The sequence below is a fragment of the Dermacentor andersoni genome, chromosome 3 (assembly GCF_023375885.2).
Source record: "Dermacentor andersoni chromosome 3, qqDerAnde1_hic_scaffold, whole genome shotgun sequence".
NCBI lineage: Eukaryota > Metazoa > Arthropoda > Arachnida > Ixodida > Ixodidae > Dermacentor > Dermacentor andersoni.
Genome location: NC_092816.1, coordinates 51,090,849 through 51,141,794, shown reverse-complemented (window position 1 = coordinate 51,141,794; position 50,946 = coordinate 51,090,849). Strand labels below are relative to the sequence as shown.

Genomic DNA, 50,946 nt, shown 5'->3' with positions numbered 1-50,946 from the left:
GTAGCGATAATCTGTTGAAAAAGGACATCGGCAAATCCAAAGCACATTTCTGAATTTTGGTGATGCGAAACTTTAGTAAATTAGTTAGTTGAATGTTTTACAGCTAAATTCAAGGAAAGCAGAATATATTATATTCCTAAGAAGAGTGGCAAGTGTTTGCACAACGCAGCCGAAGTCTTTCTGCCGTATTAGGAAATGTTTTGCGCAGTTTAAAATGAAGCATTTAACAGGGGATAAATTCCGACATACCTACAATGACGTTTCGTAGAATGCGTGATTTTCTGTCCACGAAGCAGCATTATGACCTTCTAAACACTTCATAAACATCTATACTTTCTTTGTTCCATTACAAAACGTTGGTTTCTTTAGCCTATAGTTTTGAGAGCCGCTTGCATTTCAACGAAGCTGGTGCTGTACAGGAAGATGTAGGTTCACCGGTTTCGACCTTATTGTTGTGATGACGACTCCTACATGTATACAAAAACACCTTTATCCAGTTATAGAATACTGTTGATGTAGATGGCGTCAAAATATTTCTTCATACAAATGTCCCTGCACTTCTAATGCCCAGATGGTTTTCGGCGACATGTCTTGTTCATTGCGCTGTGATGAAATGTCACTCTGCAGAAAATGACATCTGAAAAACTTGTCAAAGTTTACAGTAAAATGACACTGATAGATGGTGTTTGTACGCGCTCTCTTCTCTTTTTCTTCAAAACATTATGTTCGGTGTAGTGCAGGCGCAAAATGAAGCAGGAAAAATAAAGTAAAACAGATAACACCGGTAAAAAAATACGATCAATATTTTTATTCCTTATGAGTGAACTATTCCAGTAATAATGATGTTCGCCACGATATTGTGCCACAATTGCGACTCCTCTATCAAGTACTACTCACCGCATACTCTTTTCTCCTTAGCTTTGGTGAAGTACGAACAGTGCTCTTGCCGATGTTCATTGAATATTTTTGTAAAGGAAAACTCTTTTAAAAATTTACACCGTTTGGGCTTATCTTGTCCCACAACGACAATCGTCATCTCTTTTGCCTGTATTTCCTTTCTTTAACGCTGCTAGCTGGTACTTCCAAGTCGCGAACAGCATGCGGGCTATCAGCATTATATAGCATTCTAGAAAGTAGCGAGCGTTGAGTTTGCGAAAAAGGAAACGCAAGAAAGGCAGATGGCGATTATTGTTGTGAGACAAGGTACGCTCCAAAGGGTGCAACCTTTCTTTTATGAGTGAAGCAAGAGGGTAGCGTAAACTCTACAAACATCCCCACAAAGTAGGACGTGTGGTAATGTTTTTAAATAGCGTTAACGACACTATTATGTAGTGTCGACCGGGTATGTTGACAGAATCAAAGAAGTGGTTCCGCAGGAATGGTGCTTCTGAAGACGGAATAGCCCATTTACGCTTTTCCATGCCGATGTTACAACAGCTTGTTTGTTTCTCAGAAAATTCTTCCCACTAGAAGTGTCTGTTTCGGTACTGCTGATGCCATCTCTCGCTATCAGAGACAACTAGTAATGAATTGGATATTACTGGTCTCTCAGAGTTTTTTCCCCCTGGCAATCCTGTTTTGCTTTCTTCGTTTTCCGTTTTGTTTTTCTTTAAAGAGGATATGTAGATGCTCCAAGCAGTTTTTAAGACTTCTCAAATTCACTGATACGTTATTTTAGCTACGTTTTTAGATGCGACTTTCGCTCTCCATGGGCGCTAGTGGGAACCGCAGCTGCAGCAAAAACACCTGCTATTTAGGAGAAGCTCTGGCGGCGAGCAGAGGCAAGCTTCTGAGCCATGTAAAGTTCACGAACTTCTTACATTGGCGTGTTTAGAAGATCTACATTCTCGAGCAGGATTTTTATATTCGTACGAGGTGTTGGACATCAACGAAGCGGTTTGGACGTGGCAAGTTGTATGAAAAGCTAGACGAGCAGGACTGTCGAACGGTAATGTTCATCGGGAAAAGATGCCGTTTACAGTGACCCATGCTGCGGCTTTAACAAGAGTGAGTGTTTTCACAATAAAGCCTACAGCGGTGCTCAAAAAATTGACTATGCAACTGAATTTTCAGTAGAACTTTACTTCTTTCGTCGCGATAACGACAAGTTTGGTGAGTGCGCTGCATACTATAAATTAGTACAACCTAGCGACGTTGATCTCAGTCTTTGAGAAAGGTAAAGGGCAGTCGGCGCCAGCATTGCTATTAAACTCGCGGAAATAATTTCTTATGTGAGTGGCGTTGTCCAAATAACTGAAAATGCGACTCACCTTCGGCATCACTCGGCTTTTTTTGTTGTTGTTGCTGCGTTAGGTTTGTTACCGGTTAACCAAGAACACTTCTTTCAAAACAGATCTGTGAACTTTGTACACGTATAGATCTCTTTCGTTCACGGCAACGTTTGTGGTCTTGGAGCCGTCTACCCGAAGATGCATCTCGCAACACAATGAATGTCTCAATACGTGCGTGGTTTACTATAGCCTTTTTTTTTTTCTCGCATCGCTTCGCTCGCAAGTTTTCGAAAGTGTACGCTACGTAGATGGTAGAATAAAAAGAAAGCTTGTATGATGGCATGAGCAGGTTTTTAGCAAGCTTACGGTGATATCTCTTGACGCGGAATAGTGAAGGATGCGAGGGGCTCTAGTTGGCTCTTATTTGGCTTTTATGCTTCAGTGAACATTAAATATCTTAAATATAGGTACATTATGGTGGTCGCACGACTCTTGTACTTCCTGCTTGTGCTCGTATAACATGTTACTTGCGATCGATCTCAAATTGAAGTTCATCGGTTGCGGCTGCGCCGACCGTAAAACATGAAAGCTCGCAGTCCTTTACCTGCAGATGTGAGAAGGAGACAACGCCCGCTCAAGAGACGACGTAGGCACAGATGGCACGTGATGGATAGCAGGTAGCAAAAAAAAGAAAACAGTAAGTAAACAATGGTTCGCGCGGCGCCATAGACAAGCAACAACGTTCTCACTGACGTGTGAACCCACAAGAAGCGGGAATGGTGAAAAATCTTCAGAAGAAGGCACTGGCAAATACTGACGAGCACGCCATCAGAAGACCAATATTTGCTGTCTGTAGACGGTGTGTAGACACACATGTGCGTCTTCGCGCGAACGTGAATTGACAGAAAAGCTAATCTACATAAACCGTATGTAGGAGTACACGTGACAACTGCCTAAAGTGGCCGCGTGTGGTGTGGGACATTTGCCCTTGTGTTGTGTTTTTGCAATGGGGAACATTACTTCTGATGCCGCGATGCTCTATATACCACTTGGTTCTGCAGCGACTGTGAGGAGGAAGAGAAGAAGGAGCAGGAGGGCAAGGAAGAGTATTGCTTACTCTAGGTGGGCGCAGCATATCGAATGTCACCGGTAACTGTTCCACAAGCGTTACTTATAAAATGGGGTAGTGTACGAAGCCAGTCATATTAGGTCTGGTAATGTGAGGCATCTGGTAACGCAAAAGAATACTAGTGGAGAGGACGTATTTGAACAAGGAGTGCAACGGGCTGTGTGTGCACCCTTTCCACGTTAACCTGCAACCCCAGCCATGCACATGGCTTACTAGAAGCACTACAGCTCAGCTCGGAAGAATGGAAAAAATAGAGGTGCCGCAACATCTCTCGTTCTTTGCTACAATCGCTAAATGTAGACGACTTGAGATAAAATGATAAATTCTTGCTGAGCAGGCTTCTTATAGCGTTGGTAGATGTCACTATTGGCGCGATAACCTCCGTTAAAACAAATATTGAAAAAAAGTTTACGAATTCACTCTTTATTATTTACATTACGAATATCTTGTATTTGCAGAATGTAATTCAGACAGTATGCTAACCTTACCTTTCCGTTGGAAACTTTGTGGCTCGCTTCAGTTTCAAGAAATACGGATTCAGAACGTTCTGCGAAATGTATTTCTGTTCTATATTCAACATCACTCCGTTTTGCATTCTTCGACAGCGCGGAGACATATTAAATGGAGTAGCCTTGTATTTACCAGAATATTTTGAGTACATATTAAGAGTTGTACAAGGGGGCCCAGAGTTTCTACCAAAACGTTCTACTTCAAGTAGTGGCTAATTCAATTATATATTTTAACCTATCCCGTATGTCATGAAGTATTAAATGAAGATGGATTGTTCAAAATTGTTTCGACCGTAATCTAGCATATTCTGGTGTCACCCATTCCTATATATGAACCGAGTTCAATAAAAGTTGCCGTTCTGTCTCAAATTGCATTTTTTAATGATCTGAGACGGTCTGTTTCAGGCGACCGTCTTGCGCGTTTTTTGTGCCGCAGGCACCCACCGAATTACCTGGCTTTTCGTGTATGCATAAATAATTTATTTCGAGCTTGCGCAGCCTCGAACATACTTGTGCACTCTGGCTTTTATGACTCAAATTGCGCTTGAAAACCACTGCAATTTTGTTTCCACTTTCGGAAAAGTGTTTATGAAATGTCCACTGCAGAGTAGCTCATAAACATGGCTAAAAAACCGGCAGTCAGCGCTTGCGTCGCCCTGTGTAGTGGACATAGAAAGCGCACTACGGTGTTTCTTTCTCGCCTGCTCATAGGGAGCACCAAACTGGACCCACTTCCTGAGCTTTAACCCTCGACAACGCCCGCTGCTGGTCTGACCTACAGTTACACCTTAGGTGGTGGCGGTCACAAAGAAAATGGACTGAGAATCGTCCTTTTGTGACATTTCATGTTATACAGTGGCTCTCCTACCATCTTGACAAAAGTCTGATTTCGCCGTGAAGCTTAATGTTTCCATGCCGAATATGCGTTGCTAGAGAGCTATATTTCAGAGAACCAAATATTTTGTTCTGTATTGAATGTTTTTTGTGTTAAGAAATCTTTTCTTGATATCCACCTGTCAGGGCCCTTCAAGTACTGCAAGAATGCTGACAGTCCTCCTCTGCGTACTCATATCAAACCAGGCCGGTAGAGCAACAAATGGAGCCATACCGACCGGTAAGAGAAATTAGTTGGGAATACGTATAAACTAACAGAGAACAACTTGCTTTCATTTTTACGCCAATGCTCACTAACAGATTTTACGTGCATACTTCCTGAAGTGCAGTGAGCATGGCTTAGTGCGACTTTTTTATGTTATTACGTGCAGTTTGCAGTGTGACCTCCTCTTTTTGTAGAACGTGCTATAAACTGAATGCATTCATTAGTTAACTGAGCACCATCTTTAACATGAGATCTCTGTGGTATGAAAGTTTAAATATTGAGCACATATAACTGCCTATCTCCTTGTGTCCACCACCACATAAGAAAAGCGTAGAAGAAGTTGAAAGATTACGGTTGATTTTCTTAAACTAACGCTCACATAACATAATAGAACAGTAAAGCATCAAATTTTTAATGAAAGCACCTGCAAAGAGACTGCCGCCGAGACTCAAGCGACCGTATTCGGTATCCTTAACCTATCCAGAGCTGCAGATCGACTCACTCAACCAGAACACTTGCAGCCGTCAAGCAATATGCTTCGTATAGAAAGCTAAATAAATATCTTCTAAAAGACATAACAGCTGCATGGAGGCAGGTCTCGGGGAGATTACGTCAGCTCATACGTTTTGCCGCGGGTGGTTGAAACTGAGTAACACCAACGGGACCTTTGCTAGCAATTTTCTACGCAACAAGGGGACACATTGGCAGAAGTCAAACGATGATCGATTTCTGTCGACCGTGTTTGACCTAATATTTTCCTTTAGTGTTCTTATAACGAATCCGGTAATTCGACCAGCTACCTCGAACACAAAACAACAACTTGCAGGAGCCCATGCACTAACCTTGAGTGGCATCTAGATATTTCTCTTCTAAATCTGTCAGCCATCCCACAACACTACAACATTACGTGGTTGCGTTTTAAGCAAGTGTTCCGAGTCCACATAACTCCAATAGATTCAAAGCGGTAAGTTTTCATGCATTTACTTTTAACCAGCCGACGACATTGCAAGACTCCTGGATTCGACCGCAGATCCGTGCGCCAATTTCTATAGATACGTCTGCGGCAGCTCTCGGCGAAATACATCAAAATTAGACCTCTCCGATCTACCGGGATCACTTCAAGCACGATGGTTGAAGGTTAAGGACGATATATCAAGTAAGTGAACACATATTTAACGGGAAATATTGCTCTTTATGGCCGAAGGCTTTGAGTATAGTAAGCGTTGCAAACAGGCTTCACGTTTCAAAGTACAGATGCTGCTATTGAAACACAATTGTCCATGGTAGGTAACAATCGATGGTGCTAAATAGACACGTACACAACGCCTGTCCCCTTTCTGAATACATACATCTGCGGCTGCAATAAAATTTTTATTTTAAAAGCAACGCTGTTCGTTCAGTGTAGTTTGAGCTGATGCTTAAAGGGACACTAAAGCGAAACAATAAATAAGTTTAGACTAATGAAGCATTGCTTGAGAACCCTGCAGGCAGTCATTTCAAAAAAATAGTTTGAGAATTGGATGACAAAATGAAGGTCCAAGTATCAGTATTTGAATTTCGCGCCGAAACCCCAGCGCCGGTACGTCAGCATGACGTCAGGGATTCCAAAGTGTGTTTTCGCATTTGGGCCGCGTTGGCTGAATAAAGGTTCCCGAAACTTGCCATGTTTAATATTTGCTTCCTTTAGAACACAATGTGGTCAATCTGTACCGCTATATATAATTAGTAGGCCCTAGAAGATGCCATGAAAATCCAAGACGTCACAGCCCCCAGGTGCGGGAACTTAAGTAGACGTCGCCACCCGTATTTCGTTCTTGCGCTTTTTCTGGTTTACCAAACGTCTTATCGTTGTAAGAGTTGTGCTTTTGGTGTTGTAGAAGGGTAATTTACTGATGCAGAAGAAATAATTTTTCACTTCAGTGTCCCTTTAAAGGTGAGTTGCCCTTGCGCCATTAAACACTACATATCATCAGTTATGTAGCCTACCTAGCTAAACACGAACAAGGCGGCCACCAACAAGACTCCCATTGCTTATGTGTATGGCGCACAGTGGCTTTTGTAGTGAGCACATTTTAGAAAGTGAACACGCATAAGATGCAGGGTTTGTCAACTTGGGAAAGGCTCATAGTACTGAAATGTGGAATTACCGATGCTTGTTGAAATAAAAATTTAGATCAATACGCTGCAGTAGCGCTACGGCTGGAATGTCAGGAGTTGACTCACTTTTTGAACTATCGAAGTAATTCCAAACGAGACGGTCTTTGCCTAGACTTTTGAAACTGAGAAAAAACGTGGTCATTTTCTTCAACCTCAGGTATGCTGCAAATTCGTGAGAGAGCTGGCTCTAAAGTATCAGAGAAAGCCATTATAGCCTACCAGTCTTGTATGAAAGGAGGTAAGTGAGTCCTTTCACAGCTGATTATCTCTGGGGTCATCGCGACCCGTTTTTTTCGGTTACACATTTAAGCATATTCATGAGATCTTGAATCGAAGTATGCTCTTATAAGTGCAGTGCCGCTGTATAATCAAATGAAATATTCTCTAATCAGTGAAACGTAGGTAGGTAGCGTCAGTCAAAGAAAAAATTGATATCCGGCTTAAAGCAGCACGAAGCAGCAAGAGAAACTTCCACATATTCTTGAAGAGGAAGACGAAGTGCCTTTCAGGCAGAACACCGAGTCTTCCAGCTCTACTTATTTTGTGGATTTTTTTAAACTTTGCCAGTGAACTGCTATTTCCTCCTTAACTGCGATGGAGATGGAGTCTCACGCGCGTCCGCCGGACTCGGCAGTGCCCGCGACGGCTGCCTCCAGGAAGCGCAACGGCACCGAGAGCGACACTGACAGCGACGACACCATGCAGTACTATGTCAGCGGTGAAGATTCTTGTGACGACGCCTTCGAGCTGGTGCGGAGTCGTAAAGCAAAATGAAGGTTTCTCAGCGCATCCTCGAATTCGAGTGAGTCCACCGTGAGATCTTCGCGGAATACCGAGGAGCTCACCATCCTGTTCACGCCAGTTCTCGCTACTGACAACCTGAGACGCCTCAACAGGCAAGCCGTGTCTTCACATATAGAGGCACTGGTTCCGAATGAAATCAAAGACATCAGAGTGAACACCCGTAAGAACGTCCTAGCAATTGACGTAGAACACGCGGCTGCGTTGGATTCCTTGCGCAATGTCACGGAACTTGACGGGATGAAAGTCCGCCCTCATATTCCGCTGGGCAAACAAATCAGTAGTGGCGTAATTTACGATGTTGATGAGACCATTGCCGACTCCGATCTGTCGATCTTAATCAAGCCAGCTACAGAAAACACCATCATCACAAACGCGTTTCGTCTCGGCACGTCACGGTGTGTCAAAATCATATTTAAAGGCGAATCCCTACCATCGCATGTAAAAGTGGGCCACTTCCGACACGCAGTTCGCCCCTTCATACCAAAACCGCTGCAGTGCTGGAAGTGCATGAAGTTTGGGCATGTGAGTAGTGTGTGCAAGAACACTACCGTCTGTTCTCGCTGCACTGGGCCCCACACCACTAACACGTGCGAAGCCAGTGTGCTGAAGTGCACAAACTGCAGCGGCCCTCACGATGCCTCCTCGAAGGAATGCCCGTTAGTTCGCAAGGAAATGGCAATATTGAGGAAAATGGTTAGAGACCACTCGTCTCACCGAGAAGCAGCAACATCTATTAGGCGGCGACGATCGCGTCGCCGACGTCGATCACGAACCTCCAAAGCCTCTGCAGAGCGCCAACCACGTACACTGCCACCCACTCTTCCGCCCATGCCAAACGCAGTCAGCTCAAAGGACAAAGATGCAACGAACAGCCCTGCTGCTGACGCGTGGCCTGCACTCCCGAGGCTACATGCTCCTACTGAGCGAAATCAGACGTCTACAGCAAGGGACACTTCGACTGTTCCTGAAAAACTGACGGACCAAGATCAACAAATTGTTGTCATGATCAGCTCTCTGGTGAGTGCTATTCGTGTTCTTCTGGACAAGATACAGACACCAACAGCTCGAAGTGCGTTGCAAGTGCTGGATGCCATCAATCCGGTTCTAGCGAGCCTTCAGAAGTCCAGTGGTTCTAGCGAGCCTTCAGAAGTCCAGTGCTTGAGAACTTCTACAGCAGAACCATGGCTCATCGACAGCAACAGCGATCGTTCCGGGATGATGTGAGAAGTGCCTCCATATTCCAATGGAATGCGAGAGGCCTAAGGTCACGTATTTCGGATTTTCGACAGTTCGTGTTTGACTACCACTTTCCTATACTGGTGATCTGTGAACCGAACTTATTAGCCTCCATAAGACTATCAGGATATGAACCTTTTGTTTCAACAACGTGTGCCCGTAGTAGTAAGGTTCTGGTTTATATTCGCAAGGACCTAACGTATTTTTCGCAACCCGTAGCGCCACACGACGGTAACCAATACGTCTGTGTTAGTGTGAAAAAGAAGAGGCTGTCTTTTACTATTATTGGCGTCTACCTATCCCCAACAAGTCAGTTTGACAGCAAAAGACTAGAAGATATTATGGCTACTACTCCCGGTCCTTGGATAATAACAGGGGACTTCAAAGCTCACCACCATATATGGGGAAGCTCCAGGATAAATTCGAGGGGCAGGTCACTAATATCCTTTGCATCAGGCCACAACCTGTGTCTTCTAAATGACGGAAGTCCGACATTTCTGCGAGGAACAACGTACAGTAGCTGCCTTGACTTGACTTTGGTGTCACGTTGCCTGACTTCGAGCGTGCAGTGGTTCACTGATATTGAAACCCATGGAAGTGATCATATTCCGACCTATGTGAGAATTAATGGTCTAGACGCCGCAATACCGGATGTATCTCGTCAAATCGATTGGACAGTCTTTCAAGATCGAGTAGAAGACACCTGCAAGAAACATATCACGCAGATTAGAAGACATAATTGCAGACGCAATGCAAGATTGCACGCGTTGCTGCACACATTCGAAAAAGCGTACAGAGAATGACATTGAATTGGAAAGGCTTCGTACAATACGCCGCCGTGCTGAAAGGATGTACAGGCGCACAAAGTCAATTCTTGACCTCAGAGAAGCTCGGCGCATGCAAAAGAAGATAAGACGCCGAATGGATAAGCTAGCGGATCAAAGATGGAAATGCTTTTGCGAGTCACTGGACCCCCGCAAGCCATTGTCCCGTGTGTGGCGTACCCTACGGGGTCTTTGCTCAAGACCCCAGCAACGACACCCTTTTAACGCCCTCGCTCTCTGTCAAAACCGCCGCGAGATAGACGTTGCAGAGGAATTTTGCGCGCAAATCGCCGGCGGCACAGTTTTAGTCCCTGACATGGCTTCAAGCGACATCCCCGGTCCACGAGATACCAGCATGGAGGCTCCATTCTCTATGGAAGAATTAGAAGCTGCTATGGCGCTCTGTAGGTGTTCGTCTTCACCAGGGCCCGATGGCATAACATATACTGCTTTGCGCCACCTAGGCCGAGAAGCACGAAGAGAACTCCTCAGCCTTTTTAATAGTTCATGGCAAGATGGTGTCGTCCCACAGGAGTGGAAACGCAGCCGCCTGGTACCGCTACTAAAAGCAGGAAAGTCGCCGCTCGAACTGGCATCGTATCGGCCTATAGCGCTTGCAAGCTGCGTCGGGAAACTCATGGAACGCATGATCCTCATGCGTCTCGAATGGTACCTAGAACACCACAAGATTTACCCTGATTCTATGGCGGGATTTCGACGAGGCCGTTCATCGATTGACAGCGTCATCGATTTAGTGTCATCTGTAGAACAGCAAAAATCTTGGAAACGATTATCAGTAGCGCTCTTTCTGGACGTGAAAGGCGCTTACGACAACGTTTCCCATCAACCCATTCTAGACGCACTTTTGACAATTGAACTAGGAGGGCGAGTATATCGATGCGTCAGAAACTACTTGACACAAAGGTCCATGTTCGTACGTACGGAAGATGGTCCCACTACCGACCACTACACATGCCGAGGAGTTCCCCAAGGTGGGGTTCTAAGCCCTATTCTTTTCAACCTCGCGCTTCTTGGGCTGGCCGAATCCCTACCGGAAACAGTGAGTGTCTCAATCTACGCCGACGACATCTGCATCTGGTCATCAGCGGTCACTCGTCTGCAGGTTCGCGCAAGGCTACAGAAAGCAGCAACACAGGCATGTCACTATCTTCACACACAAGGCCTTACCATCTCTACAGAAAAATGTGCGTTAGTCGCTTTCACACGAAAACCAATGTCTCATTATCCAGTGTGCATTAATGGCCAGCCTATCTCCTACAAGAAAAATCATCGGTTTTTGGGTGTCATTGTGGACCGGGACCTCTCTTGGAGCCCTCATGTTGCCCACTTGAAGAAGAAGCTCACATCTATTGTTCATGTCTTCAAGTTTATCGCCGGGAAAACATGGGGATCCTCAGTGGGCTCCATGCTACAGTTATATCGAGCACTTTTCATCGGATTGCTACGTTACAGTTCTCCCGTGCTTGCTAAAACATGCAAGTCAAATCTTCGAGAACTACAGAGCGTGCAAGCACAGGCACTACGTGTTTGCCTAGGACTTCCGCGGAGCGCCTCAACAGCAGGAACCATTATAATGGCTCGAGACCATCCGATCGCGACTTACATTAGCATCGACACGCTTAGGGCCCATGTTCGTCATGTTTCACGCATGCAATCAAGCTCTCTTGCCTGCCTGCCAGAACGACGACCACAGGCGTCCTTCTCCAACGAGGTCAGCATCCATCGTGCCTGTCTACCATCGGGCTTCACACCCTCAGCACGTTCAACCTCAGCTTTGTGGTGTTTAGAACAACCTCAAGTGCGTCTCACGGTTCCAGGGATAAGGAAGAAGACCGACCTGCCTACCTTGGCCCTGAAGCAAGCAGCTCTGGATTGTTTGAACACTTTCTACTTTGACCGAGTCCACATATATACGGATGGCTCTTCCACTCCGACCAGCTCCACCGGCGCAGTGGTTATACCATCACGATCAATTAGCGTCCGATACAAGATTTCTCATATGACAACATCGACCGCATCGGAGCTTGTTGCCCTCCGAGGTGCCGTTGATTACATTAACAACCAACCCGCTAATCGGTGGGCAATATTCTGCGATTCGAAGGCGGCCTTACAATGTCTTCTGTCATCTCTTCGTCGCGGGTCGTGTGAACAACTAGTGTCGGAGATACGAGAAATGCACCATCGTATGATAGCGAAAGGACACGACGTCGTGTTTCAGTGGCTGCCTGGCCACTGCGGTATCTCCGGCAACGACCTCGCTGACGAAGCTGCTAGGAAAGCACACGAAGGAGCAACCCTTGTTTCTGTACCTTTATCGCGGACCGACGCAGCCCAACACCTAAGCAAGGTAGCACACCGTATGACATTAGAGAAGTGGCACACACCTGAATTCACCCAAGAACGATTGCATTCCCTAGACCCCTCTATGCAACTGCGGCTGTTACCAGGGCTTCTGCGAAATGAAGAAACAATGCTGTGCCGCTTACGCTTGGGCGTCGCATTCACCAATGCATATACGGTTTTGATTGGAATGACTGATAGCGCCAACTGTAATGCCTGCGGTGCCGAGGAAACTATAGAACATCTACTGTGCTACTGCCCATCTTTTCAAAACGAAAGACATGACCTCTGCACAGCTCTCAATCAGCTAGATAGAACACCGTTCACCTTGAAGAAGATCTTGGGACCATGGCCTCGCATATCGCAGCTACAAAAGGCCACAAAAGCTCTGCTGCGATATTTGAAGGCTACTGGTTTGAGTCAGCGTTTGTGATCCGAACTGAGTGACCGAACGATATACCCAGTAGACTTTCTCTTCTTCTTTTAATCTTTCCGTCCCCTTTTCCCTTTCCCCAGTGTAGGGTAGCCAACCGGGCTCAGTCCTGGTTAACCTCCCTACCTTTCCTTTATCATTTGCTCTCTCTCTCTCTCCACATATTCTTTTATTGATAGAGCGATTTCCTCGGAAAGGTGGTGGTGCAGTATTTTGTATCTGGGCTAGGAGGACTTTTTAATTAACTGTAAATGTTTTTGAGAGTTACCTTTGTAGATTCTCACGTACGTTCAGGTGAATTCCGACTACTCCTTTTGTAATGTGACCTTAGATTTCATACATTTGGAAACGAGGTTTCTAAAAGAGGACCATTACTACACTCCTGGATGCATCTCGAAATATGATACATTCACAAATGTCGTTGTTCCCGAGAAGTGTTTAATGGATGCAAGAAGTTATGCTCTCCCAGACACGACAAAGAGCGTTTTATTGATAAGCGGACGCGCATAAATAACATATTCTATTGATACCCTTTTCTTGTGTCATTCTTCAGATAGTGCCCACGATATCGATAGTCTGAAGGAATTGCTGACTGATCGTGGGATTTCTGACTGGCCAACCAAAAGCAGCAATGCCAAAGAGGTTTATGACACAGGAAACGACATAGATTTGACGGAACTGGAGGCCTTCTTCCATTACGACGTCGTTCAAGACAAGCACGACAAATCCAGGCACATTCTTTCGGTAACGTGATGCATAGTTCGATTGTGCTAATTCCCTGGCAAAATAATTTTAGTTTAGGTTGATGGTAAACGTAGTTAAAGCTGACGGGGAGGGGTTGCACAGGTTATACAGCGTTCACATATGGGTCCTCGCTTCGGGGAAAAGATGGAGGCGTATAAACCTTGCTAAGGGCAGCCGGTGTTGCCCTGATGAAGACGGGTCTTTTTGTCGAAACGTTAGGTCCATGTGGAAAACTGTCTTGATCGGCCACTGCTCATTCCTTGAAGTTTCCATCTCGCCGCGAAGCCTTTGTCTTGCGTTTTACATTTTCTTTTTCCTCTCCTAGGTTGGCAGGGCTTCTTTACCTGTTTTACACGGAGGGGTGCTTGCAAGTACTGATGACCTAACAGAAGTGCCTGAGTCACTTGTACGAGAGCGAGCACATTCATACACTGGAGGAAAGCAAACAGAAACTGGAAACGTGCACATTAGCAGTGGAAGCACGGGCACAAATGACAGCGAGGACGAAGCAACGGCTCAAGACTTAACAAGGGCTGAAACGCGCATAGTCCAAGAATATCAGTCGTACGTGAAAGCAGTGATCACCTCCACGAAAAGCTTGGCCAGCGTCGAATCGATGGAACTAGCAAAGGAAATCATTCATCTAGAAGCGAAATTGGCCAGGGTGAGATTTTAACTCGTACTCCTCGGTGCTGCATCTAGCGGCGCATTGCATGCATTGCATGCTTAAAATGGTGTAACAGGAATGTATTCCGATAGCGCAATGCGCGTAGTCATAGACGCCGATGCATATGCTACGAGCCTCAACAATACGTTATCTGTGGGTCGCACAGTACATTGATGTGGGCGCGTAGATACGTAAATCAATTTTACATTGCTTTGCGCATTAAAGAACGGGGTCAAATAGGCATTGCCAGTTGGTATGCAGCAAGGTGCCTGTAAAGTATTGTGCAAGCCAATGATTTCAATGCCAAATGAAGCGCTAACGTACTACCACATTTCCCTGGCAGGTAACAGAGAGAGGGAGGGAATGAAAGAGAGAGAGGTTAACTAGTCTTTGTCGAGTTTGCTACAACAAACCCGGGTAATTAAGCTCTTAAACTTCCACGCGCTCAGTTTTTACAAAAACAAAATTTCTGAGTAGTGGATCGTCTCGTGACGAGCAAGGATATAGTCATAACTCTCCTACGGTAGTAAGTACCGCTACAAATTTCGTAGGTATTGTTGGAACAATTAAGTGCTGACCCCTCTCGAAATTTTGGTCTCTAGGAATGTAGAAGTAGCTTGGAGACGCACAACAAACTACTGCATTCTTTGAGCTCCAAATAAGCTTGCAGTTTTGTCGTTAGATTGCAGAAGCTGAAACAGGGGCCCAACGGAAGACTGCCATCTACACAACATTAAGGAGACTTAACGAAAAGTACCCTGTGGTAAGTGCGAAGTTTGGCAACTCGTATTCGTTAGGTGCGTGTGAAGAAATTCAATATGAAGCCGAAAGGTACCGCACACTCACCGAAAGATCTGTTGCACTAAGTGGGCTCCCAATTTTAGGTAATGATTTAAATCTTCCGGCCAGGCACGTACCCAGGATTTTCTTTCGGGGGGGGCCCAACCCAAGATAACTTTTCTATGCAAATGAGGGGGGGGGGGGTGGTACCTCTACTAGTACAAATGTGAATAACGCCCACCATTCGCCATAAAAACGCGTGAACCCACAGAGGAGAAATGAAATAAGGTGTATTTTACTCGTACGCCTGTGCGATACACCTCTCCTTTACTTGGCAAACAAAGAACCACGTCAAATGGACTCGCGCAGGAAAGAAGCCAGAAAGGACACTGCCAAGATCCAGTAAAGAAGAAAAAGTGTAAAATAAAGATTACTTTAGTAGAATAGAACTTAAAAAGAACAGCAGTTGGCAACAAAGGCACATGGACCGCGCGGAGTTAGGTTACTCCGCCAGCCAATCACAGAAGCAAACAAAATCGTCGTCATGCGGCCATTTCAATATGGCGTTGTACTTGATACCTCCGGAGCGTCTGCTTTTCTTGAAGAGTCTTTTCATCGGCAGAAATAATGATGTCTGCAACAGACATGGACAAAATGTACGGAGTCCTCAAAAGTCCGTGGTGCGGTTCATTTCACTGCTCATGAAATTTCACTTCATTTACTCATGAAACTTCATTTTACCCATGAAACTTCACTGCCAACTTTAAGTGAAACTTCACAACAAATAGTTTTAGCGAAGCCAAGCGTGTTATTTCAGTTCAATAAAGAATTAGGTATTCGCCATTCCACCATATAGGCGAGGGAAAAGGTATAAAATTGCACGCTAATAATTTTATTTTTGTGGTTACCGCCTTATTTGGGTAACAGAAAAAGTTTGAAGTACGAATTATTTGCAGCCTCGCGGAGGAACAGTGGCTGGCGGTGATGAGGGCGTGGGCGGGGCTTCAATGCAGACTTCAGTTGTATCCGACTATATTAGCGCTTTTTGAATGAGCTCTGGAAGAATTATACAGAAACATATGTTTGCGGAACAATCACAGTTCTTTTGGATCCCTCGTTTACTGCTGTAACAAGTGCCACAACCAACTCGTATTGTTATTAGGGAAGTTACGTAACGATGCGTGGCCGCCAGTCGCGTACGACCGCGTATGGCGCAGGAAGCTGCGATTCTAGGCGTACTGCGCCCACCGCGGAAGGTTAGAAAAACACCTACATAAGCACAGCAGAGACGTGGTTACGTTAGGCGGCTCTAATGATAACTGTAGAAGCGTCATTCAGAGCACACGGAATTGTCCTCCACTTCCGGCGGCGTTTTCTCTGTTCATTTCTAAATAAAGATATGAGAGATGTTGATCCGTAAATAGTTTCATAAACAATGGCTAAATTTGTTAACTTTCGCTTTTCCTTCCTGTTCGGCTGTTGTCTCGGCCCTCTCCCTTAGTAGATCGCTTAGTAGATCGCTTAGTAAATCGCTTAACTCCTTGAGAGTCTTGTTTCCAGTTGCCAATTTTGCACGAAAAATGCTGTACACTTAGGCAAAAGCCAGACGAGTTAACGGGTGACAGTCATATTGCCTATGATTTTAAGGGTTATTGCAAGGTTTGATGATGGACGCTGTCTCGCATTATATTATTTTCCGCCTTATCTAACCCATATCACGGGTATATGGTTCCGAGGATCTGTCAGTGTCGCGGCGAGCCGTCACTCGAGGAAATAATGAAACAAAAAGAAAAGTTAAACGCAGTTGCCATTTTCTCTGGCCGCAACTCGTTCCACGTGCATACAGACCTCCTGACTACGAACTGAATCCCTTTCCCGGTCCCCGGATCAGTCTAGACGAAGAAGGTTGAACTAACGAAGCAACAACGATGCGCGTGACCGTTGAATAGACGGTGACAACTGAATGCATCTCGAGTTAATCGCGCGGGCACCGAATTGATGAGAAAACTGGCCTTCACATCCCAGGAGACGCCGACAACTACCGCCATCCAAAAGGAGTGAAAAAGGCCACAATATATTGACCGCCGAATAGCTGTCACGTCTCAACATTGATTTGGCAGTGCTTTAGGAATGTGTGTGAGAAGTGGTGGCGTGGGTCGGGGGGGGGGGGGGGGGTATGCGTCTTAATTTCGGGGGAGGCCCGGGCCCCCCCGGGCCCCCCCTTGGGTACGTGCCTGCTTCCGGCTTAAATAGAAGACGCGCATCCACGCGGCGCGTTCTGCCATCTCTCGAGAATATATAAAGTTTGCAGTGTTTCGACTTTGTGTTACAGGAGGGCGCCACCTGCAAATGAGTTGAGAGGAACCACGGAGGAAGGAAACTAAGGAGAGGCCCTACCCCCTCCGCGCGCTAGGAGAAAAGTGTGGCGGAAATTACGTAGTAGGTTCTCATTTTTTTGCTGCTTTTTTATTTTTTTTGTTCTATGGCCACGCCTTTTGGGCCACAATGGCGGCGTTGTTATGGTTTTGAGCGCTCACACGTGTTGCTCTGGTAGGTTTCGGGCCGTGGCAAAGGCGCTGAGTGGGCGGGTTTGCGTTAGTCACCGTGTCTTGTTGCGCTGTGTTACCTGCACCGAGCTCTGCCAGATGTTGCGCGAGCGCGCGCGACACCACGCGCAGCGCGGCGTGGTTTCGCGAAAGATGTAAACAAGAGAGGAGGGTGGCCCAAAAGGCGGAGCATCGCCATGAGCAACGCCAAATTCCGGCTTCACTTTTGCTTCACAAAGAGTGACGTCAGGGCCTCTCCTTAGTTTCCTTCCTCCGTGAGAGGAACGCTTTCAAGAACGTCCGAGCAAAGAGTGAAACATTGTAAATAGAGATTGCGCTTTTAACACGAAAGTAGAACAAAGGACAGGAACTAGCCACTGCGACAGCTAAGTGAGTGATGGCATAATCACGGGCACGTTGCAACATTATTTCCGCGAGCCGACGTGCCACCCACTGAGAAAGCTTTATCCTCACATCCAGTTATCCTCTTAAAATACGGTTACATGCGAAATTTGTGCTACCGATGTGTACATATTTCAATGCGGTTTCAAACCAAAACAGAATATAAAAATGGTGGTCTTTAATAAGACCGGTAGCCCAACCCTATTCGAGCCCTCACTTTTTTTTCTACGCGAGTTAACAATGGCAAATAAATAAAATAGAAAATAAAGCGTGAGGTTCACTAATCCGCAACAAAACGAAATATTCTAATAATGCCACGAGTGGCAAAAGTAAGCCATTTTCCTGCTAACCGTCTAGGTAGTGCTCAGGCGTCGCCATGTATATAGTGTACGTATTTGGAGAAGATATGATGTGAGAACACTCCTTTTTCAGATATCTTTATCCGTGAACTTACTAAAAAAGCATCTCCGAAAAAAAGGAACAAAAATTCCCGACGAAACCAAGATATATATCGCTGAACGGGCGTACATTGAAGATGTCTTCATTCTGCTTCGCAAAACAAGCAGGTAATTCTCTACAACTGAGGTTCAACAGCGCGAATAAAGCAAGGACACGAGGAATCAAATACCACAGACAAGCTGTGGCACAAATTGACATAAGATACAAATTCACATAAAAAATATGGGCGCTTAGGCTGGTTTAACGGGGGCAGTTTACACGACCACAATATCTATTTTCGTTGCAGAGTTACAGGTTTGTAATCTTGACGCTTTTAATTTCTTTTCTAAACTTCCAATTTTCGAGAACAATCTAACTCACTTTATGCCCTAAATCAACGTGTCGCTTCCGACAGTCATTATTATATGCCTTTCTCTCTCAAATTCAACAACTTTCACTCAAATTGGTCCACAGGTTGTGTCAAAAGAAATTTTACGTTTTACATGTGTTTGAATAGGTGGCATCAGGGTTGCCCGCAAGCTAAAACTTCTTATATTCAAGTTTTTGTTTGTACAGTGATATAATAAGTATACTTGAGCACGTTGCTCGGTAATTCTGTCAGTTTCTCGCGCATCTGTCCGGTTGGAGCGTAGCCGACCGGACAGTTAATTTGGTTAACCTCTCTGCCTTTCACTTCTTGTTTTCCCTCAGCCCTTGACGACACAAGGAAGGCATTTTTCTTACTTGCAAATGTTTACTTGCTTTCTTTCCTTGATATTCAAGTACAGGTACCTTACAAGAGTGCCTAATATTAATTAGTGCATAATCTACTTCGATTCTCCTGGCCTCAATCACCAAGTATATGATTCACTTGACAGCTATGTCTTAGAAACTGCTGTTTTACAACAATTGAAGAAGTCACACCTCTTCAAAGATAAGCAGCCTTTGTTTTTGTTTACACTTTTGCCAAAGCGCACCTTACAAAATTCTACTGAGCGCGTAGTAGTAGGCCAGAACAAGCTATATTACCTCAGGCTGACCTCTCCGCCTTTCTGTAACAGAAGGTTCATTTTCTTCTCACTTGAGTACCAAAATAAACAGGCAAAGTTCAACTAGATATTTCTGTTGTTTCGGTGTTCTTTCAGATATAAAGTGAAAAATTACGTTGGCTGGAAAATTATAGCAACCCTAGCGCCATTCGTGAGCCCGTTAAGACCTCATCATGAGAAATTTATGGCGCAGTACGGATTGCACGAAAAGAGGAAGCAGGATATCTGCACGGAAAGCATAGCTGCTACACGAAGCGCCATGCAACCTCTCATCAGCCAGCTGTACGTTGAGAGAAAATTTTCGCCGGAGGCCAAGGATGACGTGCGTATAAATTACGAATTTTTTGTAGGAATAAATGAGAGCTCGAATTTGTCGGATTTGTAATTCCACGTAGGCTGGCCTTCTCTTGAGCTTAGGTGGCTTCGCCATAAGGAGGTGCACAATACACAATACCCGGCTCGGCGTTCACAATGCTCATCGATGTCACGCGCTTTAAAGACAGTTGACCCTAATTAAATTTCTATGGCGATTCACGATTAATCAAGTACTGATACACTAAGATGTGAATCTGAGCTAGCTGGTAAAGCAGCATTTTTGAACGAAACAGAGAAAAATGACCGGACAAGGCGAGTGGTAAATACACACACACAGCGCATGTTGCCCCCTTAACAACTAGCACAAAGATGTTGCCTTACCAAGAAGCTCGGATTCAAACCGTAGTGCATATCGCTCAGTGCGATTATGGTTCACCCGCCTTGTAACATATGCGCTGTTTCGTTCAATGATGAAGTGCATTAAGTAACTACACTCCACTAGCCTAACAACTACGCGCGATGAAAGTTTAAAACATGCATCGCAAAAAATGGCGTAGCGAGGCCACGCTTCATGGTTAAGCAGGGTGAGATATGTGACTCTAACCCTCCACCATTCCAGAAGAAAGACTGGCCGACGATCTTATGCGACTAAATATGAACGTGGGGACTTCTTCCTAAATGCACGAGAACGGAGACATAGTTTTCCTAGTAACCGCTGAGTCTTGATGAGGTTTCTCGCATTTGAAAAACCAACTTGACTTTTATTGACTCAATGGAGCAATTGTTTTTTAATTCATGTCACGCATTTGTGTTACTAAAGTTGTTGCAGATGAAAAGAAATAACCGAATCATTAGGTTTTAAGCTATCTGACCCGGTAACAAAATGAAGTATGACAGTTCTGTCAGCTGCATATAGAGGCATCCAAAGCGGACAAAAATTGATCGAATACTGCTCTGAAACGGGCCATTAATATCCGAGCACGAATTTGGCGAAATTCCTGTGCACCGGGAGAACAGTGGTGGTCAAAACCCCTGGTGGTCAAAATTAATCCGAAATACGTCGCCCTCATAATCAAATCGCGGTTTTGGCACGTAAAAACCCAAGATAATCTGATTTCCGAAATCCTCGCAATCATCGTAAACCATTTCACGCAAGCTGCAAACTCTTATGATATATTTACTTCCCCTAGAGGATGTTCTACGATATACCGTTTACAGAACTGCGATATCAGATTTTTGTGCTGAGTTATAAATTTGTAAAACTGTAGATGAATCGAAATTTTGGCGAGTTGGTTGGACATCTTGAAGGGGCAGCGCAAGACGAAAAAGACAACAGGCAGGAAACACACAGGACAGCGCTGTAAAATGTGTGCCTCAGTTTTCGAATACGTATATTACCAATTTCCGCAAAGTGTCACTCAAGAAAAAAGAAAAGATATCAGAGACCGTAAATCAAAATTGTCCTTATTACAGTCTTTACACTTCGGCTTTTACTCGCATATGCTATACCTATTGTTCAAGTTAGTTCTGTAGTTGTCTAATGGGAAAACCGCGTTTTACGCGTATTAGAAGAGGGAAATAGAAGCTCGACCTGAGCTAAAGCTTCCTCTTAAGTATGCTTATATCCCAGGGATAAGTGGAGCTTGCTTCTTTTTCTTTCAGAAGAGGTAGGAGCCCTGAAACTTTGTGTGACTCGCAGCTCCTGGCCTCTTCGCGATCGATTTGTATCTTTCGTTTTTGAGGCGCTTTGCATTTCACGTGATATGTCCTGAGAATAACGCTGCTTCTCGAGATGATTCTGCTCATTACGCCATATATTTCAAACGCGAACCTTCGCTGTGCCAATTGCACGAGCTGTTTAAGTGGCGCTTTATTTTCTGTGCACAAAAGAAAGAAGAAGCTGCGACAATACTCTCTTCGCGTCCTTATGGGTCTAAGCAGGCGCAGCATTAGACTTCCTCTTCATCCACGGGCATCTTCAATGTCTATTTTGTTGTTACTGATGCGTGCGCTAACATGCGGCTCCATGCCACATACCTTGTTCTCGGAGGCCACCGCTACGGCTCTCGTGTGTGTCTGCCACGTGACCATTCTGTACGTGCGCGTCTACGTAATACACTACTAGCATTCTTGGTATACACGTGTACCATTTAAACGTAATGCATTGCGCGCATCTACCTCGTGTCTCGGCCTGAAACTGGCCGTAACCCGACTATACTCGAAGTAAATTGTAGATGTTATCGGTGCTAGCACTGTGCAGCGTGAAAGAGGAAGGCGTTGGTGAAATCTGGGCTCACTCGTGCTCGACCCGTCTCAGTTGACACTGGCCTATTTTAGTGGTCCTCTTTCAATGGCCGAGTAGATGCTATATACTTAAGCCAACACCCGGATTGATCTGGTTGCAAGATGAAGAAGTAATCTTCTAACGAAGAACAAAATCTTTTTTGTCGAAACGCGTGCTCCAGGTTACTGAGGGTTCCTCTGTACCACCCCTGTGTGTCCGTTTCGTCAAAATGTGCACGTGGACCCTTTGCCGTGTTTAGATTCCTGCAACGTTATATAGATCGGGCACGGCTAGTCTATTCAGTTTGCATTTAATAACTACGGCACTATGTGAAGGAAAGAGAAATTGATAGCACTTGTAGCAAACGCTGTCGTGTGATCGGTGAAACTTGCCGTGATCAGTAGGCTGTGTTCGGTTGACGTTGGAAAGGAGAGAGTATAGAAGCCTCTGCAAGGAGGCCTTTGTGCTGCAGTGAACGTAACTAGGCTTATGATACGATCGATATAAAAAAAAAGAAAGGGAAGGTAAGTTTGACCGGTTAGAAGGATGAGTTTACTTCAAATTGCTGCTACAGCCACTCATCGATCGCAACGGCTCGTTGCCACACTAAGTATACGTTTTCTGAATTAGTCTACTAGCCCGTCGCAACGAGCCTTGAAGGTAGTATATAAGCTATCGACGGCAGTAATACAATACTGCACTCACTGAACATTATTGATCGCTTTGCTTACGCATGCCTGTACCGCCTGACTTAGGTTCTACTGATGACAGAGCTGATTCAGCGAGAATTGGTAGCCTCGCTGCGGAATTCAATATGGACAAGCCACGAAGCCCGAAGAACAGCCTTAAAAGCAGTAGGGTATCAGTTTCTCTTCATTGGCGCTACAACTTCGCTGGCATTGAAGAATTTTACCACCTTCCTCAGCGCATTACTCTCGCTTTCCACAGGTCGCAGAGATGGACAAAATGATTGGCTACCCGGACTGCATGGACGACGAAGAGCATTTGGCAGAACTCTTCGGCAACGTGAGTACTGCGTTATTTAGAGAGAGAGATAGAGAGACTAAAGATAGCAGAAAGAAGGGAATTGCTTAAAAGAAAATTCTTGTTTGATCGGAGATACGAGAAATGCACCATCGTATGATAGCGAACGGACACGACGTCGTGTTTCAGTGGCTGCCTGGCCATTGCGGTATCTTCGGCAACGACCTCGCTGACGAAGCTGCTAGGAAAGCACATGAAGGAGCAACCCCTGTTTCTGTACCTTTATCGCGGACCGACGCAGCCCAACACCTAAGCAAGGTAGCACACCGTATGACATTAGAGAAATGGCACACACCTGAATTCACCCAAGAAGGATTGCATTCCCTCGACCCCTCTATGCAACTGCGGCTGTTACGAGGGCTTCTGCGAAATGAGGAAACAATGCTGTGCCGCTTACGCTTGGGCGTCGCATTCACCAATGCATATACGTTTTTGATTGGAATGACTGATAGCGCCGACTGTAATGCCTGCGGTGTCGAGGAAACTATAGAACATCTACTGTGCTACTGCCCATCTTTTCAAAACGAAAGACATGGCCTCTGCACAGCTCTCGATCAGCTAGATAGAACGCCATTCACCTTGAAGAAGATCTTGGGACCATGGCCTCGCATATCGCAGCTACAAAAGGCCACAAAGGCTCTGCTGCGATATTTGAAGGCTACTGGATTGAGTCAGCGTCTGTTATCCGGACTGAGTGACCAAACGATATACCCAGTAGACTTTCTCTTCTTTTAATCTTTCCGTCCTCTTTTCCCTTTCCCCAGTGTAGGGTAGCCAACCGGGCTCAGTCCTGGTTAACCTCCCTACATTTCCTTTATCATTTGCTCTCTCTCTCTTGTTTGATACCCCACTTTGGGGACGAGAGTGCAAGAGGTCACAGAGATGAAAAGGACGTATGCATATATACGAGAGAAGTAGGGAAACAGAAGGGCTCGATTTTCGTTTTTCGACACTGTATAAAGTCGACAGACCATGAAGCCAAGGAAAGCATCGGGAGAATCAGCTGTTGCTAAAATTAAACATATAAAATAAATAGATAGATAGATAGATAGATAGATAGATAGATAGATAGATAGATAGATAGATAGATAGATAGATAGATAGATAGATAGATAGATAGATAGATAGATAGATAGATAGATAGATAGATAGATAGATAGATAGATAGATAGATAGATAGATAGATAGATAGATAGATAGATAGATAGATAGATAGATAGATAGATAGATAGATAGATAGATAGATAGATAGATAGATAGATAGATAGATAGATAGCACAAGCTCATGCATAAGGAGGCTCTTGCTTTATTCACATATTCGATTTATTCTCTTTTGAAAGAAAGAAAATGGAAGGCGTGAGAGTCTGTCTAGATTCATGAATTATACCGGCAAGGAGATACTAAATCCTAAAGCATTCCTATTCTATTGGTCAAAATGAATAGAAGAACTAAAAACAGCATCAACCAGTATGAAATCTTTCTTTTTATTTATTTAGCAGGGAGCTTTAGCTCGGGGAATGCTCCGATTCGGCAATTCAAATATGTGCAAAATGCAGAAATGTCTGTCGAAATACGTTTCATTTGAGAGAGAAAGTTACGTTCTATTGGTTCAAGGAAGATATTTTGACTTAGGGTGCGTAGTTTTGCACAACAGCTGCCCAAAATTGGCAAGCTGCCAAAGATTGAAGCACGAAGTCTACAAATCCGTAACTGTACACCAGTAACAGATATCTATATCATGTAATCTTCAATTTTAGAACACCTAAAGCAGATAACTTTTATGTATTAACTGATGTCTGATATGCATTCGTTAAAATCTTCACGCTGGTTTTACAAATGTCCTAATTACAGATTGTTGACTTATTTAATGGAGGTGTATAATACTTGAATTTTGTCTGTTATTGTCTGTATAATACTTGAATTTTGTCTGATTGATGTAATTGTGATATCATTCTTTATTGCTTAGTTTAAGGGTTGCAAATAGGCTTTATTGAGGCTCCTGAAATATCGCGATTTTCAGAGATTTTGTTAAAGCATTGACGGGCCTGTATATATGTATCCTGAATGAAGTCATTAGGTGCTATTTTTTTAATGCAAGAAAATTCCGTTAGCATTTTATTTATATAAAAGCTCTCGAGCTAGATTTCTTGATTAGAAACGATTATGTACCTCATACAGCACGAGCGATGAACCGATGAAGCACGTACGCACTGTGTAAGATACGTAATAATGCGAGACCAACTAACCGGCCAGCATGTACCTAATGCACATTTTAAACTCAAATCGGAATTATTGGGGATATTACCCAGTAATTGATGCATTATGCATCATGCGCACCTTTGCACTTCAGCAAGAGAACATAAAATGCTCATTGCGCGTTAAAGCCAGTGAACAATAACGACGTCTATGTTCCGATCGCCAGAACTTGCTGCATAGATTTCAAGTGCTTAGCCAGCACCATCCCAACAATTCATTTCCTAGGAATCACAAGGTATCGTGTAATGTTCTGTCCTGTTGTCTACAGCGCTGATCTTGGCGTCAAGTTGTATACGGCGCTGTAAACACTCATACTTTATTCCAGGTGCGGAACTTCGCCACGCAATCGCCATTTGTACGGGTCTACGAGGAGCACAGGATGGCCGCGTTTGAGAACTTGATGAAAAAGCTCTCCTCACCCTACTCCGCGAGCGATGAGTAAGTTTGCATGTCCGTGTTTTTGCTGTGTTACCAAACCTAACCCCCTTTTAGTGAATTGAACCGAATCTTCAAGAAGAGAATAACGCCGAACAAAATGCATACCTGTGTTATAGCCATTTCTCTGTGTATGTTGCCCGCCGTAGTTGCTCAGTGTCTGTGGTGTTGGGCTGCTGAGCACGATGTCGCGGGATTGAATCCCGGCCATGGCGGCCGCATTTCGACGGGGGAGAAATGTGAAAACACCCGTGTGCTTAGATTTAGGTGCACGTTACATAAACCAAGGTGGTAGAAATTTCCAGAGTCTTCGACTACGTCGCGCCTCATAGTCAGAAAGTGGTTTTGGCACATAAAACACCATAATTTAATTTATTTCTATGTATGTTTAGAGAGAGGGTATAATTCTGGCAACAGGAAGCACTTACTCCACAGGAATTCGTTTTGGCTTTTCTTCCTGCAGAGAACTGTGTCTTCTGTGTGATAGCATTCTTTGAACCGGATGGTGTGGCCTACACGCACAAAGAGAGAGAGAGAGAGAGAAAGGCAAAGGAAAGACGGGGAGGTTAACCAGAGATTATCTCCCGTTGGCTCAAACTATTCATATAATCTGGCAGCTCGATGGTGGCGTGTGACGAGAAGGAGCGAAATAACTTTAAACCAGAATACATATTTTTATCAGAGGAGGAATATGCTAGCTTTGATTGCCAAAGTCACAGTTCCTGCACAGAACACTGCAGGGCAGAAGTATGGAAAGCTGCCGCAGTTCTAGCGAGGAACTGTGAGCTCCTACGCGCAGTTCTTTACGGCTACACCACATACAGTAGTGCACGCAACTCATTACATGAGCCGCTTTCCTTTCAACGTGTCCGTAAGAATGAAGGTTATATTAATGCGAAAGCATTATATGCTCCGTTACGCGAAAATCCGGCGTTGTAGTCGGCGGCGTGACCGAATCATGGTACCAAAAATGGCCTGCGGCAAACAGTACAACCACCTCAAAATATACTCGGATTGACGTCAAAATTCTCAGGGAAGTTCTTGTAAACGAAGTAGACTAATCCCTTTGAAAAGATCAGTAGATAAATTTCGGTCTGGGTGGGAATCGAACCCGGGCCTCCGGGTTGCGAGACGAGCATGCTCCCCGACGCTACGCTGGCTGCACGGTTCTGATTGGCTGGTGTGCCTAGTGCGTGCGTCATTGAGCACGTCACGTCACAGCCGCCTGGCTGTCTAAAGGTGTCGCCTAATGCATGTTTCATAGGGTACCTGATGGTGCAGCCGATGGGGAAGTAGGTGGCGCCACATAATGAGTGTGTAAAATGAGTGCATATAATAAAAAAGCATTAATGTCCAATTGAACGTCGCCGAGCGGTCCTTTGAATATGAACTCGTCGCGAGCAAGCGAGCGCGTTAAGACACTTGACGCGCTTTCATTCGGCCTTGCCGAGGCGCAGTTAAAACGCGGGTGAGAGCTTGCGAGGACGACACGCAGAAAACAAAACATTGAAAAAATAGATTATAGGGTTTTACGTGCCAAAACCACTTTCTGATCATGAGGCTCGCCGTAGTGGAGGACTTCGGAAATTTCGACTACCTGGGGTTCTTTAACGTGCACCTAAATATAAGTACACGGGTGTTTACGCATTTCGCCCCCATGGAAACGGAGCCGCCGTGGCCGGGAAACAAAGCATTTCACCAAAAGACTAACACCTTCGAATTCCCCACACATAAGCAGGCTTAAGTGTGTCTGCCGAATTTTTCTCGTCTTAGATGGAGTGGTGCGCCGATGGATGTCATATACGGATATGACTCATCATCTAATTTGTTATGTAAGTACTTTTGCGCTGCTTTACTGTACTTCTAAGGACTGTACGGGGGGGGGGGGACAAAAAAAGTTATACTGGCTCCAGTTCTCCGGCTATGTAGGTGTAGGTCGACACTCCACAAGTTAGTAGCCAAGCCAAGATGCGGTACGGAATTCTAGTGACAGTTGGCCCAACTGTCGTCTCGCTACTCTTGCAAAATCAGGACGTCTTCCCATAACGAACAGCGAATTCTTGAGATTTTTATTGCTTCCTAGAAAAATCAGCTACGGAACACTTGAAATGCTTCTAACAACATTTATAAAGGAGGCACTGAGCCGCACGCGAGGTTTTGAGTGGTTATAGTTGTTCCAAGAGAAGACATGACTTAAAGTTCGTGCTCATTCGGGCTCCCCTGCAACCAGTCATACGTGCGAAATTGTCGGAAAGGTTTGACAAAAAAAAGCCAATGAGAGTCGCCACCTCACAGTTGACTGCAGGCATAACTTCGAGCTCACCTAAGTGAATGTTGAGATTCGAATATGGCATGAGGGGCATTGCCACGACGTTTGTTCCCCGCCTGCAGGACAAACAGCACTTTGTCGATTTTGGGCCAGGATTTAGAAAATCACGCCGAAAGTGACCCCGAAATTCTTTCGAAGATCATCACAGGTGATTTAAGCTGGTGCTATGAGTGTGACCCCGTTAACAAACTAGTTTCGAGTATTTGAAGACGTCTTCAGCAAAAGCGAAAAGAAGGGGCAAGTGCGCTTGTGAGAAGACGATGATAATTGTTTCATTTCTTTCTTCTTTGGCATTTTTGGTACTGGGCAGCGTGGATTTGCTCGTGCTGGACAGACTGCCAATTACCAATCCTCCTTGAAATTATTAAGGCGATTAAGAAAGACTATGGCAAAAAGACTCGCAAAATTGTGGAATGCGGGGGACTAGTTTCTCCATCACGAAGACATCGCAGCTCCAATTGCTTGCGTTCCCCCACGCATCTATTCATCGGACCAATCTCCCTGTCATTTTTTTTAATGTTAAAGAAGAAAGTTTAATAAAGGTAGCAATTTATCGCAGTGCACTAGGTGAAGACAGCTTTGCAGGGGGCACTCAACAGTATTAAGCATGAGTAGCTCCAAAGATGTTGAAAAGTAGTAGAAAAGCTTGGACACGTGTATCGACTCCGTTAAAGATTATTTTGAAGGGAACGATGTGCTCTTTGCCCTACACGGAAGCCTCTTCCTTTTCTTTTTTTTTCGAGGCAGTTCTATTTTTTCTTGGGGGGGGGGTGAGGAGTGGTTCCCCTGGTATAGCTACAAAAGCTGCGTGAATGTACGTCCATTTGTACACTTCAAGAATAATCCTGGTGACAGAGTCCCTCACTGTTCCTCTTCATGGAAACAGAACTTACGTATAATAGGCAAATCAATCTTCCAGGGCCGTCTGTGCTTCTGGGATGAAAAATCATGCTGGTGAAGACATCTTTGATAAAAAGTCCAAGGTTACATTGGCAATTTCTTTCGCGGCAACGCCGTAAGATCGATAATGGAAATACGTGGTGTCACACATTTGCTATGCTGTAGGAATATCGTCTCGTTTTCCTAAGGAATTGCTAACAAAAATTTTCCGCTTAAGGTTTCTCTCACATTGAAATCTGCAATGAAAACTTTTTGAATAATGAACTAATCAGTCAAGGTCGGAACATTTCACTGTAACATAAGAGCGAAATACTTTAGCTGTTCGAGAAGACTGTGTATGAGAGGCTTCAGAATCTTTATTTTACATTTGAGAGAGAGATTACAGACTTTAGGTAGCTTTATCACCACCATTAACATCATCTTCTTCATCACTGAAAAGGTGGACGTACTAGCCTGGCTAATCCTTTCACATGCTCCTCCATGTCCTGGGTGGTAATCAGGACCGAAATATCAATTACATCAATACACAAACACCCTATACACTCAAATACACTCCCTTGCGCAGATATAAGCTTACATTTGCACGTTCATTCACTGAAAGCAGTGCATCTGCTTTCCGTAAGATTCGCATGGCTTCCGAGACCACCGATCTCCAAACATAAACTCAAGCTTCTTTCGCTTTAGAGTGGCTTCTAGTACTACACTGACAGCGTGTACGCATAAACATTTAATTTTGCCCGAACATTAGGGCCCCTTATGTAACTGCGCCGCTTCTCTACAGATGTGCCTGCAGCAGTCCTACAACCGCCGTTGTACTCGCCGCATTATCCGAGGTTTGTCTCTTTCACTGTGTTGTTTCTTAAAACAACTTCATGAAATCATTGTGACCAACGTCATTTTTCTTCAACAGGGTCGTCAACTATGGCACCGCTGGTGTTATGATTGCTCGTGAGATGGCACAAGCTTTCAGCGCCCAATGTACGTATGCAGCTATATTTCACGTATAGCTTGCTAAACAGAATGCAAACTTATTGCGATAGCGATTATAAGGATACTCCTAGCGCATTTATGCCGTGGACGTCGCCGTGATGTTCCGCATAAAGTCCAAAGACGATGATATCGTCGCCGCGCGCCGTACGCTGTATGTGCAAGTGAAAGCTTGCGAGGGTCAGCCCCCCGATCGCGGCTAAATTTCAGTCTCTCACTCGAGGAAGGCGGGGCAAGCATGCCGTATTTTGTCGTGGGCGAAGCATGGTGGGAAGGCAAGAGAGGGGGGCGTCCTACTGCGGCAGCTGCTCCTTACGGCGCGCCTTCCGGGTGCCACATGTTGAAAGCGATCTGCGACGTGGACAAAGTGCGCGCCCCCACGGGCGTCATCTTCGTAGCGATCTGCGATGTGTACAAAGTTCGCTGAGTGCTGGTAGCTTCGTGTGTGCTGTGCTTTCGACGTTTAGTCCTCGTTGAAGCGAGAGACAGAAGGAAGGTCAATTCGCTCGCTGCCGGTGCTGCGTTTCCTGACTAAAACGCTTTGACTGCGAGTTTCCGCGGTCATGGACCGAAATGTGTTCATGTTTACCCGTGCGCGGGTGACGTGCGTGTTCATTTAGTTAGTAAGCCAATGTTTGCAAGTTTGTAAATGCGATAAAACTACTATACTTACTTCGCATACTTGTCTATTAATTTGCTATCGGAAGACACTGGGACATTTTTTTTTCTAACACAAGTGAACTAGCTGACTGATAGAAGTAGTTACTGTCCAAAAGAACCAAAGCATTGCGTTATGGAATTTATACATGTAGAATTTTTGCGATGCATTGAAGTGTTGTTTGACTTAAGCTTGCCTTCATCATTCCCCGGCACATTGGACTTCCAAGACCTAGAGTCAGTCAGCGACAAGTCGATATGTCCGAAAAGAACGCTTGAGCAATATTACGAACGTAATCCCTCGTGTGCAAGAGTACGCCGGGATGTCGACGGCATTGACGAGGTGGTAAGCATGACATTCTTTCTCGCTTTTTCCAATTGCTCTTGGAACGCTCGCGATAACTTTCTAAAACAAGGTACTGTGAGCGAAGATTACCCGTTGATTAACATATATATGGAAGAAAGGGAACTGAGGAGCCAACAAACATTGGCACCAAGGATGAGATCGGGGAAGTTACTTGCACTTACTGATTGAATTGAAGAGATGATAAATTAATTGAAACGAAAGTGAATGAAAAAGCAAATTGGCATAGGCGGGGAATGATCCCATGTCGTCGCTTGACGCGTGCGATGCTCTTACCATTTGAACATCCGCGGCGCCGCTTTCCCATCCACTTTCTGGGCTATCTATGTTTTACTTCTAGAACTAACCCTGTTAGTGCTAGCCAACGCTACCACTCACAGACCGCGCAGGGAACGCTGGCGTGATGAGTGGCGTGGGAGCCAGCTGTGGAAGGAGATGACGACGACGACGACGACGACGAACGCGCGAGAAGTAGCAAACGCGTCTCTGTGACCACAAACACGTATGCAATCAGACATGCACTAGGCACACCCTTAGTAAGCCAGAACCGTGGAACCATGTCACGGAAATGTTTGGGCAAGGGCACCGCGAAGGTAGGCACCTAAGCCTGTCGCCTTAAAACTATTGCATACGCCTCTCAGCAGTTGTAGCGTGGGTGTTCAACAGCTTTGCTGGTCATCCGCTTTCATAGGGCCGGGATGGCGAGTGAACGTGAACGTCCGGAAAAATTGTTCGTTGATTTTGGTTTGCCATGAGGCTCCACCGGAAAGAATGAAGGAGCAGCGCATATAAGAAAAAGTTTATTTCCACAAAAGACGATACGAACACTGGGTCACAATAAAGAAACAATTCTACCATGACGATAACATACGCAAAATACGCAGCATTGTATAAAGGCCACGTTTTGAAAGATGTGTCCGAGTCCACACTCACTAACATATAGGCACATAGACCCACGGAAACGCACAGTTACACATAAACTAATAACCCCACCTATATATACTGTGGCGAGGAAAGCATACGTCGCCTTGAAGAAGCCAAGTCCACATGTCGAAGCGCTGCCTGCTGCATTCACCTTGTTCTCGTTTTTCTCATCGTCTTGAATTTCCATCTCCCGCATTCCCCGTGTTCTCCATATAAACTAATTGTGACATATCAGAAAATGATGTTCAATATATACAATTTACACAATGGTTATGTACAATAATGATGTGACTTTACATAGTTTTGTAGCGATGCTACAAGATGACCATGCATGCACACGATCATGCATACAAAGATGATCATGCATACGAAAGCACAAGGAAATTATGGGCATCTACATACATGTATATTCAGTGAACACATTTAATGGCCTGGCTACAAGAACCAGGCTGGTCGAAAACTAAGCCATGCGCGTCCATCAGCCACCGACAGGAAACGGCATGGCCACTGTCGAAGGAACTGTTCTTCCCCAAGGAGGAAAAGCTCGTCTGACAGAAACGACTGTAGCTCAGAGTAGAGCCACCACAGAAGTGGAAACGGTGTGCGGCCATGATGTACCGCGGCAACTTCCTCGTACCGGTTACGCCATAGACAAAAGGCCCCCGCAGCAATTAATGTCGCGCGAATTAGCCACGCGAGCAGCGACCGGATGTAATAAAGCGGTTAACTCCAAGGCCACGGGAACCAGTATGGATGGCCTTCCAAACTACTCTAGCGACAACGCATTGCAGCAGCACATGTTTATTGGATTCTTGAAGGGGACAATTGGGACACAGCGAAGATGGGACAACGCCTCACCGCTCTAGCCTATCACGAGTTGGAAGCACTTGCCACCCTAGACGCCACATGAAGTCGCGTAGGTGGCCAGGCAGAAATGATGCCGTTATCGCATCCCACGACACATTATCCGAATGGGCCCGGCGCGCTGGATGAACTAGAGGAAGCAGTAAGGTTGACATGGTAACTACAACACGGTTTTCGAGAATGTCTACATCAGGACATACCTGTTATATGTGGCGATAAAATGCCACGGCCATAGAGTAAAATACAGGTGCGTTTACACTTCTGGTCCGCGATTTAAGCGTACCCCCAGTAACACGTAACGGAGTTTTGTGCCAAGGAAATAGCAGGCGAGTTCATGCACAGGACACTATTCACGCTGCAACAGGCGGAGCAGAAATCGCAGGGCAAGCAGCCGGCAGCGGATAGATACCGATGGGAACGCGAACCCACCGCGAGAGCGTGGTTGTCCAAGCGCCGCGCGACAGATAAGTTCTGTACGGCCCGACCAGAAGAAAGAACCGAGAAGGGACTGCAAGGACCTAGTAACCCGTAATGGTGGCTGTACAACGTGACAAACGTACCACACTCGGCCGCAAAATACAGACTGCGCTAAGTACCTTCATTCTGATAGGCGTAAATCATACCCTTGAACATCTTCAATATTTCGCCTTACATCTTCCAGAATTATTATTATTATTATTATTTGTTTTGAACACATATACACATATACACAGGTATCAGGAAAGGGAAAGCGAGGAGCAGGCTGGCAACTGCCACCGGAAGGGGCACAACGCCTGCCTACTCCTCTGAAGGGAGATGACAGCAACACAGAATTGAGAGCTACGCAGATTCTGATATGCCATCATAGGTGTAATCAAGGCCTAAAATAAGAAGAGAATTGCTCTTTTGAAGACGGAGAAGGGAACTTAGGCGTGTCTGTAGTGAACCAATGAACAAATAACGACACTTAAAAATTCAGCGCAGCACCTGAATTATTTCCGTACTCAGTGAAAATTCGAAGGCTATGGGTTAAGCTTTCTTCACTCCTGAGATATAGTGTGATGTCATCGGCGAAGGCTGTCACCTTTACAACACCGCTACCAGGCAGTGGTAGACCACATACGTAAGGGTCTCTCAGTAATGAGCGCAAAACTGGCTCAAGTCTGAGCACAAAGAGTACTGGGGATAGACGGCACCCTTGGCGAACACCACGAGTAACAGGAAATGGTGCATTTTCTCGACCATCAAGGAACAATGTACTTCTGATATTTGAATACACATTCCTAACAAGTACAACAAAATTTGACGAAAAGCCGAACGCGGTCAGTACATTAAATATGTAGGTAGCTATGTTCAAGGCGATCGAATGCCTTTTCCTGATCTATTGGAACTAAAAGACCACGTGCTGACTGATGGTGTCCTATTAAGAAAGACATCAGGCTTCCCAAGAGCCGGGTGACTACACCTGTGAAGGTTTTGTAGTCAACGCTGAGAAGCGCGATTGGCCTCCATTCCTCTGGACGAACTGATGATGGATCGTGTTTAGGTGTCAGCACAGTACGACCCTCGCGAAAACTAGACGGGAATTCAAAGTTCTCAAGGCAACGGCTGATAACAGATACGAAAGTGGCACCAATATCTTCCCACAACGTTAAGTAAAACTCAACGGGCCACCCGTCAGGCCCTAGGGCCGAGCCACGCTTCATGGAAGATAATGCTGCCTTCACTTCACCAGCTGATGGTCGTGCACAAAGATGGTCAGCTACCTCAGGTGGAACGTGAGGCAGCCCACTAAGCATTGTACGCGATCCTCGAGTGCCAGGATCTATTAGCATAGTCGTACGCGCCAAGTTTTCAAAATGCGTTACAAAGAGCGAGTAACCACGCGTGGGAGGCGACGTAACAGGAAGGGCTCTTGGGGCCACAGAACCGAATGCATTCACCGGTCCAAAAGCGAGTTTCTTGCAAAGCGTAGAACTTCAGAGTGTGCACACGGATTACGTCTGCATCGCCAAACAGCAGCTGACAAAGAGGACGCTGCGATGAGGCGTTGGAAATGCCTCCGTAGCTCACGCTGCCATGACCGCACCAACGGAGTCAGTTGATTGTCCCGAAGGGCAATGCAGAGCTTTGTGGCAGTATCCGCCACTTCTTCTGACATACGTAGTCTGAGTGCACGTCCTTCTACTGAACAATGCAGACGCCACTGCACCTTGAGTGCGTCCCATGACTCTGGGTCAGATCTAGAAACAGAGGCGCGCAAGACTTTTGACAAACAAGAGCGTGAATGCGCGTCTTGTAGAATGCGGATGTCGCGGCGCCAAGGTTTTACCGATGAGGAAGCAGGGAAGCGAATTTCAAGTAAAACTGGTCTGTTATCGGAAATATAAGCAGAAGATGAAGGTAATGTTCCAAAAGGACTTCTTCTGGGGCAAGTTGCTGCTTAGATTTCCAAGGTATACTTTGTCTATACTTTGTGTATTTTGCACCACAATGTATACCTAGGAATGTAATGTTATCACATCAGATAGCGTGACATACAGAGCTAAATTGCCCGGCTCATAGATACGGTCTAACCTGTTTGATGACGCGCCCCGTCGCCACGTCTAGGCAAATAAAGAACCATGAAAAAGTCTATATGTATCCAGCAACGAAAAGTGCTTGGACGAGGCGACGCAGCTCCCGTGCCTTCCAATCAGGGCGACCCCAGCCCGGGCCTTGCACATCTGCTCGCGTGTCTAAGACGGAATTAAAATCCCCAACAAGCACCACGTGACGACCGTCCAGGAAATGCACGTCCAGGTCACGAAAAAAATCATTGGCCCTAATGGCCTGCGCGGGTCCATATATGCACAAAATCCGTAACTTAAATGAAGATAGTACACAATCAAATGCCAATATCCGCCCTGTTCCATCATAAAAGACATGATGATCTCGCAAGAGAGTTCAGTTGAAAATGATAATACCAACTCCACTACAGCGTGATGTGGCAAAGGAGAAAAGACAGTCTAGGTTAAATGTTCGTTCGAATGTAAGAACATGTCCACTGGTGAAAAAAATGTGTTCCTTGTAAACATTGTATGTCGCAATTTTTCGCGCAGGCCACGCTGATAATTTCGGCTTGTTCTGCAGGTCTTCGGAACCCTTCTGCGTTTCACGAAAGAATGTTTAGGGTGTCAGCCATATTTAATTAAAAGTATCACCAAACTGACCTGGACGTGTTGTTCAAGTCGGCGCCCCGGAAACAAGTCCAGGGGTTATGCAATGCACGCGTCACTTCTTCGACCCTCTCGAAGAAGGCCAAGGTTTTTTGTGCCGCTGTAACTCGGCACGGCGATCCGGGCCGCCCTCCGAGCCAGAGGCTGACGCATGGGCACGCTTTACGTCTCGTGGGGCTGCCATTTCTCTGTCGAGTTCATCCAGGCTTGGCGAGAGTCCAACGCTGCCATCAACTTCTAGGCTGGCGCTGTTTTCTGATGGTGATGATGGCGTAACGGTAGGACTGATTCTATCACCGCCGAGAGTGTAGGCTGCAACGAAGGAGTTGTTGCTGCGGAGCCAAATTATGTAGTGCAGCAGAGCTTGGAAGCCATAACCAGAAGCCCCCTCACGTGCTCTAAGTAGTATTTTTATTTCAACCAATGATTTCTTTAGCGCTTGCGGCAATTGCTATGGTTAAGTCGTATTTCCAACATGTTCAATATTAAGCATGTTTCTTTTTACTTAATCAAGACTGCTTTCTTGTTCTAGAAAACATACGTAAAATTGTAGGATAATGATATGAACAGTGTTTCGTTTCCGAAAAGTGCCAACATATACGTTTCTTTTTTCCGATTTCATTTTGTACTGGTTCCGTACTGGTTCTGATTCGTGCGTACGCATTACAAGAGAATCATCGCCGTTGCCATCTTTATGACACTATTAACAGTAACATGACAAGGCTTGGAGCTGTCGCTACAACGGTTTCCCTCTCACGCAAGTGTGACAAGGAGGCTGACGCCCTGGCAAAGCCAGCATACCCCGCCACTGTGCCCGTCACCACCTCTGTAACGACCTTCGACTACATATGCAACGCGCACGTTGCAGCTTTACCCGGATAGGCGCGTTGCCAGCGGTCCACCCCCACGCCCCCTGCCTGATCGCGGCATCATTTATTTATTTATTTATTTATTTATTTATTTATTTATTCAGTTTACCCTACAAGCACGGAGGAGCATTGGGTAAGGGGGTCTACAGAAGAATGACAAATATTTAAGGCAAAAAACTGAACTACACAGTAGGAGAAATGAATAAATTTGTACATTGCAAAAAAGGAACACTGGCAAACATTGGAAAAATACATACAAAGTCAAGAGAATACAGTGCAAAACAAAGTCAAAAAACGATACAAGGGCGAATACAATACAATGTCGTACAACATAGTCAAGCGAACATGTGAAGCTCCAGAGGTTCACGAAATTTGGCAGGATCCTTTAATGAAACAATAATATTTGGAAGGCAATTCCATAGTGTGATGGCGCACGATAAGACAGAGTGATTGAATGTCTGTGTGCGGCCAAAAATGTGCCTGATACTGAGATGGTTATGAAGTCGAGTACATGTGCGAGAAGGAATTTCAAACGACAAAAAAGCTGCACCATTATTTATAGTAGTACTTATGAAAGAGAGATATAAGGGCAACAGAGCGGCGGGAGTCCAAGTCCGGAAGGGGAACATCGCGTTTAATTTGGGTAATGCTAGATTGACGACTGTAATTAAAGGTTATAAAGCGGGCGGGCACGATTTTGGGCGGATTCCAATTTATCCATTAGGTATTGTTGATGACGAGACCAGATCGATGAAAGATATTCAAGTTGAGGGCTTACAAAAGTTTGGTAGGCCTGTTGACGGATGGTAGATGGCGAAAGGTGCAGATGAGGACGTAAAAAAACCTAGAGTTATATTAGCTTTAGCGCATATCTTATTGATGTGAGAGCTCCAGACAAGATTAGTACAAAAATAAACGCCAAGATATCTGTAAGAAGAGTCACGAGGAACTTCTGCCCAACAGATTTTGTAAGGAAACTTAGGATATAATTTCATACGAGTGAAGGAAAGAACACAGCACTTAGATGTGTTAAGTGTCATTTGCCAACGATCACAGGGCAAGAGTGGCCTCTCTTGCGGCGGCTGCGGATCGGCTGCTCCTGGACGGCATCTTGGAGGTGCAGGAAAGGTCTTGGCCCCATCCCCGGTCTGCTCAGCGTACGACGACACCGAAACAATCGAGCAACTCCTCTGTTTTTTTCCCGCTTTCTCCTAAATTCGAGGCGCTATTCTGCTCTGTTGAGGTTGGGGACCAGCAAAGCTGTAGCACATCGCACTGGGTTAGACAAGGGTACATGTATTTATTTCCATCATTTGGTAATGGTAGTGACGATAGCTTTCTGATTACTGTGATATAGTCGGATTTGTTTGGTTATAACCTTAGACAGAATCTTGGCCTAAGTTAAATCTATACACTACCGTTGTTGAGTAGAGTGACTTGGATTGGCGAAGCACTTCAAACGGAAGTCTTCTAGCACGAACTGAAGGAGCCATTTCTCGTCTGGTTTTGAAATGCCCACATTGAAGTCTCCAACGATGATCACAGGGGTGGTGTCATCACGACTAAGTCACGCAAAGCCCATGTTCATGAACTACTAGATATCACACTTGGGTGTGCCTGGAGACATATACACAGCGGATATCGCAATTCCGTTTTTCATTTGTACAACACATACGTCCCCACAGTCGGCGGTATTGTCTTCTTGTGAGTTAAGGGTGTCATCATCATCTTCTTCTTCGTCTTCTTCATCACCATCAGCCAATTTTATGCCCACTGCAGGACGACGGCCTCTCCCTGACATCTCCAAGTATCTCTGGTTGGAACCAACCGATTCCAACTTGCGCCTGCGGATTTCTTAATTTCATCACCCAACCTAGTCTTCTGCCGTATTCGACTGCGCCTCCCTTCTCTTGGCACCCATTCTGTGACCCTAACGGTTCTAAGGCGAGTCAAGAGGGCATGGTCGTACATACATTTTCTCCTTTACGTATATGGGAATGTCTCCTGCTCGTCAGTCCATGGGCTGCTCAGAAACGATTCCAGAATACTTATCGACTTGAATCAATGCATCTTGATTTATTTATTTCCATAATTATTTATATTATTAATAATAATTATATTATTATTATTAGGGGCGGAGCGCTTGAAGCTTGCTTCACCTCAGCCGCGGATCAGCCCGGTATTGCAAGACCTCAGGGATCGCGGTCCGCATTTTTCTCCACGGACACCACAAACGCATTGAGGGTGAGGTATACAGCTTCGCTGTAAAGACGTTGTTAGTCAAGAGGTGAAAAAGATCTTTATGACAGGGGAACGTGTAACGATTTAAGGCACAGTGCATAAAAGCTTGAGTACAAGCTTGAACCCATGTCTAAGGCCATGCGAAAGTTCATACGATTGAGCAAGTCGAGACAAAATCAAGGAACACGTCCGACCTGTTTGTCACCGACGGAAAAATATTAGGGACATTGCAGTGATGTTCACAGTGGACGCAGACTCAAGAAAACAAGGGACAGGCAGAGGCTGAAGGAGTGCCTGTGCTGCTTCACTATCTGCTAGTCCCTTATCTTTTTTTTTAGGTCTGTGTGCCGGGTTAACGCCATCTAAATCAAGCGTTACACCCTCGCGCAAGGTTCAACTTGCGCATGCTATTTCTGGGCTCTTGAGGCGAGTCCCCATCATTTCCAACAACAAAGACTGCCCCTGGTTATAGTTAACCAAGCACATGCTCTATTTGAATATGCTTATGTTTCCTAAGCTTGACTTCTATACAGTCATTGACAGCGGACAACGAAGATTTGAAGGAAGGGATCATCGACAAGATTGCCTTGAAATTATCATGGAAGGTAAGGAATCCTGCGGTAAAGCATTACAAGTCTTAATATGTGATAATTTCTTCACCATCATTTCAGGCTTACTTGACTCACACAAATCAATTAAAAATAGGGGACAATTTGAATACTGAGGAAGAGACGAGAAAAAAGAAACTGTTCTTCGATTCAGCGGGTGTGGTAAGTCATGTTAGCGTCGAACAAATTATTGATCGAGTTTGCTTGATTGCTTCTCAATGCTAGAAATAACAGCATTAAGAGAAGCTTCTTGAGCTCAGCGCCTGCTCTGGTGCAAAACGGTTGACATACTCAGTGAGAGAGAGAGAAAAAAGCAAGGATAGGAAATGCAGGGAGGTCAACCAGAAGAGCATCCGGTTTGCTACCCTACACTGGGCATGGGGGAAAGGGGAATAGAAAGAGGAAAAGGGTAGAAAGTGAGCACTGAGTGCGTGTGGGCGGGACACTATGCACAGGGACACTATAACCGATCTCGTAAGCCGGTGCACTTCAAGTATTGCACTAATGCACGATTCGCTTTTCGTGCCAGTGACGGGTGTGGCCACGGTCCGAGTATCCTTGACTCGTTGAACGGTCTTAAGTCCAGTCGGTGTAAAGTTTCCCGCAGAGAGAGGCGTTGTACATCGTAGCGGGGGCAGGTACACAATAAGTGCTCGATGGTCTCCTCGCACCCACAGGAATCGCACATCGGGCTCTCGGCCATTCCCAAACGATAAGAGTATGAGTTCGTGAACGCTACTCCCAGTCACAAGCGGTACAGCAAGGTTGCTTCACCGCGGGAAAGGCTAGATGGCAGTTGTAGCCGTAGCGTGGGGTCCAGTTTATATAATCGGCAATTGTAGGCACTTGAGCTCCAGAGATCTTGCGACTTTTTGCGTGCATGTACGCGAAGTTCCCTGGCAGCGTCCGATCTCGCCAAAGGTATTGAACGCGTCTGGGTATCTTCGTGGGCAGACCGGGCAGCCAGTAATGTTCAAGTAAGCTTGTGCTGTATTTCCTGTCCCAAGAAGTTAGATATTTTCAGTTTCTGGGGGAAAAAAATATATGCGGCAGGGGGGGCCTAAATTGTTTTATTGATATAGCAAATATACGGACACTCCAGGTACATTTTTGGCGTCGGCGTCGGCGTCGCCCTAATGTTCTCTATAATGTCCAAGGGCGATAACACAGCTGACGCGCGCCGCATGCTGTATGAGGGAGAGAAAGTGGGCGAGGGGCACCGATGATGCCGGCTCAATCTGGCGCGCGCGCAGGAGAAAGCGGAGAGCAAACGCGCCGTCTTCAGTCGCGCGAGAGGCCGTGGGGGGTCGGGAGGGAGGCGGGGTGGCGTGGTGCTCCGGCAGCAACTACCGGGCGCTACCGGGCGCAAGGGGAACTGACAATATCGCTATTGGGCGCAAGGGGAACTGACAATCGCGGCCGAATCTCGGGCGCCATACATGGAGGAAAGCGGAGAGGCAGCACGAGAGGTAGGGAGAGAGGGAGGGAGACATTAAGAAGAAGCTTTAGCTCGGGCACAACTCCGACGCGGCCTATTCAAATACATGTAAAAACGCAAAAACGTTTTTATGAGATAACCCCTGGACCGATTTTGATGAAATTTGTTGCATTTGAAAGAGAAAGTTAAATTCTAGTGACTGTTGGAAGCGGAATTTCGATTTAGGGCTTGAATTTTCTTTAAACGATATTCAAATATTTGACCGTTTGAAAAAAAATAGAAGCACGAAGTTTACAAATTCATAGCTCTGCATCAAGAACTGATATCGCGGTTCTGTGAACGGCATCCATTAGATCATTCAAAGCGGACAAATTCAATATGTCATTTTACATCTTACGTGAATTTGTTACGTTGGTTACAACGGTTCTGCAAAAGTTGTATTTCCCTATGATTAAATTTTTTTATATTCATGTGTAACATATCAATTTTGTCCGCTTTAGATGTACTATTAGATGCAATTCACAGAATTGTATTATCATTTTTAGTGGTTGAGTTACAGAGTTGTAAACTTGATAGTTTCGATTTCTGAAAATTTTTAATTTTTGTCAATTTTTAATAAAAAATTGACGACCTAACTCAAAAATTCGAAACCAACAGTCACTAGATTTTAAGTTTTTCTTTTAAATGCAGCAAACCCCGTCAAATTTAATGCAGTGGTTGCCGAGAAAAACGAATTCTCCCTTTACATGTATTTAGATAGGAGCACCCGAGCTAAAGCTTCCTCTTAAGTATACCTTACCACAGAACACCTATACAAACTTAGAGAAGGGAAACTGTACCTTCCACAGTGCTACGGAAATAAGCATAGCGGTGGCGTCGTGAACTAAAGTATGCGACCACAGGTGGCGCTGTACAACAGGAAACGGAAACGGGGTTTTGCACACGCTTTACCAGGTGTTCTGTGGCTTTACTGGGTTTTTGGCTGCTGCGCCTCGATCGTGCTCCCGCCAGTTTAGTTGCTGTGTAAAACGTAGCGCCTACATGTTGGCGCTACGTTTGCCACACAGCAACCAAACTGGCGGAAGCACGATCGAGGCGCAGCAGAATACATGTAGCGCTAAGTCATATCGAGTTAAGGCACACTCTGAACTGACTTTTAAGGGCATCCCGAGCGGTTTTTCGTTTATTACGCCGCCGTTACCCTGAGTTAAATTGTGCCGCCGCGCTCCAGCTGTTGCATTTCGTGTAGGGCTACTGACAGAATGCGGTTTCCAGGTGGCACGATGGCCTCGACTGGAATAAACGCACACGACACCAAAGATTGAGTAAGCCTGAAAATATTTTATTTGCATTTTACAAGTACAACAAAAAGCACACGTCTACGCATCCACAGAAACGCGGTTACATAGTCAAGAACATAGTCAAGAAATGGCTCATTAATAAGGGTAGCACAAACGCACAAGAAAGAAGACCTAAGCTACAAAACGTACGGTCGGCTGCTAAGTATAATAATTTCCCTGTCACCGCGTGTCACTTTTATACAGCATCTTTAGAGCAGTACCAGGCCGGGTAGTTTGGCGGAAAGAACGCAACAGCTTATACGACCGTCAGCTGCCTATTCCTTACGGGTGTCATAATCATCCTAATCTCCGCATCAACGTCCTGCAAGTTCGCATACAGGTGTCTGTATCTGAACCATATGTGCCAGCTTAATACACGTGTAGTGAAATTATGATAACCACTGCGTCTTATCAAACGTATTGGTTTTGCAAATGCGCATTACAGCTGACGGAACGACATACTGTAAGTGAAGCACAAGAGAGCAAGGACAAAAGGAGGATACAACACTTGAAGAAATGAAGAATTAGTAGGCATACAGCAAACAAGCGATGACGGAGAACACACAATGATGCATCGGGTGTTCTGTGACATCGGTTTGCGTACTTGCGGTGTTATGGAGATCAACGGCACAAAAACGTACCTTCAAGCGTACTCCCTCAACCTCCACCGCATTCATTATGATAATCAACGCCTAAACAAAATGAGGCACTATTCTTTGCCAAGAGTAGACCTTTTTACAGCAAGTCTATGTAATGACTCGCAGACGAAACCAGCATGCTTTCGAAAATGTTTTACCGCCGTAGTATTCGAACGCCAACGGCCAGGAAACACATCGATACCAATAGGCTGTCGGCTGACGGTGGTTAAGCGAGCACAAAAACCTTGACGCTATGACTAAAAAGCAGCTTCAACAATCAAATTTAAAAAAAATCAACTGCCTATTTGCCTGAGGTAAAAAAGCATCCTTAGACACTTCGATTGTTCATGTCAATGGTTTGTGTAAATTAAAAAATTCAGCATGTTCAGCGCCCCTAGCAGAGAAAGCACAAATTAAAGTATTCGACCAAATTACAGTAGCTCCACTTGCGCGCTTACGCTGAAACGCGCCTCGATTGATTTTTCGCCCTCTGTGGCCATTTGTTGAACTTGAGAGTGTGCGGGGCCTGACCTTACACGACTGCGCGCGCCCCATCTTCAAAGGAATGTGCAGGCTGATCATACCTTTGTGCGCATTGTATTCCCGCTGCTGTTGCAATGAAGCGATAGACCGCACGAACGTCGCTTCGCTCGCTGCTGCTGCGACGCTTGCTCGCACCAGCATTCTTGCAGCTAGTCTCCGCGCTCATCGAGTGTGATGTTTGCTTGTGCCCGCGCACACCATGCTCGTTAATTCAGTTAGTGAGCGAATGTTTCCAAGTTTACACGGCCCGATAAATCTACTATTCTTACTTCGTATATAGCTGTCTATATACGCGCGCGCAGTTTCGCCTTAAGGGCGAAACTGCGAATTTCTTAAATGAAACAAATCGCATCGCATTCGCAATGCGACATAAGAACAGCAGAAATTCAGAAGTTGCTGCTTCTCGACAGTGCTGGCACCGTGTGCACGATTGTGCGTGCTGTTAGGTACGGGACCTTTTCCTGAGCCTACTTCGAGTTCACCAGACTACATCGAATCGCATCACACCTAATTAAGGAGCGCAGAAGCACATCTACCACGTTCCCGAGGCGCGGCACGTCCAAACAAGTTGGCGTCCCCCACCTCGTGCGCCGCATGTGGAGCTGTTGTCCCACTGCTTGACTCTTCCCGAAAGTGTAGCGGGAGCGTGGCACTGTTCCAGTTAACGTGGGTCCCGAGCAAAGCTGCTTTGCGGCTCTGAAAGGTCGCTCGAGAACAAACCGCCTGCCCCCGCTGTGCGCTTGCAAGCCGCGAGGCAAGACGGCTGTAATGCACCGTGAAGCCCTGGCAGCAACCCCCCCTCCGCCTTTGTGACGGCAGTTGCAGACCAGGAAGGCAATACCGCAGAGCAGTACTCCCTCGGACAGGTGGAGACAATGGAGCGACCCTCTGCGCCGGGTGTGACTTACATTCGCACGGGCGCCTACCATTGGCCGAAAATGACGCCACCTGAGCGGGCTCGCCGATTGGCCGAACGGGACGTGACTTCGAGACACCGAAGGGGTTAAAAGCCAGAGATCGGGAGCACCAAGGGCATTCCTTCATTTATCTCTTTCGAACTTCTTGCCACGGGCCGCAGCGTCCGAGTTGCTGCCGGCCCGTAATGACTTTATGACTGTTAATTTCTTTGTACTCTCACTGTAAATAATGTAAATAAACCTCCAGTTTTCATCTCAAAGTCCTGCTCAACCTCGGCCAACTCCCGCACTCAACGGCAAGGTCCAAAATCTGGGGGACAGCAATTGGTATTGTCCTCCAGATCCAACAGTGCCAAGATAATGTACTTCTGAACAGAAAAAGAAGTGTAATACACGTAGCGCGTGCATTTTGAAACATTTCTCATTGCACCTGTGCTGCAAGTTTTAATAATATGTGTAAGGTGTTTGAATAAAACGATTGAAAGGCGTTAGCTTCACTTTATTTATTATTTTTCACAATATCTTACAACAAGCATACTTTTAAAGTGGCTCGATAGCTATGTTACTTTCCAAGTATGCTACACGTGAAATAACTGATGTTCCCGCAGGTTGGCGTTTCGGTAAAGAGTTATCGCGTGGGGTCCGCATTCTTGCAAAAATTCACTGAAGAACGATAAAATCATTGATCCGTTCTGCAGGCGTAGGCTTTCGATGATCCTGAAGAAGCAATATATGAGGTTAAACTAAGCTTTCAATGGGTAGAATGAATCGGCGCCTGGAGAAGCTGGGCTAGGACACAACTTACCAATACAATCCTCAAAGTGGCAGCCAGTACTAAGCAAGGCAATGTGTCCACTGGCAGTTGAAGACTTGAAGTGGTCAAAAGTGGGTGAAAAAAAGGAATCATCAGCCTGTCGCCAGCGTTTCGAGAAGGGGACTTCTGGCCACAAAGATGACAAGTCTCATTTTAAATATGTTAGTTCTGCAAGCTCAAGCTGGCCTCTCCGGCCACTAGCTGACCAGGTAAATTCAGTACTAAAAGCTTAGAAGCTGGCTTAAATTTGAGCTAAAGTGTAATTTTTTTCATTCGACATGCTGCCAAGACCGCATGTTTCCTTAGTGCACAAGGCTCTGCTACCGGTTCGACCCGAACATTATACCAACAGCAAATACGACATGACCAACGGAGATGAAGGCACAGCAGCTGAAAAATGAAATGACGTTTACTTTTGAAGAAATTTAAGCGCGTATCTCACTGGTACGTGAAGAGTGACAATTAACCAACTAAGATTAGAAATCAGGACTTCGTACGTAAAACGCAGCGTTAAGCGCACTCAAGTTTAAAAGAGGCAGCACAGTTTGTATTTTTTTTTTTTTTTGGCGTGCGCCCACAGTGGCCTGTCTAACTAGTTACGCCCCGCCCTTACAGTTGACATCGAAAATTCGTTTGTTTTTCTTTTCAGTTTTTACGCACGATTATTTCGAATTATGACATACGCAAATGTGAGACTGACGACATCATGGATTGTAGGTAAGCGCCGACGTGAGCTTCCGCACTGCTTTATTATAATTAAGCATGCGTAGTAGAGCTTGCCATCGTCGGTGATCCCGGCTATTCATTTTTGTTTAGCAACAATTATATACCACACGTAGGCCAGTTTAGGAAATTAATCATAATACTAAATCCGTAAATAAAAGTTGGACCGCCCATGCGCAGAGCTCGCAGAATATTAAAAAAAGATTCACATTACTTAGTACCTCTTTAGTGTAAATGGTCGATAACGCGGTTGACTATGAGTGGTCAAAATGCATTGGATATCTACTTAGAATAGCCAATTAAATAAACAAAAAAGTGTCTGTGGGTGTGAATGACAGAGTACAGTTTTCCTTTGCGGAGAGTAGAACACGTCATCATTGATGACCGAAGAAACGACAAGGACGCTGTCGGGCAAATTATTTTGGCTTATCGTTCTCAGTTGGAAAGTTTCGCTATAATGCAATTCAAGCTAGGGAGGGTGGTGGTGGTGGTGGTGGTAGTGGTGGTGGTGGTGGTGGTGGTGGTGGTGGTGGTGGTGTTTGGGGTGGTGGTGGTGGTGGTGTTGCAGTAGGCGGGGTTAGCCTGGCATACATAGCCAGCAATTCTTCCGCCTGAGCCTCCTATGAGTGTCACAGTGTGTGTCACCAAGTGTTGATGAACCCTGTGTCTCGAATGAAGGCAATCAGCAGTCGTAGAGCAGTTAGGGATGCAAAAGTCAATCCAAGAGTTTTCGGGACCAAAGGGTATATCGTGATCTACTGTATTGCAGACATGCAGAATTCACCCGCCACAGCACCTGCTGGTTGTCGGGCTCGCATCGACAAGTGGCCATTAAAAGGGGTAGTTGACGTCAGTCCCTAAAGCGCTTGCGTCACAGGATGACAAACAACGTTGTTCGTTGTATCTCTGCGAGCATGTAGTAAAATAAAAAAAAATATGCCATTCTATACTTCGGATAAAGTGATGATGTGTAAAATTTGGCTATGTCGCAAAAGGAAAGGCGCGTAATAATCACACATCAAAAATATTTGCACATTCAAGGTGTTGGTTGTACTGTGTGTGGTTTGTATCGGTGTGCGCGGCAGTGGAGATCAAGCTGCATCTGGGGCATGAGAAGCCGCAGTTCGAGAGAGAGAGAGAGAAAGAGAGAGAGCAAGGACAGGAATAGCAGGGAGGGCAACGAGACGAGCACCCAGTTTGCTACCCTACACTGGAGGTGAGGAAAAGGGGAAATAGTACGCAGTTGCAACTGCGTACTAATTCTGGCCACCTGACGTGCGCTAAAGTATCTGACAAATGATACTTTAAGCACGATATCGAATAATGCTTATTTCATGCGTTTCTCATGTCATCTGTCTCCTCTACCGTCATGTTTACTTGAAACAAAAGGTAAAAAAATTCATTTGTAGCGAAGCTGCATTTAGCTTACCTACATTGCAACTTTTCAGAATGAATCATCTGATGAAGATGCCAGAGTTCCGCGAAGCATTTCAGTGCAATGACATGGAGAAGGTGCGCTAAAATGATGACCAGAGGAGAAGAACAGAGAACTACTTATGATGCCATCAGAGACCTTTGGTGTAAACATTGTTTCTAGTTCACAAGTTTAACGCACTAAGCTGGAACTGTACGTTCTAAAATAAAATTTATTGCTACTCGCACCAAGAGCGTGTTATTCCACTCCAGCTAGCAGTGGTTCTACGCAGTGCCCAACAATAACACTGGCATTTTATTTGCCTTGTTTACGTTCCGCGACGTACGCAAGTCAGAAGTTGAATATCGCGCTACTCCTGCGTTCTACCACCTTGGCGGTAGATGGCGCCACAGCGCCCAAGTTTCTTTGAGGTGCGGGAACGCCGGTCGCGGCTTGTGGGGAGAACGCGTTTGGGGAGCTGTCTTAAATGTTAGACGCAAAATAAACGCGAATAAGGAATGTAATGTGATTAGGCAGCGTCATTCAATCGATTTCAGAGAAGACAAACAAAGCCAATGTCGCAAAGAATGCGCACGGGCTTCACGAGCCATCCTGTAGAAGAATCCCGTGGTCCTGCTTCGATACGATACAAGTGCCAGAGATTTCGACGTTTAGCGAAAAACTGCCGCAGTCCACGTCACTTGCAAGACATGCTCAGAAGACCACAGCCACTCAGAGTGCAAGCCTGTGGGTCAGCCCAACTCTGCCAACAGAGACGGAAACCACACAGCGCGCTACTCCAGGTGGCCTCAGAGCAAAGCTGCCTCAAAATTACATAGGCACGACTTGATATACGGAAGGCCGCCTCCATGAAACCGCATAACCTTGATACCGTAAAATATGCGCCTCCAACTCCCAACAAAGAAAAAATACAAGGGGTCAATTTGAGCTATTCTGCAGCTCTAAAGCACTCAGGTCGACAACGTTTCCACAGCGAGCGACAGAATCCGTCTTCAGAGAATGTTGCTCATCTTGCGCACGCATCGAGTCAAATTCGCAGGCCTTCTTCGCAACGCCCTCTGCCATTGACGCAGCGACCTCATCTAACATCTCAGTGACTATTCCAACAATCGCCCCAACCACACCATGGAGTCATCCAAGCGACCATTCCAGTCAGCTCTTCAACGATCTGCTCCACCCGCCGTGGTTGCTCAGTGGCTATGGTGTTGGGCTGCTGAGCACGAGGTCGCGGGATCGAATCCCGGCCACGGCGACCGCATTTCGATGGGAGCGAAATGCGAAAACATCCGTGCACTTAGATTTAGGTGCACGTTAAAGAAACCCAGGTGGTCGAAATTTCCGGAGTCCTCCACTACGGCGTGCCTCATAATCAGAAAGTGGTTTTGGCACGTAAAACCCCATAATTTTTAATTAACGATCTGCTCCGATCGCACATGGAGCTTCGGCGTCATTCGGTGAGTACGCGTCTACACCCGTGGCACAGATTACCCTGCCCATGCTATTCGCAGCTCTGCGTGCAATTCTCAGTGCCATTCGACAAGCAAACAACCTAGCAGAGGTGAAAGCACTGCTTTCTATGGAGTCCTTGGTGCTTCCACAATCACCAACAGCTCCACGGCAGGCTTACAATTAATAATCTTTAGAAACAATGTTTTAATATCAATGGAATGCTAATAGCCTTTGTAATAAGTCAGCTGATTTTCGCAAACTACTAGCTCAACATAACTCTCCTGTTTATTGTATGCAGGAGGCAGGCATACGAGATGACTTTCTTCTTTCAAACTACTATGTAATATATATATATATATATATATATATATATATATATATATATATATATATATATATATATATATATATATATATATATATATATATATATATATATCATCGCGCATTGCCGGAAATTGCAGAGCGATGTTATGCGTGACAAAAGACCTGCCGTCCTATTTAATACTGTCTGTCGAGCGATTATGATATACCAGAGTTCGCAGCATGTAATATCTATGTTAGAAATACATGCGTCAGAGTGATAAGCCTTTATGTACAAGGTTCTAGCAGAATATGTGTAGACGGCTTGGTGGATGTGTTTGGTATGGAAAACTCACACATGCTGGTTTGTGGGGACTCTAACGCACATAACGTAATGTGGAGCAGTGAACATATATTCCCCGCGGAAGTGTTATAGAGTGCGCCGCAGAAAAATGTAATTTGAACGTACGAAATGAAAGCTCTCCAGCGTTTTTGCGAGGGTTTCACTACTCCAGCCATATATATGTAGTGCTCTGTTCCCATGACCTTCGTCATGACGTTGAATGGTCAACGGACATAAGAACGGACAGTAGTGGTCAATTTTCGGTTTTGGTAAAGCATTGTCTCATACAGAGCGAAGAGACCCGGCGCTAGTCAAAATATTCTAATTGGCAAAATTTTCGTCACTACTTAAGTAACTCATTGGGCGAAAATCCGAACTTTAGGAGTACTACAAATATATTGTGTGAGTCTTAAAAGATCTGCACAAACAAGTCATTGTCCCAAATGAATAGGCGGCAGTTGACAGGGAATATGAATGCCTAAGAGCAATTCGAAGACGAGCAGAACGGGCTTACCATCGAAGCGGAAAACTGCATGACTACAACATGGCACAGAAAGTTCAGTCAACCTCGCACATACGCTTACATAAATTAGGTTGGGGAAAATGGCGGGAGTACAGCGCGTCGTTGTCTCCTTTCACTCCAGTTCCCAGAATATGGTCAGTTGTCCGATCTTTTAATGGTCCAGTTATCCAGAGCCATCCTTTCCGAGCCCTTGCCGAAGCTCGAAGCACTCCGTAAACAGCTGTTGCTGACGAATTCTGTCAACTTACATCTAGACCAGGAATTCCGTTTACTTGCCTACAATTCACAAGTTCCACAACACTAGCAGAACAGAATGTTCGTGCGTGTATTATGTCACAACACCCTCAACATGACTAAGTGTAGTTCAGGTTGATTGAAATGTGTTCTTACGTAATGCTGTACAAAGACAACCGAAGACGGCCCATACAGTGTTATGTACGTCATGTTGAAGAACCTCAGTTTAGCAGGTAGAATGACTGTTTTGGAGATAGTTAGTGATATCTGTATAAAATAGACTCTTCGGAATTCATGGAAATTAGCTCGTGAATTCCAGTACTGAAACCAGGAAAGACTCCACTTTGTTTTGACTGCTACCGACTCGTCAGTCTGATATGCTGTTTCTTTTTTGTAAACTAATGGAGATGATGGTAGACAGTCGACTGCAATGGTGGTGTGAATACACAAATGTGTTATCCAACTACATGACCGGTTTTCGACAAAAGTGCTGTACAATGGATGCAGTATTAGACATTGTCAAATGCGTGGAACATAAACGAATGTGCTCAAATGCGACACTG

General features: G+C 45.4%; 2 protein-coding genes across 2 annotated transcripts; both read left to right on the top strand.

Annotated features, from left to right (window-relative positions):
• The first annotated feature begins 4,895 nt into the window (after positions 1-4,895).
• Positions 4,896-25,582, top strand: LOC126548284 (neprilysin-1-like). Its single transcript, XM_055078080.1, has 11 exons — positions 4,896-4,983; positions 5,963-6,124; positions 7,283-7,363; positions 13,337-13,527; positions 13,853-14,191; positions 14,877-14,957; positions 18,355-18,488; positions 19,506-19,731; positions 22,764-22,862; positions 22,957-23,034; positions 25,577-25,582. Exons 1-11 carry the CDS (start codon positions 4,911-4,913, stop codon positions 25,580-25,582), a joined length of 1,470 nt encoding a protein of 489 aa, XP_054934055.1. The 5' UTR covers positions 4,896-4,910.
• A 55-nt stretch (positions 25,583-25,637) lies between these two features.
• Positions 25,638-47,757, top strand: LOC129381144 (endothelin-converting enzyme 1-like). Its single transcript, XM_055063772.2, has 9 exons — positions 25,638-25,746; positions 27,517-27,575; positions 29,754-29,805; positions 29,883-29,950; positions 30,847-30,962; positions 39,609-39,680; positions 39,747-39,845; positions 46,023-46,090; positions 47,545-47,757. The coding sequence occupies exons 1-9, from the start codon at positions 25,688-25,690 to the stop codon at positions 47,615-47,617; spliced, it is 666 nt and encodes a 221-aa protein (XP_054919747.1). The 5' UTR covers positions 25,638-25,687; the 3' UTR covers positions 47,618-47,757.
• The last annotated feature ends 3,189 nt before the right edge of the window (positions 47,758-50,946 follow it).

What these genes read in the sequence shown, in the direction of transcription:
- LOC126548284 (XM_055078080.1), top strand. Translation starts at nt 4,911, where the DNA reads ATGCTGACAGTCCTCCTCTGCGTACTCATATCAAACCAGGCCGGTAGA. An exon ending in CCAGTCTTGTATGAAAGGAG is followed by an intron (nt 7,364 to 13,336) that starts GTAAGTGAGTCC and finishes GTCATTCTTCAG; the next exon opens with ATAGTGCCCACGATATCGAT. An exon ending in AATCCAGGCACATTCTTTCG is followed by an intron (nt 13,528 to 13,852) that starts GTAACGTGATGC and finishes TTCCTCTCCTAG; the next exon opens with GTTGGCAGGGCTTCTTTACC.
- LOC129381144 (XM_055063772.2), top strand. Translation starts at nt 25,688, where the DNA reads ATGGCCGCGTTTGAGAACTTGATGAAAAAGCTCTCCTCACCCTACTCC. An exon ending in CCCTACTCCGCGAGCGATGA is followed by an intron (nt 25,747 to 27,516) that starts GTAAGTTTGCAT and finishes TTCTCGTCTTAG; the next exon opens with ATGGAGTGGTGCGCCGATGG. An exon ending in GACGACATCATGGATTGTAG is followed by an intron (nt 46,091 to 47,544) that starts GTAAGCGCCGAC and finishes GCAACTTTTCAG; the next exon opens with AATGAATCATCTGATGAAGA.